We start from the raw sequence: 72,089 nt of genomic DNA, 5'->3' as shown, positions 1-72,089 counted from the left end.
CGTCAGTCAAGCGGACAGTGAGAAAAATAGACACGAGCCAATCTGAAGTTGTTGAATGAGTTTCCTGTTACAATAGATATTATATCCCTTCTCATTTAGCCAGGTAAAATCTGATAGTCTTTTATTATGTGCTAATCCATAATTATAACTGGCTATACTTATTTCACCACTTACCATAATGAGATAAATGTTTCAATTGTATTTATCATAACATGTTTGTAAACTTACCATAAAAAAATAGATTGAGTGTACATATACAGTTGAAGTCAGAAGTTTACATACACTTTAGCAAAATACATGAATACTCAGTTTTTCACAATTCCTGATATTTAATCCTAGTAAATATTCCCTGTCTTAGGTCAGTTAGGATCACCACTTTATTTTAAGAATGTGAAATGTCAGAATAATAGTAGAGAGAATGATTTACTTTAGCTTTTATTTATTAATTCACATTCCCTGTGGGTCAGAAGTTTATATTCACTCAATTAGTATTTGGTAGCATTGCCTTTAAATTGTTTAACTTGGGTATCCTTCCACAAGCTTCCCACAATAAGTTGGGTAAATTTTGGCCCATTCCTCCTGACAGAGATGGTGTAATTGAGTCACGTTTGTAGGCCTCCTTGCTCGCACATGCTTTTCCTGTTCTGCCCACATAATTTCTATAGGATTGAAGTCAGGGCTTTGTGATGGCCACTCCAATACCTTGACTTTGCTGTCCTTAAGCCATTTTCCCTCAACTTTGGAAGTATGCTTGGGGTCATTGTCCATTTGGAAGAACCATTTGCGACCAAGCTTTAAATTCCTGACTAATGTCTTGAGATGTTGCTTCAATATATCCACATAATTTTCCTTCCTAATGGAGCCATCTATTTTGTGAAGTGCACCAGTCCCTCCAGCAGCAAAGCACACCCACAACATGATGCAGCCACAACGGTTGGGATGGTGTTCTTCGGCTTGCAAGCCTCCCCCTTTTTCTTCCAAACATAACAATGGTCATTATGGCCAAACAGTTCTATTTTTGTTTCATCAGACCAGAGGACATTTCTCCAAAAAGTACGATCTTTGTCCCCATGTGCAGTTACAAACCGTAGTCTGGCTTTTTTAGGGCGGTTTTAGAGAGGCCTTTCAGATTATGTCGCTATATGACTTGTTTTACTGTGCATATAGATACTTTTGTATGTGTTTCCTCCAGCATCTTCACAACTTCACTCCTGCTCGGTGTGCGGCTCCAAGGCACCTGCCCTGAGGTAAGTTACAACCCTTACCCGTTCCACAACGGCCGTCGTCGCACCTGTCGGTAGATTTCCTGACCGATCTTCCTCCTTCACAGGGTAACACCACGATCCTGGTAGTTGTGGATAGTTTTTCTATGTCCTGTCGTCTCCTCTCTTTGCCCGGTCTCCCTGAAGGTGGACATGGGACGCTGCCCATTATTTTTTTATAACAGAATATAACCATGTACTCAATGTAACAGTTGCTTAGACATGTAAGTTACATAGGGATTTCCGGTTACAAGAGTCCACGGAACATGCCCTTAATCCTCTAAAAGGTTTTTACACTTATGACCAAATAGTTGTTAGAGAGGTGTCTGTGAGGGAGGGCCATTTAGGTGTCATATTGAGAACGACGTTATAAGGGTTTCTGAGGTTAAGTTTATCATTTATGTTTTCATTGTTTTTATTTTACATAACTAAAACTCTCAGGCAAGGCTAAGAAATGCATGCACATGCTTTTACAGTGTATGTTGAAGGATAATTGGCTTGAGGAGGGATCTTTTACTTCTTTCTAGCTATGTGAGGGGGATATGTCTGGTCCTGCCTCCTCAGTACGAATGAGAACGGGGGGCTAAAGTTGATATGAATTATGGGTGGCAGATTGTCTCCTCAGCAACACAGAAGGTGCTTCCCTTCTCACTCGTACTGGGATATATTTTAAGGTGTGCCACTTTTTAAGCTCCAGAGGAGGGAAATATTGAGAGTTTTCCAGAACATGTGTGTTTATTCCAGAGGAGAGAGCAAGAACAGTGCACTCTGTATGTGCATGTGGGTCATTAGACACCATTAGACATGCACCTGTCTGGGGAGTGAACATGACTGGTTATTTCTGTAACAGTGCTATGGCCTAATATTTACTGCTGCTATGGTTACGTCTATGACCTACATGCATGCACCTGTCTTAGGCGTGAACATGTCTTTATTTTTTAACTATTGCTGTGGCTCTAAAGTTTCCATGCCCTAATATGAAGCCTCACGAAAATTAGTGCAAGGCAATAAGATAACGGTGGCTAAATGCCAGAGGGGATGAGTCATTAAGAGCAGTTACCATGTGTGTGACGTAAGGACAAAAAATGTATAAGTGTGTTGAAAAGAAAAGTTGTTTTCATGAACCAGCTTGGCTTTTATTATATTGTAATACAAGTCTATTTGAACTCACAGGCTCCGGTATTTGAGAAATATTATTGACTGAATATATCCACTACAGCTTCTGCCTGCTCCTGGACCCAGCTACCTGCATCCTCCTGTGGTCTTTTACAAATAAACACCTACTGTTCCCTGCGCTTGAAACCATCTCTCTGTCTCCTATCATGTTCATTACACTGCTAAGAGACAGAATCCTTAGATCACTTGTTTTGGTAGTGCCCATATGTAACTTGTTTTTGGTCGCAGGTTAAGGAATGGCTGAAAAAATTTAACATTTACTTGGAGATAACTCTGCAAATAGCACTGCTGGGTGATTTCTAGTCAATTGATCAATAGTATAATAATAATCTTAGCAAAGGTGTTTATCTTTAATTTACAAACTGTAGAAACTATGAGAGAAGAAAGGTTCCACACATTTGTGAAACATCACAGCAAAGTGGAAAAAGCAGATAGAAATAAAAACTGGATGGTCTTCAGTGAAAGATGGGAGGGGTTGAGGGTAGCTAAAGGCTGGGACTAAAAACAAAGAAAAGATAACTAATTCGAAATATACTTTCGTGAAATGTATGTACAGTCGTGGCCAAAAGTGTTGAGAATGACACAAATATAGTCTCAGTTTGTATGATGGCAATTTGCATATACTCCAGAATGTCATGAAGAGTGATCAGATGAATTGCAATTAATTGCAAAGTCCCTCTGCCATGCAAATGAACTGAATCCCCCAAAAACATTTCCACTGCATTTCAGCCCTGCCACAAAAGGACCAGCTGACATCATGTGATTCTCTCGTTAACACAGGTGTAAGTGTTGACGAGGACAAGGCTGGAGATCACTCTGTCATGCTGATTGAGTTTGAATAACAGACGGGAAGCTTCAAAAGGTGGGTGGTGCTTGGAATCATTGTTCTTCCTCTGTCAACCATGGTTACCTGCAAGGAAACACGTGTCGTCATCATTGCTTTGCACAAAAAGGGCTTCACAGGCAAGGATATTGCTGCCAGTAAGATTGCACCTAAATCAACTATTTATCGGATCATCAAGAACTTCAAGGAGAGCGGTTCAATTGTTGTGAAGAAGGCTTCAGGGCACCAAAGAAAGTCTAACAAGCGCCAGGACCGTCTTCTAAAGTTGATTCAGCTGCGGGATCGGGGAACCACCAGTACAGAGCTTGCTCAGGAATGGAAGCAGGCAGGTGTGAGTGCATCTGCACACACAGTGAGGCGAAGACTTTTGGAGGATGGCCTGGTGTCAAGAAGGGCCGCAAAGAAGCCACTTCTCTCCAGGAAAAACATCAGGGAAAGACTGATATTCTGCAAAAGGTACAGGGATTGGACTGCTGAGGACTGGGGTAAAGTCATTTTCTCTGATGAATCCCCTTTCCGATTGTTTGGGGCATCCGGAAAAAAGCTTGTCCAGAGAAGACAAGGTGAGCGCTACCATCAGTCCTGTGTCATGCCAACAGTAAGGCATCCTGAGACCATTCACTGTTCCTGAATGGTTGGGAGAAGTTGCTCTCAGAGGATGTGTTGGTACCATTCTTTATGCATGGCTGTGTTCTTAGGCACAATTGTGAGTGAGCCCACTCCCTTGGCTGAGAAGCAACGCCAGCCAAGGGAGTGGGCTCACTCACAATTGTGCCTAAGAACACAGCCATGCATAAAGAATGGTACCAACACATCCTCTGAGAGCAACTTCTCCCAACCATTCAGGAACAGTTTGGTGATGAACAATGCCTTTTCCAGGATGATAAGGCAAAAGTGATAACTAAGTGGCTCGGGGAACAAAACATCAATATTTTGGGTCCATGGCCAGGAAACTCCCCAGACCTTAATCCCATTGAGAACTTGTGGTCAATCCTCAAGAGGCGGGTGGACAAACAAAAGCCCACAAATTCTGACAAACTCCAAGCATTGATTATGTAAGAATGGGCTGCCATCAGTCAGGATGTGGCCCAGAAGTTAATTGACAGCATGCCAGGGTGGATTGCAGAGGTCTTGAAAAGAAGGGTCAACACTGCAAATATTGACTCTTTGCATCAACTTCATGTAATTGTCAATAAAAGCCGTTGACACATATGAAATGCTTGTAATTATACTTCAGTATCCATAGTAACATCTGACAAAAATATCTAAAGGCACTGAAGCAGCAGACTTTGTGAAAATCAATATGTCATTCTCAAAACTTTTGGCCACGACTGTAATATGCATAAGCTGGAAGTGGATTAGTTTACTCCAATTAGGGGAGGAGTGGTAGGGTTAGGGGGAAATAATAAAATGTATAAAAACGTTGAGCTTCTCCAGGCATCCACGCATACAAGCTGCTTACAAGCTGCTTACAAGCTGCTGATGCTGGCCTTTGGAACATCTACATTTTAAAAACTTTAATAAATCAATTTAATATACACCATCACAATATTTATTTTAGGCAGGTCTAAAGAAACATTATGATATGAAGAAAATGTATTTCAGAAGAACAGAATATGAGTTGGCCTACTGTATGTTATCTGGCTATGCGCCTTGCCATAGGCTTTAGGCTAGTTCATTTAACAGAAAAGATATTGGCACCGGACTTATGAGCATATTTTATATTATATGACTTTCTATAAAATACAAAGGGGTATTTTTCCCATTTCGGAGCGAGTGCGCATGTGAAATGGCAATGTTGAGCGTAAAAGTGATCATTTGAAACAGGTCCTGTATGCTAGATTTACACTGAACAAAAATATATTGAACATATAATGCCACAGATGTCTCACATTTTGAGGTGAAACATTTTGATTTGATTTCGAGTGTGCAATTGGCATGCTGACTGCAGGATTGTCCACCAGAGCTGTTGCCAGAAAATTGAATGTTCATTTCTCTAACATAAACCGCCTCCAACATCGTTTTAGAGAATTTGGCCAAACTGCCTCACAACCACAGACCATGTGTAACCAGGCCAGCCCAGGACCTCCCCATCTGGCTTCTTCACCTGCGGGATAGTTTGAGACCAGTCACCCGGACAGCTGATGAAACTGTGGGTTCGCACAACCCGAAGGATCTCTGGACAAACTGCCAGAAACAGTCTCAGGGAAGTTCATCTGCGTGCTCGTCGTCCACACCAGGGTCTTGACTTCAGTGGGCAAATGCTCACCTTCAATGGCCAATGGCACGCTGGATAAGTGTGCTCTTCGCAGATGAATCATGGTTTAAACTGTACCGGGCAGATGGCAGACAGCATGTATGGTGTCGTGTGGGCTAGCGGTTTGCTGAAGTCAACGTTGTGAACAGAGTGCCCAATGGTGGCAGTGGTGTTATGGTATGGGGAGGCATAAGCTACAGACAATGAACGCAATTGCATTTCATTGATGGCAATGTGAATGCACAGCAGTACCGTGATGAGATCCTGAGGCCCATTGTCATGCCATTCATCGGCCGCCATCACCTCATGTTGTTCCATGTCGCAAGGATCTGTACACAATTCCTGGAAGCTGAAAATGTCCCCATTTTTCCATGCCCTGCATACTCACCAGACATGCCACCCATTGAGAATGTTTGGGATGCTCTGGATCGACGTGTACGTCAGCCTGTTGTGCTTCCTGCAAATATCCAGCAACTTCACACAGCCATTGAAGAGGAGTGGGACAACATTCCACAGGCCACAATTAACAGCCTGATCAAGGAGATGTGTCGCACTGCATGAGGCAAATGGTGGTCACAGCAGACACTGACTGATTTTCAGATCCACACCTCTACCTTTTATTTAAGGTATCTGTGACCAACAGATGCATATCTGTTTTCCTAGTCATGTGAAAACCAAAGATTAGGGCTTAATGAATGTTTTTAAATTGACTGCTTTCCCTATATAAACTGTAACTCAGTAAAATCTTTGAAATTGTTGCATGTTGCGTTTAGATGTTTGTTCAGTGTAGATATTTGGCAACTTTAGTTGTGAGTGATACAAACCTCAGAATGTCTTATAATACATGATGCTATTATAGGCTATTGATGGTTTAAGAAAGTCACAAAAAAAGCTTCCGCTATATAGTAGCAACTAGGATCCTCCTCATTTAAGTGGCAACCATCAAAACACTGCTTTCACACAGGACTGCATATAGAAATATCTGGGCTTATAAGAACACCAAACAATGTATGTCATGGGCTCTCTGACACTGTTCCTGCAGCTAACCAGTGCTTAATTTGGGTAACCAAGTAATCTGTTCCGAGAACATCGATAGTAAGATGTGTTCACAACAAAACATGTCATTAAACTGTTGGCAGGAACAACTCTCTCTGTGCTTCAAGAAAGGAATGAAGGAGAGAAAGGAAACACACGGTGGTGAGATATTCCGTAGCTAAAGGTGATGTCAGCTTAATATTAATTATGAAAATCTAAAGAATGCCCTATTACTTGTCTATTCACAATTAAATACAAATTCACTGTAATTGTAGGCTCACTCTGTTGCCCTGCACAATCAATGAACCAACAGCATCGCCTAGGCGTTCTCTCCCAGACTCATGGATATAAAGTTTGGAGTGTAGCATAAAGTAACTAGTCCATTCAGTATGAATAATAATACAGTCTACACTCAAAGGCGATAACTAAAATTTGTTTGATTTTGGAGTACAGGCTAGACCAATTATGTACGACGTCTTAACCTTTCTGATCTCCCCATCCCGGATCCGGGATCGTGAATACAGACTCAAGCTCATTACCATAACGCAACGTTAACTATTCATGAAAATCGCAAATGAAATGAAATAAATATGCTAGCTCTCAAGCTTAGCCTTTTGTTAACAACACTGTCATCTCAGATTTTCAAAATATGCTTCTCAACCATTGCAAAACAAGCATTTGTGTAACAGTATTGATGGCTAACGTAGCATTTAGCATTAGCATTCAGCTGGCAACATTTACACAAAAAAACAGAAAAGCATTCAAAAAAATAATTTACCTTTGAAGAACTTCAGATGTTTTCAATGAGGAGACTCTCAGATAGCAAATGTTCAGTTTTTCCTGAAAGATTATTTGTTTAGGACAAATCGCTCCGTTTTCTGCGTCACGTTTAGCTATGAAAAAACCCCTGTATCCAGGATTGTGTAAATCTATCAGCAAGCTCATTAGCATAACACAACGTTAACTATTTATGAAAATCGCAAATGAAATGAAATAAATATGCCATCTCTCAAGCTTAGCCTTTTGTAAACAACACTGTCATCTCAGATTTTCAAAATATGCTTCTCAACCATAGGAAAACAATCATTTGTGTAAAAGTAGCTAGCTAGAGTTAGCATTTAGCGTTAGCATTAGCGTTAGCATCCAGCACGCAACATTAACAAAAACATAAAAGCCTTCAAATAAAATCATTTACCTTTGAAGAACTTCTGATGTTTTCAATGAGGATACTCTCAGTTAGATAGCAGATGCTCAGTTTTTCCAAAAAGATTCCTTGTGTATTAGAAATAGCTCCGTTTTATACATCACATTTGGCTACCAAAAAAAATCCATAAATTCAGTCCTCAAAACGCAAACTTTTTTCCAAATTAACTCCATAATATCGACTGAAAACATGGCAAACGTTTAGAATCAATCATCAAGGTGTTTTTCACATATCTCTTCATTGATACATCGTTCTTGGACACATGCTTTCTCCCCTGAATCAAATGGTAAAGTAGAAGCAGCTGGCAATTGCGCACCGAATTCGACGCAGGACACCAGGCGGACACTTGGAAAATGTAGTCTCTTATGGTCAATCTTCCAATGATATGCCTACAAATACGTCACAATGCTGCTAAGACCTTGGGCGAACGACAGAAAGTGTAGGCTCATTCGTTGCGCAATCACAGCCATATAAGGAGAGAATGGAAAACAGAGCTTCAGAAATTCTGCTAATTCCTGGGTGATGCATCATCTTGGTTTCGCCTGTAGAATGAGTTCTGGGGCACTTACAGACAAAATCTTTGCAGATTCTGAAACTTCAGAGTGTTTTCTTTCCAAAACTGTCAAGAATATGCATAGTCGAGCATCTTTTCGTGACAAAATATTGCGCTTAAAACGGGAACGTTTTTTATCCAAAAATGAAATAGCGCCCCTAGAGCTCTAACTTAAATCCGTTTTTTAAATGTTTTTTCTGTCGTGTGTAATATGAGGTAGGCTATTAGGCTATGTGTTGTATAAATGGCACAATCATTTTAATTCAGGGATTTTTGGGGAGGGGGGGGGCTTGGGCTCATATATAGGCCTATGTATAAGCTTTAATGTATGTATGTTACTATGAATTAATCATCACCTTAGAAAGTGCTGTCCATTTCATTGTGTTAGGCTTTGAACATCCACAACAGCCATGTTTTCCACTCAGTTTCAACCAGTTGTTATACTTCTTTCTTCAAATTGATCTATCAAAGTGAGTTGAGTTTTAAAAGCATGATACTGTTTGGGGGTATGGATGCACACCCACACCACCCCTCCCCCCCACACAAACACATTGCAATCAAAACATGTTGGTGTCCCCCCTCTTGACAGCGGAGAGAAATGGGAAAAAAGTAAGACTTCATTACATGCAATTCTACACATTTTTCTATTGGGTGTTGAGAAAATGTAGAAAATGTATAAACACATTTCTTGTAATTCTACATATTTTGCCATATGGGGCAGAGAGGAAAATGTGTTTTAGAGCTAATTTCCTGCAATTCCACACATTTTTCCATTGGGTGGAAATGTTTACAGTTTTTAATATGATATCCGAGTGAGACTGACGAACAAAATCAATGGGGGCGCCCGGCCGGTTATTTGACCAAGTTTAAATAGCTGGCCGTTAACTTCTACAGGGTCGGTAGGCTAGTTAACCAGGTAGGCTAGTTGAGAACAGGTTCTGATTTACAACTGCGACCTGGCCAAGATAAAGCAAAGCAGTTCGACACATACAACACAGAGTTACACATGGAATAAACAAACAGTCAATAAAACAGTAGAAAAAGTATATATACAGTGTGTGCAAATGAGGTAAGATAAGGGAGGTAAGACAATAAATAGGCCATGGTGGCGAAGTAATTACAATATACCAATTAAACACTGGAGTGCTAGATGTGCAGAAGATGAATGTGCAAGTAGAGATAACTGGGGTGCAAAGGAGCAAGATAATAAATACAATATGGGGAGGAGGTAGTTGGATAGGCTATTTAGAGATGGGCTATGTACAGGTGCAGTGATCTGTGAGCTGCTCTGACAGCTGGTGCTTAAAGCTAGTGAGGGAGATATGAGTCGCCAGCTTCAGTAATTTTTGCAGTTCGTTGGCAGCAGAGAGCCATAAGGAAAGGCGGCCAAAGGAGGAATGGGCTTTGGTGGTGACCAGTGAGATATACCTGCTGGAGCGTGTGCTACGGGTGGGTGCTGCTATGGTGACCAGTGAGCTGAGATATGGCAAGGCTTTACCTAGCAAAGACTTGTAGATGATCTGGAACCAGTGGGTTTGGCGACGAGTATGAAGCGAGGGCCAGCCAACGAGAGCGTACAGGTCACAGTGGTGGAGGCTATTTTGTAAATGACATCACCGAAGTCGAGGATCGGCAGGATGGTCAGTTTTACGAGGGTATGTTTGGCAGCATAAGTGAAGGATGCTTTGTTGCGAAATAGGAAGCCGATTCTAGATTTAATTTTAAATTGGAGATGCTTAATGTGAGTCTGGAAGGAGAGTTTACAGTCTAGCCAGACACCTAGGTATTTGTAGTTGTCCACATATTCTAAGTCCGAACCGTTGTAAGTAACAAGAAAATGTCCCAGGACATAGACATATCTGATATGGGCAGAAAGCTTAAATTCTTGTTAATCTAATTTCACTGTCCAATTTACAGTAGCTATTACAGTGAAATAATATCATGATATGGTTTGAGGAGAGTGCACAGTTCTGAACTCGAAAATGTATCAATAAACCAATTAGGCACATTTGGGCAGACTTGATCCAACATTTTGAGCAGAAATACAATGGTTCATTGGACCAGTCTAAAACTTTGCACATACACTGATGCCATCTAGTGGCCAAAATCCAAATTGCGCCTAAACTGGAATAATACAGCCTTTCTCTTGCATTTCAAAGATGATGGTACAAAAAAATACAAAAGAACAGTTGGTTTTTCTTTGTATTATCTTTTACCAGATCTAATGTGTTATATTCTCCTACATTCCTTTCACATTCCTTCAAAGTGTTTCCTTCCAAATGGTATCAAGAATATGCATATCTTTGCGTCATAACAAGAGAAAAATTGCTGATGCACAACCAAATATTTACATTGTGTATTCTACTATTTTAACTCGCAACCGACTTGGTTAGAGGGACAATAATGTGCTAAGTACCAGGCCATTAGCGACCTAATGGTCATTAGAGAGTTGGTTACTGTCAACACATGTCCAGAATGCATAAGTGGAGATTACCGTGACTCAACGGTCACTTGGAAATGTGCTGCGATCATGACTCATGGTAATTACGGTCACCCCAACAGGCCTATCCTGGACCTCTCTGGTCAGATCGTCCATTCTTTTATTTGTTGACTCCACCAGTATTTGGACACAACACTTGAAGCTATTTTCTTGTTGTTGTAGTAACAACTGCTTGTAGAACTATTTTTGTTTGTTTAAAAGATCCTTCACCTGTGATAGAGAGACACCACTGTCCTCAACGATACTCCCACAGGCTTTGGTCTTTGTCATGGTAGCAATGTAGGCTACTCTGTACTAAGCAAATCGAATTGTTTTAAGAAGAAGATCATACCAAGGATACATTTGCTATTTGATTTTGAAGACCCCTTGAAATATCAAAAAATATTTGATGGAAATGTATATTTGGCCTTACTGCTGTTAGCCCATACAAACGCACTGAATAACAGATTCACTACATGGGACAACAGATAGTCCCTAAAATACTTGGGTCATATTAGTGTGTAGTCCAAACTGTTAAAACGCTACAGACAGAAGATCGGCTGTACCGACGAGTCCCAAGATGCTTGTGGGGAATGTAGAGCAAAACAGAGAAGACCATCGTGTTCGTGAGAGTCTCACCATTCCATAGAGGCCAAACAGTTCAAAATATTTTGTGAGAAGACTAATTTTCAGGACATAAGCGGATGCATCCAATGCACAAAAAAAAAATAATCTCTAGCTTAAACTGTCAGTTAAAAAAAAAATATATATATATACACATGCGCTAATCCGATTTTCTGCAGGGGTGCGGACATGGACCTTAAGGTGGTTAAACATCCTACACCTCGTGATGATGAATAAATAAGTCTGTTAATTCATAGTCATATTGCAACAAAAAAACACAACAAATATACAGTCGTGGCAAAAAAAGTTTTGAGAATGACAAATATTAATTTCCACAAAGTTCGCTGCTTCAGTGTCTTTAGATATTTTTGTCAGATGTTACTATGAAACACTGAAGTATAATTACAAGCATTTCATAAGTGTCAAAGGCATTTATTGACAATTACATGAAGTTGGTGCAAAGAGTCAATATTTGCAGTGTTGACCCTTCTTTTTCAAGACCTCTGCAATCTGCCCCTGCATGCTGTCAATTAACTTCTGGGCCACATCCTGACTGATGGCAGCCCATTCTTGCGTAATCAATGCTTGGAGTTTGTCAGAATTTGTGGATTTTTGTTTGTCCACCCGCCTCTTGAGGATCGACCACAAGTTCTCAAATGGGATTAAGGTCTGGGGAGTTTCCTGGCCATGGACCCAAAATATCAATGTTTTGATCCCCGAGCCACTTAGTTATCACTTTTGCCTTATGGCAAGGTGCTCCATCATGCTGGCAAAGGCATTGTTCATCACCAAACTGTTCCTGGATATGACATTCTGGAGTATATGCAAATTGCCATCATACAAACTGAGGCAGCAGAATTTGTGAAAATGAATATTTGTGTCATTCTCAAAACTTTTGGCCACGACTGTACGTTTCAATACATGCCTCCGGAAACAGAAGTAGGTTGTAGAGTATGGTGGTATAGCAGAAACAGTGTAGTCTAGTGGGCAAAACCTGGTACTTTCAGACTACTTTTGGTAAATAATGCAAGCGACTTCAAATACAAATGTCTCTGAAGGAGGGAAAAAAAATACATCACCAGATTCACAGGGAATACACTACATAGTACGTAGGTGGCTTTTGAATTAAAAAAATATATAATTTCTGACTCATAGGTTGGAAGACTCCCGAGTGGTGCAGCAGTCTAAGGCACTGCATCTCAGTGCAAGAGGCGTCACTGCAGTCCCTGGTTCAAATCCAGGCTGCATCACATCTGGCCGTGATTGTGAGTTCCATAGGGCGGCGCATAATTAGCCCAGTGTCGGCCGGGGTAGGCAGTCAATGTAAATAAAAATTTGTTCTTAACGGACTTGCGAAGTAAAAAAAAAAAAAAAAATGGATGTTGGGTACTATATTTATTGAATATTTTCAGAATCCTATCAATTAAAATGGCCAATTTGGTTGCAATTAATAAGATAAAATGTTATCTTCTCCAAGATAACATTTTATTTAAACAAAAAAATAATATTTCAGTAATGCCAATCTGACCTGTTTCTAACTACAGAGAGAATTTCAGAACATTCTGATGGTGGGTGTCATGGCTTGCTGAAATGACTCCTCAGTATCAGGTATGTTATCATCCACAATTATATTCTAGAAAAATGTAAAAAATATATATACTTGCAGTCAAATCTTTACCCACATTTTGTTGGCACATTAAGCAGCCCTTGATCAATGTTCTACAAGTGCATTTTGTTTTCACATTTTAAGTCCACTTTCCCCAACATTGAAGAGAATCACCTTCTTCCCATGTCGGCTTTAGCACTCTGCTGATATACACATTATTTAGCTAAACCTATTTCAGCAACATATGCACATCCTTATGTTGGCAGCTGTAATTCATCCCTGAAGAAATTGGACAAAAACCTACGTGAGCAAAGTTGGGTCCTCAATAGGTAGTCACTGGATGCTGTTATCCTCAAATAAAGGTGTGCATACTCAAAGAGGAGATATGAAGTAGCTAGCATGAGACTATGCACAGGAAAAGTACCAGAATCGCCCCACACACATTTCCTCATAGGCAACCCATGATGGTTACCAATCTGAAAAAACAACTCTCGTAAAAAGGAGACTTGCAACAACATGATGAGTAATGTGAGTAAGCTACTGAAAAGGGTATTGGTGGTATGGAAAATTAGGTAATACTTTACTATACTTAAAGCATCCAGGTATAATGTATTATGATGCATTGGAAACCATGTCAGGAGCATCTACAACCATCTAGACGTGCATGCATATGTCATCAGACATACCCAGGCATGTAAACTGTCTTTTCAAGAGCTCTGTTAAGATGGTACTGCTGTATGGCATGTTAAAAATAGTCTCCATTCAAAATGCAACATGCATGTTATTAAACCCAGTTGCAACTTACATCGTATTATAATGCATTATACATTACATGGGGAATTCCATGTTCAGTTCAACTGACTTGAAATGGAATCAAACCCAACTTTGGTCCACACAGGTTTATGTATTATTTGTACCATTATGCTAGCTGTTTTCTGTGTAAACCGTGGGATTTATATGAGTTTGGTCCTAGGATGTTTCCTGCTTCCTCACTGTGTGCCAGTTACAATGTAGGACATTTCTTGTATTGTCTTTTGTGTGAACATCAATGCATGCAAATCAATGGTGCCAATAAAAAACAAAGCCTCTCCATCATTCTCAATGTGCGGCGCTATTGTAATTGTTTGAGCAGGAACAGGAATGATCAAACCCAATAACTGTGAAGCAGATGGATTGTGTCATTGCATTCTCGTGGCCTGTTTCTACAAGAGAGATACAGTGCAACCACTCCAGAAGTGAATGGGAAATAATTATCAGAAATCCCATAATCTAATGCCAAAAAGCCATGCAAGCAGTCTTTCATTCCTGCTAACTTTGACCTAAATGGACCCATGAGACTAAAGAGGAAAACTACCTTTAAATCATGCCACTCCTCAGCTATAGAGGCCATCTGAGTCATCACAGATGGCCCCTATAGTACAAAACTGTGGTACCATTTATTACACAATATTTCCACTAATCCCAGAGCATTAGGCTCTATTATATGAAAACTAGTAGAGTCATTCCATGAGGAGTACACACAATATTGAATCATTTATCCTGGAATGCCCAAAACACAAAGAGGAGAAGCTTAAACAACTAAGTAAAGCCTCTATTCTTTCAATATCTAATTGCAACTGTGTGATAAACAATCTTCATGAATGCAAAACGATCTGTGCTGGTTGTCACACTAGTTGTGAAGAAACGATGACATGAATCCACCATTAAAGGGGAACTCTGTCATTGATGCATTCATTTTTGGACTTTTAAATTAATTATAGCCAACGATTCTTTAATAATATAACCCCATGAAATTAGTTAAACTGTCTAACCCCATCAGAACCCAAAATATTAACTTTTGAAGGTGGAAGGCTATTGCCCCTTTAAAGTAAATAAGCAATCTACAACACTTTACAATTATGGTATGTATTACTATGGTAATACATATAAACTGAGTATACAAACAGGTGTTCACCTGCTCTTTCCATGGCATAGACTGACAAGGTGAATCCATGTGATCCCTTATTGATGTTAAATCCACTTCAATCAATGTTGATGAAAGGGAGGAGACAGGTTAAAGAAGGCTTTTTAAGCCTCGAGACAATTGAGACATGGATGTGTGCCATTCACAGGGTGAATAAACAAAATATTTAAGTGCCTTTGTACGGGGTGTGGTAGTAGGTGCCGGGCACGCTGGCTTGTGACAAGAACTGCAACGCTGCTGGGTTTTGTACTTATTTCTAGAGGACATTTAGTAGGGCCCATGTTTAGACTGCTTCAGACACACAGCGTTGGTTAACTCAACTGCATGCATGTCGAAACAAACATGCCCATCTCTCCTGTTTGCTGTGCACAAAGAAGATTGACATCACTAACAGTTGGTGTGAATGTATGTTCTTTATAAAATAATGTATTGACCCTTGACAAAACATTCCAAAATAATTACATATAAACCTACTTCAAAGAGATTATTATCAAGACCTTCTATCCTCAGGTTGTCTGTAAAACAAATTGTTTTTATCAGGCAACAGTTCAGGCAGACAACGTGATTCTTAGCCTTCCCCTGTGAAACTAACCATTCCTATATATTCTCATCTCTTGTGACTTTCCTGTTTGGGCATTGGCTTTTTTAAATTACCGATGTATGTTTTTTCCACCTCGCTGTTAGCACAGACAACAGCGACTACATAACAAAATACAAAAACACTATATCCATCAGTTATTCATAAAGAAATGTGTGGCAATATCATTATTAGTATAGAAATGAAATTGCTTTTTCTTTTTACTTCCCTCTTCATATAGCCTAAAAAAATTACAGAACATCACTTCTCAAAACATGTCTTTATTTAGTCACTAAATCATACAAAGCTACACTCATAGTAAGATATCTGCAATACTCTTTATGGCTTATAAGCTAACGTCAGGTACAGTGGGGCAAAAAAGTATTTAGTCAGCCACCAATTGTGCAAGTTCTCCCACTTAAAAAGATGAGAGAGGCCTGTAATGTTCATCATAGGTACACTTCAACTATGACAGACAAAATTAGGAAAAAAATCCAGAAAATCACATTGTAGGATTTTTTATGAATTTATTTGCAAATTATGGTGGAAAATAAGTATTTGGTCACCTACAAACAAGCAAGATTTCCAGCTCTCACAGACCTGTAACTTCTTCTTTAAGAGGCTCCTCTGTCCTCCACTCGTTACCTGTATTAATGGCACCTGTTTGAACTTGTTATCAGTATAAAAGACACCTGTCCACAACCTCAAACAGTCACACTCCAAACTCCACTATGTCCAAGACCAAAGAGCTGTCAAAGGACACCAGAAACAAAATTGTAGACCTGCACCAGGCTGGGAAGACTGAATCTGCAATAGGTAAGCAGCTTGGTTTGAAGAAATCAACTGTGGGAGCAATTATTAGGAAATGGAAGACATACAAGACCACTAATAATCTCCCTCGATCTGGGGCTCCACGCAAGATCTCACCCCGTGGGGTCAAAATGATCACAAGAACGGTGAGCAAAAATCACAGAACCACACGGGGGGACCTAGTGAATGACCTGCAGAGAGCTGGGACCAAAGTAACAAAGCATACTACGCCGCCAGGGACTCAAATCCTGCAGTGCCAGACGTGTCCCCCTGTTTAAGCCAGTACATGTCCAGGCCCGTCTGAAGTTTGCTAGAGAGCATTTGGATGATCCAGAAGAAGATTGGGAGAATGTCATATGGTCAGATGAAACCAAAATATAACTTTTTGGTAAAAACTCAACTCGTCGTGTTTGGAGGACAAAGAATGCTGAGTTGCATTCAAAGAACACCATACCTACTGTGAAGCATGGGGGTGGAAACATCATGCTTTGGGGCTGTTTTTCTGCAAAGGGACCAGGACGATCCGTGTAAAGGGAAGAATGAATGGGGCCATGTATCGTGAGATTTTGAGTGAAAACCTCCTTCCATCAGCAAGGGCATTGAAGATGAAACGTGGCTGGGTCTTTCAGCTTGACAATGATCCCAAACACACCGCCCGGGCAACGAAGGAGTGGCATCGTAAGAAGCATTTCAAGGTCCTGGAGTGGCCTAGCCAGTCTCCAGATCTCAACCCCATAGAAAATCTTTGGAGGGAGTTGAAAGTCCGTGTTGCCCAGCAACAGCCCCAAAACATCACAGCTCTAGAGGAGATCTGCATGGAGGAATGGGCCAAAATACCAGCAACAGTGTGTGAAAACCTTGTGAAGACTTACAGAAAATGTTTGACCTCTGTCATTGCCAACAAAGGGTATATAACAAAGTATTGAGAAACTTTTGTTATTGACCAAATACTTATTTTCCACCATAATTTGCAAATAAATAAATAAAAAATCCTACAATGTGATTTCCTGGATTTTTTTTTTCTCATTTTGTCTGTCATAGTTGAAGTGTACCTATGATGAAAATGACAGACCTCTCATCTTTTTAAGTGGGAGAACTTGCACAATTGGTGGTTGACTAAATATTTTTTTTGCCCCACTGTAGCTAACCAACATGTTATGTTCTTTGGGAGTGAGGCTTCAATGTATGGTCACTCCAAATATGAGAGGTTTGTAAAATAATAAATGTGGGTAACAAGTTATTTGCGAAAGCATTAACATATTATACCAATACCTGCAATAAATAAATATACCTCACAGTACATAACCTATAAAGTATTTAGCACTGTAGTAGAGTAAGAAAATAATTCATTACAATTCAGATCTAAATAAATACAGATTTCCCTATATATTTTGTGGAAAGTCAATGGATGTCTTTGTAACTCAAGATTCTAAATCAGTCAAGGAAGCTATATACTGCTGAGGTTTGTGTTATTTGTTCAAGTTATAATACAGTTACTTAAAATATTCAACTTACACATGACCAAAAATATGTGGAGAACCTGCTCGTTGAACATTTCATTCCAAAATCATGGCCATTAATATGGAGTTGTTCCCTCTTTGATGCTATAACAGCCTCCACTCAGCTGGGAAGGCATTCCACTAGATGTTGGAACATTTCAGCAGGGACTGGCTTCCATTCAGCTACAAGAGCATTAGTTAGGTCATGCACTGATGTTGGGCGATTAGGCCGGACTAGCAGTCTGCATTCCAATTCATCCCAAAGGTTTCCGATGGGGTTGATGTCAGGGCTCTGTGCAGGCCAGTCAAGTTTGTCCACACTCATCTCGACAAACCATTTCTGTATGGACCCCGCTTTGTGCAATGGGGACATTGTCATGCAGAAACAGGAAGCACAGAATTGTCTAGAATGTCATTGTATGCTGTAGCGTTAAGATTTCCATTTACTGGAACTAAGGGGCCTAGCCCGAACCATGAAAAACAGCCACAGACCATTATTCCTCTTCCACCAAACTTTACAGTTGGCATAAGGCATTGGTGCAGGTAGCGTTATCCTGGAATCCGCCAAACCCAGATTCGTCCATCGGATTGACAGATGGTGAAGCGTGATTCATCACTCGAGAGAACACATTTCCACTACTCCAGAGTCCAATGTCGGCGAGCTTTACACCACTCTAGCCGACGCTTGGCATTGCGCATGGTGATCTGAAGCTAGTGTTGTGGCTGCTCTGCCATGGAAACCTATTTTATGATGCTCCCCTGACGAACAGTTCTTGTGCTGAAATTGCTTCCAGAGGCAGTTTGGAACTCAGTAGTGAGTGTTGCAACTGAAGACAGATGATTTGTACGCGCTACGTGCTTCAGCAGTCTTGTTCTGTGAGCTTGTGCGGCCTACCACTTCGCGGCTGAGCCGTTGTTGCTCCTAGACGTTTCCACTTCACAATACAATACACAATACACTTCACAATACAATAATAGACCTGGGCAGCTCTAGCAGAGCATAAATCTGACAAACTAACTTATTGGAAAGATGGCATCCAATGACAGTGCCACGTTGAAAGTCACTGAGCTCTTCAGTAAGGCCATTTTACTGCCAATGTTTGTCTATGGAGATTGCATGGCGGTGTGCTTGATTTTAAACACTTGTCAGCAATGAGTGTGGCTAAAATAAACAAATCCACAAATTTGAAGGTATGTCCACATACCTTTGGCCATGTGGTGTATGATTGAGACAGAAAATGTCTTGGTCTACAATGACCACATTTTCTAATCTTGTTCTCACTTAAATGCCCCCAAAAAATGAGATGCAAGTCAAAGCCCTTGAGGGGCAAACAGTCAATTAAATGAATAAAGTTGGTCTTCATTGATAGGTTTTCGCAAATCCACTGAGGTGCATTCAGATAAAGGTTAATACCACCAGTTTAACAATTAAGGTGCAGAGAGGATCTTGACCTCACTAATCTAAACATGTGTATGTGTGTTCTGCTGGGTGCGCATGCACCTGCAGCCATGTGTCAGTCTCTCTGTGCATGCATGTGTGTGTGATGGTACTCTATCCCTCGATGTCGTCCCTTCCTACGGGGAATGCTTTTATCACCTGGGAGATGCGCTCTGCGATGGTTCTGCTGCTGGCAATGATCAGCCTCCTGGACATCAGGTCAAATGGGCCTCCTGGGTAGGACAACAATACAATAGATCCATGTGTCCAGTACTCATTTGAACCTCATTGAGAACTTTAAGATGGTGAAAATATAATTAATAAGATCAATAAAATAATTTACTCAGGACTTGGAGGCCTTGATCATGTACCATCTACAATCCACACCACTTCTTCAGAAGCCCGCCACATCATGGTTACAACTATGTACAGTGAATCACCTGAGATGTCCATGATGACACCCCCAGCCTCTCTGATGATGGCAGCTCCTCCAGCCATGTCCCAGCAGTGTATGCCCATGTGGTAGTAGGCATCAGCCGCTCCACACGCCACCAGGCACATGTTGACTGCCGCACTACCCGGCGAGCGGATGCTACGGGAGCAACATTTGCTTGTTAGCCTCATACATATCTAAACCACTGTAAGTCAAACATCATCACGTGTGGCTCAATGGGTAGAGCATGGCACTTGCACCTTTGATGCACTACTGTAAGTCAATTTGGATAAAAATGGCTGCTAAATGGTTTAAATTATTATAATACAACATCTCTCTTTCTGTGGCCTTATTCATGTTTGAAGCATTACAAGCTCACAATATTGAGATGATGTTTAAACAGAGAGTGTGGGAAGTAATGTTTACCCGTGCACAGGGATGGTGAGGATAGTCTCGATGTTGCCCATCATGGTTTTGAAGTGCTCTGGATCCTTCTTAAAGCCCATCTCTGTCAGGACCAAGGACTTGGTGATGTCTACACAGAGAGTGGCATGAGTTATGACTACTCATTGAATCCTTACACAACAAACTAGCATAACGCTAACCAAGCTAATTCTCATACAATAAAATGAGATACAATTAATCTGTATATCTTCCTTGTATTATCATGAACAATTGATTCCTAATAGCTGTTATGACAGACCATTTTGAAGGCACAACGCTCAAATTAAGAGAAATTATGATGTAGGATCAGTTTAACTGACCTTTTAGATCATAATGATGAAGATTACATGGACGGGGGGACCAGACCCTAGATCAGCACTCCTACTCTAGAATGCTTTATGAATACCAGCCCTGATGTTTGGTACTTGGTGAATGACTCTACCTAGTTGATATTATCTCAATTGGCTCAGCCAGACAGACAAGGTTGTACAACATACCTTCTTGCCCAGACACTTTGATGGGTTCTCCATTACAGAATGACCCTTTCCCCTTCCGTGCTGTGTACATCTTGCCCTCTTGGCAGCTGTAGACAATGCCAAACTCTATCTGAGTCAAAGACATAGCATAGAGAAGGTTGACTTAAAATGCAAAGTCAAAACCTGCTGAGTTCCTGCTACTCAGTTATTACTGTCTTATAAATCTCATGACATTGCCAAACACAGAAAACCTTTACCTCTTTCTTCACAGCAAAACCAATCGACATAGAGACAAAGGGGAATCTGAGGTAAAAGAAAAGAGAAAATGTGTTAAGGTATTAAATAAGTGAACTCCTAGAGGAACTAAGCACATAAAAATCAATTTATATTAAAATCCTTGAGGTCACTCCAGGAAAAATCTGGTTAAAAATAGCCATTTTAATATGAAGCTACCTATGCCAAAAAAAAAACATGATTGATGTAGGAGGCTATAGCTTCTTTGGTTATGAGGACATTAGATCATATGTTAGGCTATATAAGGGGGCATGTTTGCAATACAGAACTGTAACATTGTGCAGCACCTGTGGACAAAGTTGGTGGTCCCATCAATGGGGTCGATGATCCAGGTGGGATTATCAGTTAGGTTGCTGGTTGCTCCCGCCGCTACAGACTCTTCACCTATAAAACTGGTGAAAGAAGAATTCAAGAGAAGATGGTGGATAATGAATATCAGCGACAGAATCACAGTACCACACCTTTCAGGCACGTAGGAACCAGACCTGGATCAAATGCAAATAATTGAGGTGTGCTTGATTTGGCAAAATGTGCACTTTTGGGACTAATGAATTGGGTTCCATTATACCACGCAAGCTAAATAAATTTCAAGCATTTTAGTTATGCATTTGACCCAAGTCTGCTGGGAACAATGTAAAGAAATAGACTCTCGAACGCAGCAAATGATGAGTGGTGGTTCAGGCTTTAAAGATCTGCAATGAGCTACTGTACCTGTGTGTGGGGAACTTCTCCTTGATGGAGGAGATGATGAGCTGCTCCACCTTCTGGTCGGTCTCAGTGACCAGGTCCACAGGAGAGCTCTTCTGCATGATGGAGATGTCCTTCTGCAACGCTTCTTGGATCATCTGACAGAGAGAGATGAGAAAGAGAGAGTGTCAGCCAGCTAGTCACATGAGGGATTAAATAGGGATGATAATAATAACAATAATTGTTTGAATCAAATTTTATTGGTTAGTAGATGTTATTGCGAGTGTAGTGAAATGCTTGTGCTTCTAGTTCTGACAGTGCAACAATTAATCTAACAATTCCACAACAACTACCTAATATGCACAAATCTAAGTAAAGGAATGGAATAAAAATATGTAAATATATGGATGAGTAATGACAGAGCGGCATAGGCAAGATGCAATAGATGTTGTAAAATACAGTATATACATACGAAATGAGTAATGCAAGATATGTAAACATTATTAAAGTGACTAGTGTTCCATTTATTAAAGTGGCCAATGATTTCAAATCTGTATGTAGGCAGCAGCCTCTCTGTCTTAATGATGGCTGTTTAACAGTCCGATGGCTTTGAGATAGAAGCCGTCTTTCTGTCCCAGGTTTGATGCACCTGTACGGACCTCGCCTTCTGGATGGTAGCGAGGTGAACAGGCAGTGGCTCGGGTGGTTGTTGTCCTTGATGATCTTTTTGGCCTAACTGTGACATCAGGTGCTGTAGGTGTCCTGGAGGGCAGGTAGTTTGCCCCCGGTGATGCGTTGTGCAGACCGCACCACCCTCTGGAGAGCCCTGCCATTGTGGGCGGTGCAGTTGCCGTACCAGGCGGTGATACAGCCCGACAGGATGCTCTCAATTGTGCACCTGCAAAGGTTTGTGATGGTTTTAGGTGACAAGCCACATTTCTTCAGCCTCCTGAGGTTGAAGAGGCGCTGTTGCGCCTTCTTCCTCACACTGTCTGTGTATGTGGACCATTTCATTTTGTCTGTGATGTGTACGCCGAGGATTTTTTTTTACTTTCCACCTTCTCCACTACTGTCCCTTTGTGGATAGGGGGGTGCTCTCTCTGCTGTTTCCTGAAGTCCACGATCATCTCCTTTGTTTTGTTGATGTTGAGTGAGAGATTGTTTTCCTGACAACACGTTTAAATGTCTTACGTCAGCCACGGCAGAGAGCGCATAGTCCTTGGGAGTGGGCCGTGTCGGTGGCACTGGATTATCCTTAAAGCGGGCAAAGAAGGTGTTTAGTTTGTCTGGAAGCAGGTGGTTGTTGTCCTTATTGTCCTTATGTGGATATCTTGACGCAACATCTCAAGACATCAGTCAGGAAGTTAACGCTTGGTCGCAAATGGGTCTTCCAAATAGACAAAGTGCAAGACATTGGTACAATGTCTTGCACGTTCATCTGCACAAACAATAGTACGCAAGTATAAACACAATGGGATCACGCAGCCATCATACTGCTCAAGAGGAGACACGTTCGTTCTGTCTCCTAGAGATGAATGTACTTTGGTACAACAACAAAAAAGTACAAATCAATCCCAGAACTTGTGAAGATGCTGGAGGAAACAGGTATAAAGGTATCTATATCCAAAGTAAAACGAGTCCTATATCGACAGGCCACTCAGCAAGGAAGGAAGAAGCCACTGCTCCAAAACTCTAAAAAGTCCAGACTACGGTTTGCAACTGCACATTTTTATTTTATTTTTTATTTTACCTTTATTTAACTAGGCAAGTCAGTTAAGAACAAATTCTTATTTTCAATGACGGCCTAGGAACGGTGGGTTAACTGCCTGTTCAGGGCAGAACGACAGATTTGTACCTTGTCAGCTCGGGGATTTGAACTTGCCTCAAACATAGTCCAACGCTCCCACCACTAAGGCTACCCTGCCGCCCCACATGGGGACAAAGATCGTACTTTTTGGAGAAAGGTCCTCTGGTCTGATGAAACAAAAATAGAACTGTTTGGCCATAATGAACATCGTTATGTTTGAAGGAAAAAGGGGGAGGCTTGCAAGCCGAAGAACACCATCCCAGCATGAAGCACGGGTGTGGCAGCATCATGTTGTGGGGGTGCTTTGCTGCAGGAGGGACTGGTGCACTTCACAAAATAGATGGCATCATGAGGCAGGAAAATGTATGTGGATATCTTGACGCAACATCTCAAGACATCAGTCAGGAAGTTAACGCTTGGGTCTTCCAAATGGACAATGACCCCAAGCATACTTCCAAAGTTGTGGCAAAATGGCTTAAAGACAACAAAGTCAAGGTATTGGAGTGGCCATCACAAAGCCCTGACCTCAATCCCATAGAAATTTGTGGGCAGAACTGAAAAAGCGTGTGCGAGCAAGGAGGCCTACAAACCTGACTGTTACACCAGCTCTGTCAGAAGGAATAGGCCAAAATTCACCCAACTTATTGTGGGAAGCTTGTGGAAGGCTCCCTGAAACGTTTGACCCAAGTTAAACCATTTAAAGGCAATGCTACCAAATACTAATTGTGTATGTAAACGTCTGACCCACTGGGAATGCGATGAAAGAAATAAAAGCTGAAATAAGTCACTCTCTACTATTATTCTGACATTTCACCTTCTTAAAATAAAGTGGTGATCCTAACTGACCTAAAACAGGGAATTTTTTGTAAGATTAAATGTCAGGAATTGTGATAAACTGAATTTAAATGTATTTGGCTAAGGTGTATGTAAACTTCCGACTTCAACTATACATACAGTAGAGAAGGTGCTCAAAGCGCTTTACATAGTAAGGCGGGAAACTCACCTCTTCCACCACCAATTTGTAGCACCCACTTGGGCGATGACAGATCACTGTTTCATTACTGAAACATTTTCATTATAATGGTTTATATAAGCACAGCACCATGATGAGTGTAAGATAGCCCACTGTGATAGACTACAAGGCATTGATAGACCATAAGGCAGGTTTCCCACGGGCTGAATTTGGTCCGCGGGTGATTTTATTTGGCCCCCCAAGTTTTCTAGGCCAAAAAATAAATAATGGAAATTCTTGTACAATTCTTGTAAAAACAAGCAAATCAGCTCCAAGTGATTTTAATTTAGGACATCTGTTCCAAAGTATTCCCATGCATAATAGAGTTAAAGTATTCACACCCCTTGACTTTTTCACATTTTGTTGTGTTACAGCCTGAATTTAAAATGGATTAAATATAGATTTTCTTTGGTCACTGGCCTTCACATAATACCCCATTAATGACATAGTGAAATTATATTTTTTGAAATATTTACAAATTAATTAAAAATGAAAAGCTGAAAAGTCGAGTCAATAAGTTTTCAACCGCTTTATGGCAAGACTAAATGAGTTCAGGAGTTAAGATGTGTATGGAGTCACTGTGTGCAATAATAGTGTATAACATGATTTTTGAATGACTACCTCGTCTCTTTACCCGACACATACAATTATCTGCACGGTCCCTCAGTCGACAAGTGAATTTCAAACACAGATTCAACCACAAAGACCAGGGAGATTTTCCATTGCCTTGCAAAGTAGGGCACCTACTGGTAGAATACAGAATACAAATATTCCAAAACATGCATCGTGTTTGCGACAAGGCCCACAAGTAATACTGTACAAAGTGTTATGTTTGAGGCAAATCAAACAAAAACATAACTAAAAAAACACATTAAAACTACTTGAAAATCTATGGGAAGACCTGCAAATGGTTGTGTAGCATTGATCAACAACCGATTTTACAGAGCTTGAAGAATTTTGAAAAAAACTAAATGGGTAAATATTGCACAATCCAGGTGTGGAAAACTTGAGAGATTTACCCATAAAGACTCAGTTGTAATCACTGCCAAAGGTGCTTCTACAAAGTATTGACTCAGTGGTCTGAATACGTATGTAAATGAGTTATTTCTGTATTTCATATTCAATACATTTGCGAACATTTCTAAAAAAAAACATGTTTTCACTTTGTCATTATGGGGTATTGTGTGTAGATGGGTGATTAAAAATTTATATTTTGAATTCAGGCTGTAACACAACAACATGTGGAATAAATCAAGGGGTATGAATACTTTCTGAAAGCACTTTATGTGATCGTGGACAAATGTAAGCGAGGTTTGAAATTATTATTATTTAGTATAATATTCTATCTGTTTGGGCTTCTTGCGGTCGATTTGCAGTCTACAAATTATTTGTAATTATGTTATGGCCCCCTGACTATCCGGTCAAGAAAAAAATCGGAATCTAGTTGATGATCCCTGACATAACGTAATATTATTCACTGTAACCTAGCTAGTAGGGTATAATGCTGTTTTCTCACCTTCCCAGCCTCTTTGGTCACCTCAAGGCAGTGGTCCATGCACTCTTTCCAAGGGTCTGCCATGATGACGACAACCTAAACAAACAAGTAACAACACCCAATAGGAGAATTATATTCAAACCGGAGCTGGATTTCCCAAAAGCATTGTAGCACTAAAATCGTATTAATTCAATTGAAACTAAAATGGACAAAATATTATATTAGTACTACGATGCTTTTCAGGAAACCCAGCCCTGGAGAATAATTTGCAAGAGGTTAACAAATTATTCTAGCTAAATAGAAAAATAAATAATCAACGTCGAAAATGTTACACATAACCAAGCTAACGTTAGCTAGCCAGCTGACAGGCTATGATGTCTTCCCGGGATTGATCACTAGCTAAATCATGCAAGGATACACAACAGCTAGCTAGTGACCAGATAACCGCCCTATAAATTGTAACAACAATCGATTTGCCAGCAAAAACCGTTTGAAAACCGAAACTTACTGTATTGTTTCCCTTTTCTAACCTCTGCACTACTATTCTGCCAGCAGCACAAATTATGACATAATTTTCCTATAGCAATGACAAAACCTTCAAAATAAAAGCCAGCACTTGAATACCGTTGTAATATCATTAGCTGATTAAAATGATATTGCAATTTAATTATTGGACATTTTTATTTTGGCATCAAGAAAGGCAATTAGGAATTTCTGAAAACGGATTTAAACATATGTTTTAAAAAAATACAATGTTGACACTGGTATGTTGAGAATATTGGGATGTAGAGAAAAAAACTTTACTACCTGTATCAGCTAAGTGGGATGGGAAATACTCAGTAGGGTCTCTACTAACCAAATAGGGGGCAGAGAAAAGCCAGCAGTAGGCAATGCAGCACGGTCCCCCTCAAAAACAAAACATATCTGGTTAGTAAAGACCCTACTGAGTATTTCCCACAGTTAGAAAAAAAAGTATATCAACAACCCAATATGTATTACAGTGTATTGCATTGGGGGCTATGGAGGGCTGTAAAAAGTAGTAGGTTTCAGTCTTAGTCCTGTATTGACACTTTGGCCGTTTGATGGTTTGTCTGAGGGCATAGCAGGATTTCATATAAGTGTCCAGATTAGTGTCCTTATCCTTGAAAGCAGCAGCTCTAGCCTTTAGCTCAGTGCAGATGTTGCCTGTAATCCATGGCTTCTGGTTGGCATATGTACGTATGGTCACTGTGGGGACGACGTCCTCAATACACTTATTGATGAAGCCGGTGACTGAGGTGGTAAACTCCTCAATGCCATTGGATGAATCAAGGAACATATTCCAGTCTGTGCTAGAAAAACAGTCTTGTATAGCTTTCCATCCGCCACATCGGACCACTTCCATATTGAGCGAGTAACTGGTACTTCCTGCTTTAGATTTAGCTTGTAAGCAGGAATCAGGAGGATAGAGATATGGTCAGATTTGCCAAATGGAGGGAGAGGGATAGCTTTGTATCCATCTCTGTGTGTGGAGTAAAGGTTGTCTAGAAAAAATGTTTTTTCTTGTTGCACATGTGACATGCTGGTAGAAACTAGGTGGAATAGATGAAGTTTGCCTGCATTAATAAATCCTCACGGTGATAGGCATCCCGCTAGGGGGACAATTTTAGGTGAAACAGGAGGGCATGCAATTCAAATAAATAATCATACAAATTATGGATATTAAATATTTATGTACATACAAGTGTCTTATACCGGTTGAAAGCTTAAATTCTTGTTAGTCTAACTGCACTGTCCGATTTACAGTAGTTAATACAGCGAAAGCATGCTATGCGATTGTTTGAGGATGGCGATCAAATATTTTTCCACTGGCACAGGTTTCATAAATTCACAAATAGCGACAAAATATTCACTTACTTGTTGAAAATCTTGCTCTGATTTGTCATCCAAAGGGTCCCAGCTATAACATGTAGTGTCGTTTTGTTAGATAAAATCCTTCTTTATATCCCAAAAAGTCAGTTGAGATGGCACCATCAATTTGAGTAATCCACTCGTTCAACATGCAGAGAAAAAAAATCAGAAAATCTACCTCTAAACTTTGTTTACTTCCGGCGCCGACAGAGATGGCCGCCTCGCTTCACGTTCCTAGGAAACTATGCAGTTTTTTGTTTTTTTACGTGTTATTTCTTACATTAGTACCCCAGGTCATCTTAGGTTTCATTTTATACAGTCGAGAAGAACTACTGAATATAAGATCAGCGTCAACTCACCATCAGTACGACCAAGAATATGTTTTTCGCGACGCGGATCCTGTGTTCTGCCTTACAAACAGGACAACGGAGCGGATCCCATGCAGCGACCCAAAAAAACGACTCCGAAAAAGAGGGAAACGAGGCGGTCTTCTGGTCAGACTCCGGAGACGGGCACACCGTGCACCACTCCCTAGCATTCTTCTTGCCAATGTCCAGTCTCTTGACAACAAGGTTGATGAAATCCGAGCAAGGGTAGCATTCCAGAGGGACATCAGAGACTGTAACGTTCTTTGCTTCACGGAAACATGGCTCACTGGAGAGACGCTATCCGAGGCGGTGCAGCCAACGGGTTTCTCCACGCATCGTGCAGACAGAAACAAACATCTTTCTGGTAAGAAGAGGGGCGGGGGCGTATGCCTTATGGCTAACGTGACATGGTGTGATGAAAGAAACATACAGGAACTCAAATCATTCTGTTCACCTGATTTAGAATTCCTCACAATCAAATGTAGACCGCATTATCTACCAAGATAATTATTTTCGATTATAATCACAGCCGTATATATCCCCCCCCCCCAAGCAGACACATCGATGGCTCTGAATGAACTTTATTTGACTCTTTGCAAACTGGAAACCATTTATCCGGAGGCTGCATTCATTGTAGCTGGGGATTTTAACAAAGCTAATCTGAAAACAAGACTCCCTAAATTTTATCAGCATATCGATTGCGCAACCAGGGGTGGAAAGACCTTGGATCATTGTTACTCTAACTTCCGCGACGCATATAAGGCCCTGCCCCGCCCCCCTTTCGGAAAAGCTGACCACGACTCCATTTTGTTTTAGTTTCTGTCTGTAGGCAGGGATCAACAAGAGGCTCCCACGCTGAGGTCTGTCCAACGCTGGTCCGACCAAGCTGACTCCACACTCCAAGACTGCTTCCATCACGTGGACTGGGACATGTTTCGTATTGCGTCAGACAACAACATTGACGAATACGCTGATTCGGTGTGCGAGTTCATTAGAACGTGCGTTGAAGATGTCGTTCCCATAGCAACGATTAAAACATTCCCTAACCAGAAACCATGGATTAATGGCAGCATTCGCGTGAAACTGAAAGCGCGAACCACTGCTTTTAATCAGGGCAAGGTGTCTGGTAACATGACCGAATACAAACAGTGCAGCTATTCCCTCCGCAAGGCTATCAAACAAGCTAAGTGTCAGTACAGAGACAAAGTAGAATCTCAATTCAACGGCTCAGACACAAGAGGCATGTGGCAGGGTCTACAGTCAATCACGGACTACAGGAAGAAATCCAGCCCAGTCACGGACCAGGATGTCCTGCTCCCAGGCAGACTAAATAACTTTTTTGCCCGCTTTGAGGACAATACAGTGCCACTGACACGGCCTGCAACGAAAACATGCGGTCTCTCCTTCACTGCAGCCGAGGTGAATAAGACATTTAAAGGCTGCAGGCCCAGACGGCATCCCCAGCCGCGCCCTCAGAGCATGCGCAGACCAGCTGGCCGGTGTGTTTACGGACATATTCAATCAATCCCTATACCAGTCTGCTGTTCCCACATGCTTCAAGAGGGCCACCATTGTTCCTGTTCCCAAGAAAGCTAAGGTAACTGAGCTAAACAACTCACTAACTCACAACTCACTCACTTCCGTCATCATGAAGTGCTTTGAGAGACTAGTCAAGGACCATATCACCTCCACCCTACCTGACACCCTAGACCCACTCCAATTTGCTTACTGCCCAAATAGGTCCACAGACGATGCAATCTCAACCACACTGCACACTGCCCTAACCCATCTGGACAAGAGGAATACCTATGTGAGAATGCTGTTCATCGACTACAGCTCGGCATTCAACACCATAGTACCCTCCAAGCTCGTCATCAAGCTCGAGACCCTGGGTCACGACCCCGCCCTGTGCAACTGGGTACTGGACTTCCTGACGGGCCGCCCCCAGGTGGTGAGGGTAGGCAACAACATCTCCTCCCCGCTGATCCTCAACACTGGGGCCCCACAAGGGTGCATTCTGAGCCCTCTCCTGTACTCCCTGTTCACCTACGACTGCGTGGCCACGCACGCCTCCAACTCAATCATCAAGTTTGCGGACGACACAACAGTGGTAGGCTTGATTACCAACAACGACGAGACAGCCTACAGGGAGGAGGTGAGGGCCCTCAGAGTGTGGTGTCAGGAAAATAACCTCACACTCAACGTCAACAAAACTAAGGAGATGATTGTGGACTTCAGGAAACAGCAGAGGGAACACCCCCCTATCCACATCGATGGAACGGTAGCAAGTTTTAAGTTCCTCGGCATACACATCACAGACAAACTGAATTGGTCCACTCACACAGACAGCAGGAGGCTGAAGAAATTTGGCTTGTCACCAAAAGCACTCACAAACTTCTACAGATGCACAATCGAGAGCATCCTGTCGGGCTGTATCACCGCCTGGTACGGCAACTGCTCCGCCCTCAACCGTAAGGCTCTCCAGAGGGTAGTGAGGTCTGCACAACGCATCACCGGGGGCAAACTACCTGCCCTCCAGGACACCTACACCACCCGATGTCACAGGAAGGCCATAAAGATCATCAAGGACATCAACCACCCGAGCCACTGCCTGTTCACCCCGCTATCATCCAGAAGGCGAGGTCAGTACAGGTGCATCAAAGCTGGGACCGAGAGACTGAAAAACAGCTTCTATCTCAAGGCCATCAGACTGTTAAACAGCCACCACTAACATTGAGTGGCTGCTGCCAACACACTGACTCAACTCCAGCCACTTTAATAATGGGAATTGATGTGAAATTATGTAAATATATCACTAGCCACTTTAAACAATGCTACCTTATATAATGTTACGTACCCTACATTATTCATCTCATATGCTCATATACTGTACTCTATATCATCGACTGTATTCTTATGTAATACATGTATCACTAGCCACTTTAACTATGCCACTTTGTTTACATACTCATCTCATATGTATATACTGTACTCGATACCATCTACTGTATCTTGCCTATGCTGCTCTGTACCATCACTCATTCATATATCCTTATGTACATATTCTTTATCCCCTTACACTGTGTACAAGACAGTAGTTTTGGAATTGTTAGTTAGATTAGTTACTAGTTAGTTACTTGTTATTACTGCATTGTCGGAACTAGAAGCACAAGCATTTCGCTACACTCGCATTAACATCTGCTAACCATGTCTATGTGACAAATAACATTTGATTAGATTTGATTTGATTTGTTTCAAAAAGTCCAAATGCATTTCCATTTACTACTCAGATACCCTAAAATGTAATCTATAATATTTCTTATGGAAAGAAGTATGTTCAATAGGAAACCGATTTTAGCAGGTGCATATTGTCTTCATGGTGCACCCAAACACGAATTTCCAAGACTGTGTCCCTGTACTAAAACTAATATTTCTTATTCATTTTGGAAGTTACAAGCCTAAAACCTTGGAAATGGACTGCTGACACCCTGTGGACGCCATAGGAATTGCATCATGGGAACTGGAATTCAGTATGCCCCTATACTTTCCATTGTAAGAGCATGGCTTCTCAACAACAACAAAACACTCAGGTTGGTTATTCTTTGGATTTTCTCCTACCATAGCTATTATGTTATAGTCTCCTACATTATTTTAACATTTCTACAAACTTCAAAGTGTTTTCTTTCCAATGGTACCAATAGGAAAAAGGCCTGAGGAACAGGCAGTTTACTTTGGGCACGTTAGTCAGGCGGAAATTGAGAAAAAAGGGCCTAGCCCTAAGTTAAAGTTCCCAGCTACTCGGAGCGCCGCTTCTGGATGAGCATTTTCTTGTTTGCTTATGGCCTTATAAAGCTTGTTGAGTGCGGTCTTAGTGCCAGCATCGATGTGTGGTGCTATATAGACGGCTATGAATAACATAGATGAGAACTATCTTGGTAGATAGCTTATGATATTAAAGGGAAATTCCTTAAATATACATAATTGGTTTAAAAATACCAGTATTTATGTAAACTTTAAAAAATAATGCTGGTATTAATAATAATTGTATCTGTATTTGTTTCCTATGTGGCTGCAATGCTGTGCAACAACAAAAATCGATATTCCCAGGCTAAGCGTTTTTGCAGGGTGACTCTTATTTTGAAGAAAATAAATCCGTGTTTGCACTGCCAGCATAATGATCTGCTGCCAGCAGAGTGGGTAATTCCAGACTAGAAAAGGCAAAACGAGAGGGTTTACCTCACGGAATCTGTCCATGAAAAGAATACCAAGAAGTCAATGAGAGTGTCAAATTTGGTCAATAAAAATGTAATTGCTAATTTGCTGTGTGAGGCTTATTTGATCGAATAGAAGTTGTGTAGTGGTTAGGTTGTAAGGAATGCACTGGTATAAATGGACGCACGTGGCATTTCGGCAAAAATATTACAAACATGAATTCAGAGTGTCTGCCGTCTCATTGGCTAGAGAATGATCCCATCTGATCCCGCCTGCTTTCCATGTATTTCCATTGTTAAAAATACAATATGTTACCAACAGATTTTGTCCTTTGCCAAAGTTTTTTTTAAATGGTGTTTTTTGGAAGGGGTACACGAGCGAATTGAGTTATTGCACACGCAATAAGATCAGAGTAGGCGTTTCCTAATTGAAATATGATAATATATTCTAGAACGAGCCAATACGAGAGATCACCATGATGTCACAATAGCAAACAAATTTAGTTCCAGATGGAAAAAATTGTGTTCTGTGCATGGTTTTATTAGGGTTCTCTGCATGGTTGTGCTCTGTGTTTGCAAATCAGTAATCGCATAATGACATTACAGTAAGGAACTGGTGTAATAGACTTTCCAACTAACATGATCATTGCAAATGTCGTAGTGCTATTTCATGGTGTAATCTCGAAATTACCTCGCAGATGGCGGTTGTGAGCCAATAGAACCATTCATTACCTAGCTATGTGAGGTTAGTGAGCCACGTCCAAAACTGTTAGTTCGCAATCAACGAGCAATACGATAGACCGTGCTTGTTTATTCATAGATAAATTATATCAGTCAAGCAATAATGTCGTCTGTTAAACAGAGGTTAATTTTGTGTAAAACATTAACTTCCAATAATCAAGCTAGTTCAAATCTGGTAGCTAGATGAGGAAAACAATTCTCACATAAAAAGTGTAATTATTACATGTCGACTATGGCGCACTGTATGTATGCCAGACATACAGTACGCCATAGTCAACATGTAATAGTTGACTGACATCTGCATTCATCCATACCTGCTGACAAGATAGCCAATGCAATGGCTGAGGCAGGAATATCCACCTAGCTACCACGCAGGCTGGCACCTTGTGGTCATGTTGTTCAAACAAAATACAGTGGGGCAAAAAAACGTATTTAGTCATCCACCAATTGTGCAAGTTCTCCCACTTAAAAAGATGAGAGAGGCCTCTCATTTTCATCATAGGTACACTTCAACTATGACAGACAAAATGAGAAAAAAAAATCCAGAAAATCACATTGTAGGATTTTAAATTTATTTATTTGCAAATGATGGTGGAAAATAAGTATTTGGTCACCTACAAACAAACAATATTTCTGGCTCTCACAGACCTGTAACTTCTTTAAGTGGATCCTCTGTCCTCCACTCGTTACCTGTATTAATGGCACCTGTTTGAACTTATTATCAGTATAAAAGACACCTGTCCACAACCTCAAACAGTCACACTCCAAACTCCACTATGGCCAAGACCAAAGAGCTGTCAAAGGACACCAGAAACAAAATTGTAGACCTGCACCAGGCTGGGAAGACTGAATCTGCAATAGATAAGCAGCTTGGTTTGAAGAAATCAACTGTGGAAGCAATTATTAGGAAATGGAAGACATACAAGACCACTGATAATCTCCCTCGATCTGGGGCTCCACGCAAGATCTCACCCCGTGGGGTCAAATGATCACAAGAACGGTGAGTAAAAATCCCAGAACCACAAGGGGGGACCTAGTGAATGACCTGCAGAGAGCTGGGTCCAAAGTAACAAAGCCTACCATCAGTAACACACTATGCCGCCAGGGACTCAAATCCTGCAGTGCCAGACGTGTCCCCCTGCTTAAGGCAGTACATGTCCAGGCCCGTCTGAAGTTTGCTAGAGAGCATTTGGATGATCCAGAAGAAGATTGGGAGAATGTCATATGGTCAGATGAAACCAAAATATAACTTTTTGGTAAAAACTCAACTCGTCGTGTTTGGAGGACAAAGAATGCTGAGTTGCATCCAAACAACACCATACCTATTGTGAAGCATGGGGGTGGAAACATCATGCTTTGGGGCTGTTTTTCTGCAAAGGGACCAGGACGACTGATCCGTGTAAAGGAAATAATGAATGGGGCCATGTATCGTGAGATTTTGAGTGAAAACCTCCTTCCATCAGCAAGGGCATTGAAGATGAAATGTGGCTGGGTCTTTCAGCATGACAATGATCCCAAACACACCGCCCGGGCAACGAAGGAGTGGCTTCGTAAGAAGCATTTCAAGGTCCTGGAGTGGCCTAGCCAGTCTCCAGATCTCAACCCCATAGAAAATCTTTGGAGGGAGTTGAAAGTCTGTGTTGCCCAGCAACAGCCCCAAAACATCACAGCTCTAGATGAGATCTGCATGGAGGAATGGGCCAAAATACCAGCAACAGTGTGTGAAAACCTTGTGAAGACTTACAGAAAATGTTTGACCTCTGTCATTGCCAACAAAGGGTATATAACAAAGTATTGAGATAAACTTTTGTTATTGACCAAATACTTATTTTCCACCATAATTTGCAAATAAATTCATTAAAAATCCTACAATGTGATTTTCCTGATTTAAAAAAAATGTATTTTATTTATTTTTTCTCATTTTTTCTGTCATAGTTGAAGTGTACCTATGATAAATTACAGGCCTCTCATCTTTTTAAGTGGGAGAACTTGCACAATTGGTGGCTGACTAAATACTTTTTTGCCCCACTGTAGCTGAAAAATAACGAAACAATAATTGGGACAGATTAGCTATTTATCCAAAATATGTATTATTATTTTTTACACATACATGGCTCTGGTTAGCATTCAGGTTAGCTGCAAACAAGGAAATGTAGTCATTGTTTTCATGTATTTTTTTCAAGCAAAGTATAAGAGAGTTGTACTCTACCACCATCTAACACTACACTCACAAAATAATTCAAAAAATAAATTTTTACTTATCTATTTTTTACTTAACACTTATTTTTCTTAAAACTGCATCGTTAGTAAATAAGCATTTCACTGTAAGGTCTACACCTGCTGTATTCGGTGCATGTGACAAATACAATTTTATTTGATTAGAATTCTAAACAAATCACTGACAATGTCACCAGCAAAGCACCCCCACACCATCATACCTCCATGCTTCACGGTGGGAACCACACATGCAGAGATCTCACAAAGACACAGAGGTTGGAACCAAAAATCTCAAATTTGGACTCATCAGACCAAAGGACAGATTTCCACCGGTCTAATGTCCATTGCGCATGTTTTTTGGCCCAAGCAAGTCTCGTCTTATTATTGGTTTCCTTTAGTAGTGGTTTCTTTGCATAAATTGGACCATGAAGGCCTGTCTCCTCTGAAAAGTTGATGTTGAGATGTGTCTGTTACTTGAACTGTGTGAAGCATTTATTTGGGCTGCAATTTGAGGCTGGTAACTCTAACTTATCCTCTGCAGCAGAGGTAACTCTGGTTCTTCCTTTCCTTGCAACTACACTTGAAGAAACTTGAAAAGTTCTTGACATTTTCAGGATTGACTGACCTTCATGTCTTAAAGTAATGATGGACTGTTTCTCTTTCCTTATTTTTGGCTCCCAAGTGGCGCAGCGGTCTAAGATACTGCATCTCAGGGCAGGAGGCGTCGCTGCAGTCTCTGGTTTGAATCCAGGCTGCATCACATCCGGGTGTGATTGGGAGTCCCATTAGGGCGGTGCGCAATTGACAAAGCGCCGGCCGTGGTGGGCCATCATTGTAAATAAGAATTTGTTCTTAAATGACTTGCCTAGTTAAAAACAATTCAAAGCTGTTCTTGCCATAATATGGACTTGGTCTTTTACAAAATAGGGCTATCTTCTGTATACCACCCCTACCTTGTCACAACAACTGATTGACTCAAACACATTAAGAAGGAATTAAATTCCACAAACTAACTTTTAACAAGACAAAACACATTCCAGGTACCACCTACCTCTTGAAGGTGGTTGTAAGAATACCAAGGGCGTGCATAGCGGTCAAGGCAAAGAGTGGCTACTTTGAAGAATTTCTTTAACACTATTTTGGTTTCTACATGATTCTATATGTGTTATTTCATAGTGTTGATGTCTTCACTATTATTCTACGATGTAAAACGAAAGAAAACCCCTTGAATGATCAGGTGTGTCCAAACTTTTGACTGGTAATAGTATGCGCTCTAGTGCGCCCAACGTCGTTTTCTAGTGCTTTGTCTCCCTTATTTCTTGATGTGCATCAGTTCCAGAGTATTAATATATTTTATGGAAATCTGGTTTGGAAATAGCTGTCACCATAATGACAATCTAAATAGCCTACCTACAAATGGTACAAAGTTGCCGCCACAACTTGCGCGTGTGCTGCTCTCTCCTCTTGATCACGTGCCTCACGTTACTTGTAAGTGCTCTCTCAACACACTCCGCCCTCACTCAACAACAGCCTGTATCACTGCTTGACAGTCAAGAGCAGGTCACATTGAAATGTATGTATTTTAAGATAAATGCCATGGCGGCCGCGGTGCAACTTAGAAATAGCCCTAAAACCCTCTACCAATACAGTTTCACCCGCGACATCGTTTTCAAAGTAGCCCAATTTACAGAAAAACTACGTACATGGCAACACTGCAGCTCACCCCCCTCTTCCTGACATATGAAAGCCACTCCCCTCACGATTCCAGAGAATTGAAACCAACAGCTGAGCTGAGACAGTAAGTAGTAGATTACACCGAGTCTTGGTAGTAATAGCAAAGATCTAACACTCTGGTATGTATCGAATTCGCTGTAGTAGGGTGGCTGAAACTATAGATATTTTGAATAAAAAAAAGTTAAATTGTCTAATCTGTGTAGGTTTACTGGATCCGCTGAGTATTCCCTGTGGACAGAGTTACTGTAAAGTCTGTATTGGTAACTGGGTTCAGGATCACCAAAATGATCCCTACCACATCTGCCTTAAGTGCAGACAGACCTACACCCCAAGACCTGCGCTATATACAAACCCCAATCTTGATGAAGTGGTGGAAAAAATAGAAAAGACTGGACTGCAAGCTGATGACACTGGATCTGGAAACATAGTCATATACTCCAAGTCATATACTGAGGAAATACTGAGGAAACATACTGAGGAGATACTCTGCAAACATATGCTGAGAAATCAGCACCTGGTCAGCATGAACAAGGTATGGATAATAACTATTTCCTGTCTACAGTGACTCAACTACATAGAGGAGATGTAGAAAGAAATGTGACTTATTATGAAATAATAGCTGTAGCCTACTTTGTACAATGTACTTTGGAGGTCATGTGAAGATTACACAGACCCCATCCATCTACCAGAACAGGCAGAGACACTGTTCAAGAACAATCCAAGATTCAGGAAGAGTGTATATCACACAGAGAATAATGTTCTAATACCACAGTATTATTGCCTCAATACCACTGCGTGTTTGCCAACAGAAAAAGATGAGTGGGAGCAAGACACGCAAACAAGAAGCCCAGTCACCAGCTCCCTCTTCCAGCGGACAGGACTTGGTAAGCTCTGGCAAGTTAGTACAGTGGTTCCTCCTTTAAAAGTTGTGAGCTTACACCGCTGGACTAAGTGGTAATTTGTGGTTTAGTATGGTACCCTGCATCACCACTTCATTGCTCCAGACCAGAGCAAGGGGGAGCTAGAGCACTGATTGTGCTTTTGTGTCCTACTGTGTCTCTAACTGACAATGAATGGGTGACATAAACCTAAATAGAAACTGGTAATTGTACACGACTACATTATTACTTACTTAAACTGTTGTTACACTTAGCTTTTTATTACTTTTTTTTGTTAGGATCATTTTGCTCTTTGCTGTAGGCCACTCCCGAAAGGTCACGCCTGAATGGCGCAATGTTCTAAGACACAAGCTGTGTTGCTACAGATGCTGGTTCAATACCCATGCCGCTCTTGACTGGGAGACGCAAGAGATGACAGTAGGTTTTTCTCCCTCTTAAAAACAGAAATAAATCATTGTAAATAACAAACTGACTTTATTTACAAATTAGTAACAATGTCTCACCCCATGTTCAAGAATTTCCTTTTTCTCGCTCATTTTATGTTATTTGAGAACAAAATCATCTCCAAAATATTGTTATTTTTTAAACAAAGCAATTATTATTATTAATTTATAATTATATAAAAGCCTGTTGGATATTCTCACAGATATATTATTAACCCTGTTATTAGCAGGACAATATATATTGGTCATATTGATCATGGCACCCGAGTGGGTCACAATGGGACTGCCTTGCAGTTCTCCAGCTGCATCCACTGAAAGCGCGTAAGGTTTAAGGCACGAGGACAGGGGGCACGGCATGGGCAGCAGAGCTGCGCACAGAAGTAGCCCATAGGGAAGGGAAGGGAGGAGAGGGGGGGGGGGCACCACACTGGCAACACTTTAAGGGGCATTGCACTAATAATGGCGCTGACTTGGGAAACGTTCCCACTGTTCTTTTCTTAGTGCCAGTCTGCACGTTCAAACTAAAACAATGTAACTAATAATGGTATCTTTATGCTTTCATTAATAAAATAATGATAAAAATACTCTTTCAAAATGCCAATGTTTATTTAGTTATGGATCCGAATTACTATGGGAATAAATATCACTGAATTACAGAAATATCCTCCAATTCTCTATATGCAATTATTGGCAGAGAGTCACGTCATATTTTCGATATACTGTAGGCCTACCGTAGGCAACATGATTCTCACTAGTGTTGAGTAATGTGCTGTTAAAAGTGGTGTAAGTCTTGTTTATTTAAAGAGCATATTGAAGATAGAAGCAATAGAATTTGAAGCAATGGCCTTCAACTATTTTAGCACCGTTTTGCGCTGCTCTGAGACAAGCATGGGGACTGGTCTTGATAAATCAATAAGATCTTTATTTTCACTGAATCTCCGTTTGGGTATTAGTTAGACTAGAATTAGAAAATTAGGGTGTAGAAATGTTATGCTCTTAGTGTAACCTTTTTTTAAACTAGGCAAGTCAGTTATGAACAAAATCTTATTCACAAGGACAGCCAAGTCCTTCCTCCCCATCGGGGAATTGAACCCCAGTCTCCCGCGTGCCCGCAGGAGACTGGATTTTTAGCTAAATAGTCCAGTACTGTAATCCCAACCTAACATTAAAATAACATTGTACAGCGCCATGATTTCGGTTTCATCCTAATGGAAACCCAGAGGGTTTTTCGTTTTCCTTGGAATAGAAACACCATAATATTAAGCAAATTAATTAAGCAAGTTCCAGTCAAAAGTTTGGACACACCTACTCATTCCAGTGTTTCTTTATTTTTACTATTTTCCATATTGTAGAATAACAGTGAATACATCACAACTGTGAAATAACACATATGGAATCAGTTAAGAACAAATTCTTGGGAATTTAACCCTGGTCTCCAGCGCGCTCGCATTGTCTAGTACAGATGTTATTGAAAGTTATCAAATGCTTCTCAAAGATGCCCTCTGGTGGTCAAACTAGCACTAACTTAGCATTAATGATACCAGTGGTGCACACTTAAATAACGTGCCATAGAATTCTGCAGCACCATGCAAGCTGCGCCTCAGTACGCTGCAAGTTTTAAAAGAGGAACCACTGCATGTACACAGTCTGTACATGTGTGTTCAGTAATACCCTCCTGATTTAATATTATTGGTGATATCATGCTGATAACTTGAATGTCTGAATGTGACTGGCTCACCTGCCCCCAACTTATAACTTTTAGGAGTTTCAGGATCCAGAGCCAGGGAAGACACAGGAACTGTATGCCCAAATGGATGACATCCTGGATAGGGTGACTCAAAACAACTTTCAGCAATCAATGAATGCAATAACTGAGTTCACCATTAACACAGAGGGCAAACTGAGGGCCATCACTGACCTCATATATGAGAGGGCCATATCACACCCTGCCAGCTCTGTGGTCTATGCCAACATGTGCCACTACCTCATGGGGGTAAGTCTGTATCTGTACAATTCTCCGTCTGTCTGTATTTTGTCTGTCTCTCACAGAGGTGATTGCTATTTTTTTTGTCAAATGCCAATGACCAGACATGGAGAACAGTTGGAAATCTTACAGGTTTTGCCTTTAATCAACTGTTACAGTGCAAAGGGTTTAACACTTTCTAGGGCAGTGTTCCCCAACTGGCGGGTCTTTTATTTATAATTACGGTCACTAATACTAATTAGGTTCCGGCCCCCGACCATCCTATAAAGATAAAAAAATCAGCCCGCGGCTGAATCTAATTGCTGATTCCTGGTCTAAGGAGTCGGGCATAGGCAATGATTCAAAGGTAAATGCACAGGAGCCAGGTGTAAACAAAGATGCTTATAGTAAGAAAATGCAAATGAAATCCTGGCTCTTAGATGTTAAATTTAGAAAACAAAAGCATGAATAAAGGTCTCAGCCATTCTGCTCTACCCAGCGGTGAGAGTTGCACACCTTTAAGTCTTTATGTAGTCAATTAGAGTGTAGCCACACCCTTGTAAGGGAACAGTGCTCAGCTGGAGCTTGTTCCCCAAGCCAACATTCCTGGTGCTGGCTTGGCCCTGCTGCACCACACCCACCAATTTGTTTTACCCCACCCCCCTTGCATATCTTGCCCCCTCAGCTCAAAGTACCCATGGCTGCCGTACCAGGAGGGACATTAAATTTCCGCAAGATACTTCTGAACCGAGTCAAGACAGACTTTGAGAACATGGGGAGGGACAGTCATGAAATCTTGCAGAAGAAGATGGACGCCATCACCAAGGTATCACATTCATCTCTTTAGACGCACTGCCCATTACATTATAGACCAACACTTTGAGAAATTCTGATCTAAATTATATTAATCCCTCAGCATTTCACTGATCCTCTAATGCATCATTGATTATGTGCCTTAACCTTGCATGGTGTTCTTCCCCTGAATTGATCATTGGAAAATCTAACTAGTCACAAATGGTATAGTTTAATTTGTTTACTGATTCCTTCCAGGAGGAGGACGGCCAGCAACTGAGGGAAGAGCTGGAGGAGGTCAAGGCCAAGGGTCGGAGGCAGTCTCTAGGCAATATCCAGTTCATGTGCGAGTTGTACAGGTTGAAGATGATTACGAAGGCCATCATGCACGACACCATCGTAAAGCTGTTGAAGAACCACGACGAGGATTCGCTGGAGTGTTTGTGCACCTTACTCTCCACCATCGGCAAGGAATTGGCCAGGGTACAACATTGTCTCTCTCTGTCCATTACTCCCATCTGTCTGTTTTTTATCTTTTTTATTCAGTTTAAATCCATGATAGCAAAATCAATGGCATTTAATTAGTACAGTGCATAATTTTTTATCACAGATGATCTGATAGATTCATCCAATAGATTCAAATCTATAAATCAGTCAAAAGCATTCACTTGGGCTGTCTACTTCCACAGCCCAGAATGGATGAGTACTGCAACCAGATTGAGAAGATTGTGAAGAATAGGACAACTTCCCCCAGAATCACAAGCATGCTGCAAAATGTGATGGATCTCCGAAAGGTATGACCAGTTATTCTTCTTTCTTATTTTAACATCCATATCTAACTTCCTGGTTGTCTCTTTTTTTTGCTCTATGCTCTAAAGCCGTAATATGTAGTTTGTATGTGTTGCGTGGTTCGTTCTGCGTTGTGTACTTTTAATTAGGACGCTGCCACAACTGGAGGTCTGCTAGTTGAATTATTTGTTTACTTGCCCTGCACACGAAGAGACAACACACATTATGTTAACCCTTGGCGCGGTCCTAGCTCTCAGGCACCCACTCAAACACTGTCCAAAGTACTCACAAGTTACAATAGATATCCTAGTTAGCAAGCTTTGTGAAACTTGTTAACATAAATCTTTATATTATCCACATTGTAACAAACTTATGGTAGCATAACAGTACATTGTGTAACATTATGACGGTTTTATATTAAACAATTTCGGAGCCAAGGACAACATACCTTGCTAGCTGAAGTTCAGGCAAAACAGAACAATAAGGGGGTATGGAAATACAGATAACCCGCGATGGACCAAACCGAAATATACAAAACTTTTACAATCACATGTATGTACAATATTGATATGAAAACGTGTACACCACCAAAGAAAAACGTTAGCTATGCAGCTGTAATGAAATAAAAAAAATACACTGAATAATTATTATTATTATCAAATTATTAACATCCTCTCTTGACCTGGTCTATTTGAATTGGTCCTTGTGTGCAACTTGGTGCATAATTTAGGGGAACAACATCACACTGCTACATATGCATCCATTTCAGGAATTACAGTTCTGTAAAGCTCTATAATTGATTCATTATTTCATTGTCTTTTATGTAATATTAATAATGTTGTGTGTGTGGTGGGGGGGTGTGTACGCATTTTCTCTCTAGACCGAAATAACCCAGCTTGCTGAAAAGATGGAGAAGATCAGACTGCAAGCTGACGATGATGCTGACGATCACACTGGACCTGCAGATACGGAACCTGTTTTGCGGCCTCATTATAAGTCATCACCCATGAAGCAACAGGAGCTGGTTAGCATATTTACACCACTACAGGAGAACGTATATCCTCATGATGATAAGCTGAAAGCTGAAGACCATGAGACAGACTCTGCAGGGCGGGCTACCAAGAAGGTATTCATGGGATACCGTAATAGGCTAAGGATAAGAGGTACATAGAAATGTTGCAGGCTTTACCCATCAGCTGGTGTAGATAGACATATTTCAACCTGAATAAAGACCATGCTGATGTATGTATCACAAAGGGATATGTTTTGGTCCATTGTGTGATGCCAATTACAACTGTCTGTATGTTTGTCCACAGAAAAAGGTTAGTGTGCCCTTTAAAACATGCCAGCAGATAATCCAGGAGAGAGAGGAGGAGCTACAGAAACTGAGACAGGAAGTGGAGTCTCTAAAGGTCAGACATCAGGGGTGTATTCATTAGTCGGATTCCATTGCAAAACGTTTTGTAACGAAAATAAGAATTTCTATTGCACAGAGTTAAGTGTTAAAAAGAGGTTCTGGTTTTTTTTGTTACCGATTTGCCTCATGATTTGTCAACTCTCGCACATTTTCTCTAACCTTCACATTGGAGTGCTGCTGCAGGCTCTTTGAATATCTTGACCAATCAGATTCACGGAAATCACAGGTATCGGGCACAACGCAACAAGCTCAAGTCGCGCTCTCCACTTTGCTCTGGTATTTATTTAACAAGCTGATAACACATCACTCCCAACAAAAACAAGCAAAAACTCTTACATACACGTGACAGCCTATACACCTATACATTTGCGATCTGACACGCTATATTGCATGGAAACAAGACAATTTTTCAGTTTAATCAACTAAGCTACTTACATCAGAAGCTGCGTAGTCTAACATATTATGCACCCCCCCCCCCAGTCCTGCTTTTAAAAGATCATTCATATGAACAAGTTCAAGGTTGCAGCAACTTGACAGGGTTTTCATCTTCCCCAAGGCCAGGAGTTTTTCCAGAAGGTTTTTTTTAAACCATGTGACCTGATTAGAAAAACTCTGGTCCTGTCAGGTGAATCACGTCATTCTGTATAAGGTCCGGAGTTTCTTCTCCTTCAATGAGGAATCGAGCAAGTACAATTGATATTCATCCCATGGCTCTGTTATTCTCCACCGTTCTCCCAAAGTGTGCAGTTGCACACTCCCCGTAATGGATTTAACAATGATGGATTTAACTCCCTCCAATTCAATGCATTTCAATTATAATCAAGACAGGGAGTATGCAAGTCCATACTTTGGGGGAAGTATGGAGAGTCGGAACAAAGCAGATGCTTACCAAACTTTCTGAGACAAACACCTTGAAATGGACGACTCTTTCTCGCTCTCTGTCTTTTGACAGTGCTTATCTCAGGCTACACTGGAAGACGGTGAGAGGTTCTTCACCAAATTGATTGAGACAAGGTGCTCAGAGGTGAGAGAGTGGATCCAAGCCAAAGAGAAGGAGATGGTGAGTGAGGCTGAGGGACTCATACAGACACTCGAGAAGGAGCTCGATGAGCTGAAGATGACTGAAACAGAGGCTAGGCAGCTTCCACACATAGAGGACGTCCCCCATTTCTTCCAGGTAAGATCAGGAGCTCTCTAATAAAGTGTTACAGGATTTCAAAAGACAGATTGACCATTGATATTAAGAAGTTAACATTTTTCGATCAGTTTGAGCCAATAGCAATTACTTCTCTGTATTGGTAGTCATACATATCGTTCTTTACATAAGTGTTCACACCCTTGGATTATTTTGCGGTGGGTAATATTTCCATATACGGTACCAGTCAAAAGTTGGATACACCTACTCATTCATAGGTTTTACTTTTTTTTTTACTATTTTCCACATTGTAGAATAATAGTGAAGACATCAAAACTATGAAATAACACATGAAATCATGTAGTAACCAAAAGAGTGTTGAACAAATCCAAATATATTTTATATTTGACATTCTTCAAAATAGCCACCCTTTGCCTTAACAGCTTTGCATACTCTTGGCATTCTCTCAACCAGTTTCATGAGATGGTCACCTGGAATGCATTTCATTTAACAGGTGTGCCTTGTTAAAAGCTAATTTTAATGGAATTTCTTTCCTTCATAATGCATTTGTGCCAATCAGTTGTTGTGACAAGGTAGGGGTAGTTTACAGAAGATAGCCCTATTTGGTAAAAGACCAAGTCCATATTATGGCAAGAACAGCTCAAATAATAAGCAAAGAGAAATGACAGTCCATCATTACTTTAAGACATAAAGGTCAGTCAATCCAGAATATTTCACGAACTTTGAAAGATTTTAAAGTGCAGTCGCAAAAACCATCAAGAGCTATGATGCAACTGGCTCTCATGAGGACCGCCACAGGAACGGAAGATCCAGAGTTACCTCTGCTGCAGAGGATAAGTTCATTAGAGTTACCAGCCTCAGAAATTGTATCCCAAATAAATGCTTCACAGAGTTCAAGTAACAGACACATCTCAATATCAACTGTTCAGAGGAGACAGTGTGAATCAGACCTACATGGTCAAATTACTGCAAAGAAACCATTACTAAAGGACCAATAAGAAGAAGAGACTTGCTTGGGCCAAAAAACACAAGCAATGGACATTAGACCGGTGGAAATATGTCCAAATTTGAGATTTTTGGTTCCAACCACTGTGTCTTTGTGAGATGCAGAAGAGTAGGTGAACGGATGATCTCCATGTGTAGTTCCTACCGTGAAGCATGGATGAGGAGGTGTGGTGGTGCTTTGCTGGTGACACTGTGTGACTTATTTAGAATTCAAGGTACACTTAACCAGCATGGCTACCACAGCATTCTGCAGCGAAATGCCATGCCATCTGGTTTGCTCTTAGTGGGACTATCATTTGTTTTTCCACAGGACAATGACCCAACACACCACCAGGCTGTGTAAGGGCTATTTGACCAAAAACGAGAGTGATGGAGTGCTGCATCAGATGACCTGGCCTCTACAATCACCCGACTTCAACCCAATTGAGATGGTTTGGGATGAGTTAGACCGCGGAGTGAAGGAAAAGCAGCCAACAAATACTTAACATTTGTGGGAACTCCTTCAAGACTGTTAGTGAGGGTGGTTGAGGCAATGCCAAGAATTTGCAAAGCTGTCAAGGCAAAGGGTGGCTACTTTGAATAATCTAAAATATATTTTGATTTGTTTAACATAATTTTTTTGGTTACTACACGATTCCATATGTGTTATTTCATAGTTTTAATGTCTTCACTATTATTCTACAATGTAGAAATATACAAATTAGAAGAATGAGGGCTAAAGTATGTATATGGGTGCAAATTAGTCCCACCCCCAAAAAACGATAAACAACAAACAACTCTTCAAACATGGGACATTTATTTACATAATGATGTGTTCTAATGCAATTCAAGGCATTAAAAAACATATTGTTAAATTAATATTGTACAAAGTCATTGTTTATACACCTATTTATATTAAGGTGGCTGTCCCAAACTCTGACTCCTAAACTTCAAGTTTGAAAATAAAGCAATACATGATTTTTGTAATAAAAACATTTTAAAACACTTTCTCATCTTGGCGTCTGTGACGGCATGGGCAGTGCCATTGAGGTTATCTATATTTTAAAAGTTGCATGTCCCATGCTCTACCAACTGAGCTACAGAGGACCACCATGTGGACAAGTGCACACTTCAGGAGAATGTTTTTAAAGTATTGAGATTCATAGCCAGCAGGGGGGGGGCTTCAATCCTCCAAGATATCAAACTTTGACATCTAATTGGCCAAAACATAGATGTCTATAATATGCTGTACTGTATTCTACAGTACTATGCTATACTGTACTCTATTGTACTCAAGTTTAAAAGTTGACTTGAGTTTCTTACAATTGAAGAAGGGGCCCATGGACTCTTCATCTAGTGGTCTTGAGACCTGTCATAGAAATTTCCTCTATTTACCAAATAATGGGAGCAAACCACACACAAGTCAGAGTTAGTTATCAAAGTCCATCTTTAATTATATCAGCTCTATCACAATCCTGTGACTCTCAGGCAATTCAGTGTATAACCATGAATTCTCTGAGAGCCCCATCTGCATTGCAACTGCCATCCTTTAATAGCAAAGAACACACATTGTCAGACAGCATAGACATAATAAATCATTCAGCTTTGTCTCCTTACTCAAACCCCAGAACCATAAACCAATCCTCCATATCAACAGGCATATATCAAATTGTCATTTAGATACAACCAACTCTAAATACAACCAATCCTATCTTGACAAGATCACAGAGACACACTGACTGGCACACAGACATTGTGGAGCCAAGAGATACATGCTTGACCTCTCCCCTCTCTCTAGCCCAAACAACTTAGTCTTGACATAGAACAGATACTGCAACCCTGCCACAGTATTATACAAAAATAACATTCTTGATGAGAAGTAATTTACAAACATATGATGAATATAAAACATCTCACATATGTTACCAACAAATTCTGATTATTCCAAGACATTCCCCTCTCAAGGAACTCAGTCCCTTCTGAAGAATCAGAATATTAATTACATACTCAATATTTAAAAATTCAAATCCCCTCAATGTCAAATAGCTTATATGTAAGCTTTCTCCCTTCTGGAACTAAGTTTACAACCTTTATTCTACAAAACAAACTTGCACATGTTTAATAACACAGAATAATCCATTTGAGGAAAATAAAAACATAACATATTTATGCTCTTTAAGTTACATGAGAACCAGTGTCTAAACACAGGGCTCCTCACAACATATAGGACAGACATCCCTCTAAGTACTCATGCTCAGAAATATACTTAGGAATAGAGAATAGGTCATTGAAATAATTCATATTCCAAATCATAAGTAACAACCCAACTATTTATCAAACCAATATTTAGAATAGCACTCCTCAGTGATTCAAATTTGTCTTATCACTCAAAATAAAAACCTCAATTTAACACACATCAATATTAGCAGATTTACATACAGTATAATTATCCCATAATTCTACTATTAACTTTTTTAATCATGATTTTAATACAGATCAGTATCTCAATGCATTCTTAATCTAAATTACTACAATTTACATGGTGTAGACCTCTTCAATCAACCTGATACCACAAAAGTATAAACAATTTTAATGGCACAGTTGATTAAACCCCTCTTACACAGGTACGGCATCTCTGGCATCTTCGTTTTTCTTCAGATAGCTTTACAGTTCAAAGTGGACGGCCCATGATAATGTCCCAATTTCAATGTCTCATCTTTACCACTCGTGTCTTGTCCATTTGTCAACCAATATACCAGCATCATAAGAAAATGTTAGAACAGATCTTTCTCCATGATCACTCCAAGTGGACTCTCACAGTATGAGAGCTTAGATCTGATACTGTACACCAATTTCTGGCTTGGTTCTTTTCTCTCGGTAGAAGTGGTTTGGAAAGCCTCCTTCAATGCCTTTGTCACTCTTCTTCAGCCAGTTAGAGGGGGTTTTGAGGTACACACGCCATTCGGTCCAAATTATCTCTTCCATGCATTAAGATACCGTCTGATGCCACTTTTCATGATAACCTCGAAAGAACAGATCAGAACAACAGTTTAGTTCAGTTCATTAACTACATGATAAATGATTACTTTTACCAATTATTCTTAACACACATATCTAAACATATTTCACAGAGAATATCAAAACATTCTATTGAAACTATTCTTTCAAATTGGTTTATACTCCCCATCTCACTGTCAACTCCATCGTAGAGCCAAGGATCAAGAAATTAGACCTATACCCCTCGGGAATAGAACAAAACAAACACAACAATACAATACACTCAACAATACAATTACACTCAACAATACAATACACTCATTCACATATCACTTAAGTTGTATAACTTCAATTCAAACCCTCAAAAAACTGAATCCTCCCCCATGTTTTACACACATCTCTCCGTATGAGAGTAATGTAAAACAAAACTGAAAACAAATGTAAAACAACATAATCAAATTAAAATCACTAAACTGAAAAAAAACTCCACAAAGAAAAATTATTTAACCCCTATGGTCATAGGAAAATAGACTTAAAGCAGCATACCCTTAGTTAAAAGCAATGCCCTACTCCCTCTTCACACTGGTCCAAATTACAAATATGGATAAGAAACATATTTACCAATTACACAAATTATATTGAAAGTAGTATTACAGATGACCCTAATTTCATCATCCAAATGGCTTTCCAATGCGGGGGATCAAGCCACAACGGAAAGTCATCAGAAGGTCATAGGTTATACAAAACCCTTCAGAGCAGTGTTTTTCACTATATAAAACAATTTGCAAACAATAATCAACTAGTTCCAAACATTTTCGTATTTCCATGTTCCCAGAACATTCCTTTATCAAAAGAATTTGCGTGTGTAATGAAAAGTCAGAAAATAAAAACTTATTAAAATCCCAATGTGGTGAGTGCCCCTTTCAATGTGGTAATTTGTGGCCTCAATTTCACTCACTCTCCCCAAGAGTATAGTCCCTGGAAACATTCCAGAGAGAGACAGTGAAATATCAATTTTCCCGGAGAAAACACAAAAACACTTAGTATTCATTACACTACATCGATTCAGAAACTCAAACGTGAAACTATAAACCAAACCTAATGATAATTCCACTGTACCTCAAATCATTAATCATAAGTTTTAATCAACATCAATGTATATGCATGATACAATGTTTAATTAAGTTAAATCAACTCCTAAAAAACATTTTAATAAGCAACCTAATAATTTCAATCTGTTGATATAAATTTAGTAAAAACCAATCCTGATTTTTTTTTTTTAACAAATCTAAAATCCTTCAAAAGTCGGTGCTGTCTCATCATCGTAAAAATAAAAATAAACACATTTTTCCCCCCACTGATATCCACAAAGGTCAATACTGTTCAGCACATCCATTAATGATCTTCCTTCAGTCTGTACAGGGTCTGAAATTCCAATGTATGCAGATGATACAGTGATAAATTCATGCAAATAACAAACTACACAAGAACTCACTACTATAATGATTCAGATGACAAAATTGCTCAGAGACTCATGTTTACATCTCAATAAAATAAAACACAGTCTGCATGTTCCTCAAAAAACAACTATCACTAAAAAGCTCCTGATGGTATCTGATTTTAAGTGCCAAGGCATCATACTTGATTCCAACCTTTCTTTTAAAAAGCAAATAATAAAGGAACTCAAATACAAAATTCAACCTAGCTAATTTCCCAAAACATATTAAATTGTTTTGACTATTGCGGTAACAACACTATAATTAAAATCTATGATACTCCCCCACTTAACATACTTAGTTTACTAGTTTGGCCCAAGCTTGCTTTTCAACATTCATACCCATTCAGTCTTCTGTCAACAGGTTCTCATACTATTCAATCCAGCAATCATCTTTAATGACCTGACATTGTTCCACATAATGGAAACATACTATAATGTTAGACTACATGAACTTTCCTGCTCAAATTAACTGGTGTTACTTAAACAATCAAACCAAGAATCAATAACCATCAGAATCTATTCTTACGATGTTTTATGATTCAGACATCCAGTCTCCCACAAATCTCATAGCCTAATACAGTAAATATAAACGCCACAAATCTATGATGCCCACCTAGCAAATCAGCTGCTAGAAATACAGAAAAAAATGTACCTGAACAACGGTCAAAACCATTAGAGTAAGGTTATTGTATATTCAAACTAATAGCGCAAATTTTCGTTATTCTGCAACAATCTACCTGCCTCCAGCAACTTTCCCTGACAAATAGTAGTCAACACAGTAACTAACTCTCTTCCATACTTTCAACTCAACTTTCCTATTTCTTTTTCTCATTGGGCAAAAATATAACCCCTCTCATTTCAACGTTTTTTCCTTACCTCTATCGTAAGATTAAAACCCCAACTTTATAACTTCCTCTTCTCTTTGCTCTCCACACTTATGAAATGTATCCTATTTCTTTAAAAATAACACGCAGCGCCAAGATTATAACATGTGTCAGTCAATCTATAAGAATGAAAAACATTTCGGTAACCACTTTCCTATGCCATTCTCTCCCCGCTATTATTCAGAATTTCTTTAACTTAGGTAACTGTCTTCTCTATTGATACAGTAATTTAAATACGACCCAATTCTCAATACATTATTCCAGCAGATAATTTAGTGAACAGACATCGTCTTGCATCAGAATTCGCTTCGTTATTAATTTAAATTGAATTAGTCTATCAATTTAACCTAAACAATCTATTGAAAACGTTCAATTTATCTCTTATACAAACACTAGCGACCATAACTTTCCAGGCAAAACATACAAATAGATGATTTACAATCAAAAACTCAGAATTCATCCAGCCTGGGAATGGAACCCGGGCCTCCCGTGTGGCAGGCGAGAATTCTACTACTGAACCACTAATGCTATTGCGAAAAACTAAGATTCTCCGCATATAAACCCCATTTACAAAGTCAAATCAAAACACTTAACTATCGGTAATTCCCAGAAGAATAATAGCCCAATTTTAATAGTACAAACGTTACTCCAGCTATGATTCTCATACTCCAGCTATGATTCTCAAATTCCAAATGAATAAATTAGCAATCAAAGAATAAAATCGACAGTTAATGACTAGGAAACAGATATTGCGCCTTTTAATAAAAATAGATTATGTTTACTTATGCAACGTCAAAAATATTACTTTACTACATCACATTAATCACGCAATGATAATTAGTTTGATGGAAAACCTTAGGCTTTGTACGACATTATAAATTACATCGAGCATCCCTCGAATTCTCTTTAACTTTATGGAAAACAGTTTATTCAATAAATCCCGCAACTTCTCTCATACTGGGAAGAAAAATTATAACATGTTCAGACCTTAAGGGCAGTTTAATTTCAAATGTTTCACCCAGACGGAGATAATCCAATATGCGTTCTATAGTTACATCGTTAGGGTAAGATAACCAAAAGTGGACACACTCTAATCAGTTTCTAGAGCTCAATTTCCCAGATTTTGTAGATTATTTTAATAGTGCTTAAAAACTTCATCCTTATCAAATTATCCATTTAAGATACCAACTCAAAACCTACGTACGTCTACGAATGGGTGGTTTAAATTGTATCTAATGATTCTCCGCATTACTTTATCAAATCTCTAGTAATTGATTATACACACATACAATTCATCATAATTTCAAATAATTCACAGAATCCATATAAAACTTAAGAAATCTTAGGTACTCACACAGAACTTTCAGGATCATCCACACAGGATTGGTCAGATGTTCACATAGAACTTCAGAAAAAAGGTTTGCCCACACAGAGTCAACCCTACCCCGCTCACACAGAACGGTCCGACAACTATTACCTAGTGATCCCATAACAAAATACTCACACAGAGTAACCCAGGGCATACCTGGCTAGCACATTTAAAATAATTGGAATTCACCACATCTGAGGGTCACTTAGACAAATCACACAGACGCACAGAATGAGGTCCTTCTTCCAATAGGGCTTCACCAAGTGCTGTGTTTCACCTAGAACACACAGACCCCCTGGCCCATCACCCCGACAGACTATCACCAAATCCCCACTGTGATCAATTCAGTGTCAGGAGGGCGTCTCGTTTTGAAAACGGCCTATGTAGCATCGATGTGAGCAGTACTGACTGGCTGAGTAGTAGTGCAGCTGGATTTATTTCAAATTTCAACAGACATGCATTGCTTTAGTAGCCTGGCATAACCATAATGGCTCTTTTCCAATTCAATTAATTTCTATAAACTCTGAATAGAATAGGAATGGAGTTATAGGCCTCCTCAGGCTGGTTCGGCAGGTTATTGGTTATTTTCAAATGTTCACATCATAAGGCTCTTTCACAGAAAAACATGGACAGTCAGGTGCATTGCAAGTTCAGAACGTAGACTGCTAGACAGTGACATATTAAACTAAAGCACTGATCATTGGGAACAAAATCAGAATGACTCCTTAGGGAAAGAAGGCTTAATCCATAAATCTAAATAACAAAGTAGGAAGCCTAGCCTACAAAACCCCAAAATTTGAAATGGTAAACTCTAAAGGCCTGACTGGATTATTATTTTATTTAACTAGGCAAGTCCGTTAAGAACAAATTCTTATTTACAATGACGGCCTACCAGAAGGCAAAAGGCCTCCTGCAAGGACGGGGGCTGGGATTAAAAATAAAATAAAACCATAGGACAAAACCTGGATGACGCTGGGCCAATTGTGCGTCCCCCTGTGGGATTCCTAATCACGGCCGGATGTGATACAGCCTGGATTCGAATCAGGGACTGTCTTAGACTCAGTAATGTACCGCCTTGTTCATAGATTTATCTAAAGCTTTTGACACTGTAGACCATGCGATACTTTTGGGTAAGCTGTCGTCAATAGGACTGGGACTGGATGCCTGTCGTTTTTCATGACTATCTAAAGGATAGAAGTCAGGCTGTTAGAGTCGACGACATCCAGTCAGAGCCATTGGAGTTGGTTAAAGGGGTCCCACAAAGTTCTATACTTGGTCCATTACAGTCCACTCTTTACATAAACAATATCGGTGATGAGATAAGAAAGTGTCAAATTCATTTATATGCTGATGACACTGTCATGTACTCTATCGCTTCAACGGCTGACCAAGCATTATCACTATTGGAGACAGATTTTAAGATATTACAAGGGTCTTTTATACAGCTGAAACTGGTTTTAAATGCTAAGAAAACACATTTTATGATTTTTAATAGGTTCAAAAAGTTGGTTGAAAATACACTTGCACTTACGAGCTTAGATGGTTCTCGAATTAATCAGGTCTCTGCATATAAATACTTAGGGACATGTTTGGATGATAAACTGTCTTTTAAAATGCATATTGATTAACTTTGTAAACAGCTAAAAATCAAGCTAGGCTTCCTCTATAGAAACAGGACATGCTTGTCCTCTACAAATAGAAGACAAATTGTGCAAGCTACTTTTATGTCTGTTATAGATTATGGGGATATTATTTACATGCATGCTACGGCATCAACACTTAAATCGCTGGATGCTACTTATCATTGCGCACTTAGGTTTATTACGGGTGCTAGCTACAGAACTCACCACTGTGTTTTATATCGTCATGTGGGTTGGACTTCGTAGTCGTGAGACGAGAACAACATGCTCTCGTGTTTGTCTATAAAGCACTTCTGAGTAAGCTACCTTCTTATATATCATCACTCATCAATATTAGAATTAGAATTCCTAAAACCAGGTCTCAAGCATGGATTACACTTGAGGCCCATGCGATTTCCACAGAGTTGGGTATGGCTGCCTTTTCCTGTTACGCTCCTTGCCTATGGAATAGCCTGCAGACTAAACTTAAACTTGAGACTCTTGTCCCCCTTGCTCATTTTAAATATTTATTGGATCATTTTTATTTTTGTATGGCTTTCAGGTAATGCAAGTTATTGTGCTGTTAGTAGAATAACCAATGTGTAAATGAAATCTGTTGCTGTACTTATTTTTTATTTTTTTGGTGTTATCTGTGATCGTTTTGTTTGTCTTTAGTTTTTCTAATCATTGTGCCTAAACTGTATGTGTAAACATGTATACGCAGGGCCCAGCTGTAAAAGAGACATCAGTCTCAGTCTGTGTTCCTTGTTGAAATAAAGGTATAGTAATAGACCGCTGCGCCACTAGGGAGCCCTGAGTGGCGCATGCATGAGTACAGTGTATTCAGACCCCTTCACTTTTTCCACATTTTGTTACGTTAAAGCCTTGTTCTAAAATGTATTAAATTGTTTTTTCCCCTAATCAATTTACACACAATACCCCATAATGACAAAGCAAAATGTATAAAATGTTTTTTATGCAAATGTAAAAAAAGAAACGGAACTATCACATTTACATAAGTATTCAGACTCTTTACTCAGTACTTTGTTGAAGCACCTTTGGCAGCGATTACAGCCTTGAGTCTCCTCAAGGCTTCTCAAACCTTGGCACACTGTTACGCTCGTTGATGGAAAGATCGGACCAAGGTTCAGCGTGGTCGGCTTACATTTTAATTTATTAAATGAACACTGAATAAACAACAAATACAAAATGAAACGTAACGTCTAGTAGGGATAAACAGCACAGTACCAAAAACAAGATCCCACCAACTACAGGTGGAAAAAGGCTGCCTAAGCATGATCCCCAATCAGAGACAACGATAGACAGCTGCCTCTGATTGGGAACCATACCCGACCAACAAAGAAATAGAAAACATATTGCCCACCCTAGTCACACCCTGACCTAACCAAATAGAGAATTAAAAGGATCTCTAAGGTCAAGGCGTGACACACACCTGTACTGGAGTTTCTCCCATTCTTCTCTGCAGATCCTCTGAAGCTCTGTCAGGTTGGGGAGCGTCGCTGCACAGCTATTTTCAGGTCTCCAGAGATGTTCGATTGGGTTCAAGTCCGGGCTCTGGCTGGCCCACTCAAGGACATTCAGAAAATTTGGCCTTTTGGAAAACTCCAAGCGGGCAGTCATATTTTTTTTACTGAGGAGTGGCTTTCATCTAGCCACTACCATAAAGGCCTGATTGGTGGAGTGCTGCAGAGATGGTTGTCCTTCTGGAAGATTCCTCCACAGGGGAACTCTGGAGCTCTTTCAGAGTGACCATCGGGTTCTTGGTCACCTCCCTGACAAATGATCTTCTCTCCCGATTGTTCAGTTTGGCCCGGTGGCCAGCTCTAAGAAGATTCTTGGTGGTTCCAAACTTCTTTCATTTAAGAATGATGGAGGCCACTGTGTTATTGGGGACCTTCAATGGTGCAGAAATGTTTTGGTATCCTGCTCCAGATCCGTGCCTTGACACAATCCTGTTTCGGAGCTCTACGGACAATTCCTTCGACCTCATGGCTTGGTTTTTGCTCTGACATGCACTGTCAATTTTGGGACCTTATATATATTCAGGTGTGTGTCTTTCCAAATCATGTCCAATCAATTGAATTTACCACAAGTGGACTCCAATTAAGTTATTGAAACAGCAAGAACGATCAATGGAAACATGATGCACCTGAGCTCAATTTCGAGTCTCATAGCAAAGGGTCTGAATACTTATGTTTTCGCTTTGTCATTATGGGGTATTGTGTGTAGATTGATGAGGATTTTTTTAAAATAACATTTTAGTAAAAGTCTGTAACGTAACAAAATATGAAAAATGGGGAGATTTTTATACATTTTTATGTTTAGAATTGATCTTTCACTTGGTATTTTTTACAGAGTGAAGATTTAATCAATTTTAACCCCACTTTGTAACACACAGGGTGAATACAATCAGAGACAATGATGATGGGCTCTTAGGTTTCACTGTAACTATTTATATGGACACCTTGTGTTTTACCATTTCATCAGTGTATTTACTTGTGGACACCTTGTGTTTTACCATTTCATCAGTGTATTTACTTGTGAACACCTTGTGTTTTACCATTTCATCAGTGTATTTACTTGTGGACACCTTGTGTTTTACCATTTCATCAGTGTATTTACTTGTGAACACCTTGTGTTTTACCATTTCATCAGTGTATTTACTTGTGGACACCTTGTGTTTTACCATTTCATCAGTGTATTTACTTGTGGACACCTTGTGTTTTACCATTTCATCAGTGTATTTACTGTCTTTCTGAATTGGATTTGTACGGTTTCTGATTTACTGAATGTTTATTTGTCTGTCTGTAGAAATTGCCCAGCATCACTGAGGCTTTTGGAAAAGTGAAGAGGATATATGCCACTAAAATCCAAAAGCTATTTGAAAATACCTCCAAGAGACAATTTAAGATGTTTTATGAAATAGGTACTCATTAAGGATTATAGCTGTACTATTTGTTTTAGCATAAACCAGATTCCTTCAGACATAACATTCTTTTTCTTTTTTTTCAACAGTTGAAGAAATGCTGGAACCATACAGTAAGCATGACCATTACAGCACAATTGGCCCAAAGACCTCTAGTTTATCGGGGGCAATCAGGGGCAACAACTGGTCAACCCACCACTTTTTGGGATAAACAGCTGAGGGACGGAGCTGGAGAAATGTAACTTCTCTCAACCTCTTAGCCAGTGTTATGGAGGACGAGGACTGACCATCCATGAGATCAAAATTATCGTGTTTTATTTTTTGAAGCTATGTGTTGATTTTCAAACAAGTTTTTATATAAGCTCATATTTTGGTTTGTGGTAGAATGAGAAAGTTGAACTAAGCTCACATGGCATTTCTAACTCATGTTCCTGAAGAATCAATGGCTATATTTATAATTTAATTAAAATTGATGTACCAATCCCAGATTCTCTCTCTCTCTCTCTCTCTCTCTCTCTCTCTCTCTCTCTCTCTCTCTCGCCCTCTCTCACAGCCATCACTTCTATTGACAGACAGGAGGTGGAAGAAAAGGACCTGGTAAGATCTGTCCAGAAAATGTGTGTTTAGTAATAATATCCTGGTTCTATATTGTTTGTTTACTCCCCTCCCTGCCTCCTGATTTATGACTTGAAGGAGGACTTTGTGGACCTAGATACAGTGAAGACAGAGGAAATATATGCACAAATGGATGACATCCTGGACAGGCTGACTCCTAAGAACTTCCATCAGTCGATGAAGGTAGTGAGTGCATTTACCATTGACACAGAGGACAAACTCAAGGGCTTTATTGACCGCATATATAAGAATGCCATTGAATACCCGACCTACGCTGATGTCTACGCCAAGGTGTGCCACCATCACCAACTCATGGGGGTAAATCTACATGTTAAAGTTTTCTGTCTATTTCTCACCGTCTTAATCCCAGAGGTGATCACAAAAAATGACTTGTTTTTGTATTTTTCCTTCTCTCTGTCCATCTTGCTCTCTCACTTGCTCTCTCTGACACAATAACAACCCATCAACCTTCAATGAGTTTTACCTCCCACATATCCTGCCTTTTCAGCTGAAAGTACCCGGAGTGACAGTACCTTTCCGCAAGCTGCTGCTGAACCGATGCCAGAAGGGCTTTGAGAAAGACAATAGTAAGATCTTAAAGGAAATGCAGAGAGAACTGGACGCGATCACTGAGGTAGACCAACATTTTGATGTCAAAATTACTTGCACTTGATCTATACTGAACAAGAAAAGAAAACGCAACATGCAACAATTTCAAAGATTTTACTGAGTTACAGTTCATATCAGTCAATTTAAATAAATTAATTAACTTCTTTGGGGTAGGGGGCAGTATTTTCACATCCGGATGAAAAGCATGCCCAGAGTAAACGGCCTGCTACAAAGCCATAAAAGCTATAATATGCATATTATTAGTAGATTTGGATAAAAAACACTCTGAAGTTTCTAAAACTGTTTGAATGATGTCTGTGAGTATAACAGAACTCATATGGCAGGCAAAAACCTGAGAAAAAATCCAACCAGGAAGTGGGAAATCTGAGGTTAGTCGATTTTTCAATTGCTCCTATTGAAGATACAGTGGGATATTGGTAATGTTGCACTTCCTAAGGCTTCCACTAGATGTCAACAGTCTTTAGAACCTTGTCTGATGCTTCTACTGTGAAGTGGGGCCGAAGGAGAAGGGAATAAGCAAAGTCTGCCCCAGAGCTGACCATGCGCGTTCACATGAGAGGGAGCTCTGTTCCATCGCACTTCTGAAGACAATCGAATTCTCCAGTTGGAACATTATTGAAGATTGATGTTAAAAACATCCTAAAGATTGATTCAATACATCATTTGACATGTTTCTACTGACTGTTATACGGAACTTTTTGACATTTCGTCTGCTTTTAGTGAATGCGCTTCGTGACTTTGGATTTGTTTACCAAACGCGCTAACAAAAGTAACTATTTGGACATAAATGATGGACATTACCGAACAAAACAAACATTTCTTGTGGGAGTCCTGGGAGTGCATTCCGACGAAGATCAGCAAAGGTAAGTTAAGATTTATAATGCTATTTATGACTTTTGTTGACTGCATAATATGGCGGATATATTTGTGTCTTGATTGGGCTCTGAGCGCCGACTCAGATTATTGCATGGTTTGCTTTTTCCGTAAAGCTTTTTTGAAATCTGACACAGCGGTTGCATTAAGGAGAAGTGCATCTAAAATTCCATGTGATGGCAGCGGATGAATGGCACGACAATGAGCCTCAGGATGTCGTCACAGTTGTATCTTTTAGCAATGTTTATTATGAGTATTCCTGTAAATTGATGTGGCTCTCTGAAAACTCAAAGTATGTTTTGGAACTTCTAAACGTAAGGCGCCAATGTAAACTCAGATTTTTGGATATAAATATGAACTTTACCGAACAAAACATACATGTATTGTGTAACATGAAGTCCTATGAGTGTCATCTGATGAAGATCATCAAAGGTTAGTGATTAATTTTATCTATATTTCTGCCTTTTGTGAATCCTCTCTTTGGTTGGAAAAACGGCTGTGTTATTCTGTGAATAGTCACTCACCTAACATAATAGTTTGGTTTGCTTTCGTCGTAAAGCCTTTTTGAAATCAAACACTGTGGCTAGATTTACAACAAGTGTATCTTTTAAAATGGTGTAAAATACATGTATGTTTGAGGAACTTTAATTATGGGATTTCAGTTGTTTTGAATTTGACGCCCTGCAGTTTCACTGGCTGTTGAAGAGGTGGGATGCTACCGTCTCACGTACCCTAGAGAGGTTAAGCTCTAATCTATGGATTCCACATGACTGGGAATATTATACCTTACATGACTTGTCACAGATACTTAAAAAAAAAAAAAAAAAATGTAAGGTAAGTGCATGGATCAGAAAACCAGTCAGTATCTGGTGTGACCACCATTTGCCTCATGCAGCGCGACACATCTCCTTCACAAAGAGTTGATCAGGCTTTTGATTGTGGCCTGTGGAATGTTGTCCTCTTCAATGGCTGTACAATGTTTGCTGGATATTTGCGGGAACTGCAACAGGCTGACGTACACATCGATCCAGAGCATCCCAGACATACTCAATGGGTGATGTCTGAGTATGCAGACAATGGAAGAACTGGGACATTTTCAGCTTCCATGAATTGTGTACAGATCCTTGCAACATGGCGCCATGTATTATCATGCTGAAACATGAGGTGATGGCGGCGGATGAATGGCACGACAATGAGCCTCAGGATGTCGTCACAGTGTCTCTGCATTCAAATTGTCATTGATAAAATGCAATTGTGTTTGTTGTCCTCAGCTTGCCTATACCATAACCCCACCGCCATCATAGGGCACTCATTTCACAACGTTGACATCAGCAAACTGCTCGCCCATGTGGTCTGCAGTTGTGAGGCCGGTTGCCCATACCACCAAATTCTCTAAAACAACGGCTTGTGGTGGGGAAATTAACTTTAAATTCTCTGCAACAGCTCTGGTGGACATTCCTTCAGTCAGCATGCCAATTACACCCTGCTTCAACTTGAGACATCTGTGGCATTGTGTTGTGGCCTGCACATTTGTAAAGTGGCCTTTTTATTTTCCCCATTACAAGGTGCACCTGTGTAATGATCATGCTGTTTAAAAACTTCTTAGGACTGCAATCACGTTAACGGGATGATATGATGTGAAATGACAACAGCCAGTGAAAGTGCAGGGCGCCAAATTCAAAACAACAGAAATCTCATAATTAAAATTCCTCAAACATACATCTTATACCTTTTTAATGGTAATATTGTTGTTAATCCCACCACAGTGTCTAATTTCAAATATACTTTACAGCGAAAGCACCATAGACGATTATGTTAGGTCACCACCAAGCCACAAAATAAACACAGCCATTTTTCCAGCCAAAGATAGGAGTCACAAAAAGCACAAATAGAGATAAAATTAATCACTAACCTTTGATGATCTTCATCAGATGACACTCTTCATGCTACACAATGCATGTATGTTTTGTTTGATAAAGTTTATATTTATATAAAAAAAACTGAGTTTACATTGGCGTGTTACGTTCAGAAGTTCCAAAAACATCCAGTGATTTTGCATAACCACATCGATTCAACAGAAATACATATCATAAATGTAGATGATAATTCAAGTTAAAGATATACCTCTCCTTAATGCAACCGCTGTGTCAGATTTCAAAAATACTTTACAGATTAAGCAAACCATGCAATAATCTGAGACGGCGCTCAGAAAAATAATCAAATTAGCCGCCATGTTGGAGTCAACAGAAACCAGAAATTACATGATAAATATTCCCTTACCTTTGATGATCGTCATCAGAATGTACTCACAGGAATCCTAGTTCCACAATAAATGCTTGATTTGTTCGATAATGTCCGTTATTTATGTCCAAGTATCTTCTTCTGTTAGCGCGTTAGGTATACAAATCCAAACGCTCGTGCATTACTTCAGACAAAAACTTCAAAAAGTTATATTACAGGTCGAAGAAACATTTCAAACTAAGTATAGAATCAATCATTATGATGTTATTATCATAAATCTTCACTAATGTTCCAACCGGAGAATTATTTTGTGTCGAGAGGAGCAAGTCGATATCATGTGGAATGCGCGTGACCAGGAAATGGCTCTCTGCCAGTAACCTGACTCATTCAGCTCTTATTCAGTCCCACAACACAGTAGAAGCCCCATTCAAGTTTCTAAAGATGGTTGACATCTAGTGGAATCCATAGGAAGTGCAACTTCATTCACATCCCAATGTGAATTCAATAAGGCCTGGGTTGAAAATATACCAACCTCAGATTTCTCACATCCTGTTTGGATTTCTTCTCAGGATTTTGCCTGCCATATGAGTTCTGTTATACTCACAGACATCATTCAAACAGTTTTAGAAACATCAGAGTGGTTTTTATCCAATAATACTAATAATATGCATATATTAGCAACTGGGACTGAGGAGCAGGCCGTTTACTCTGGGCACCTTTCATCCAAGCTACTCTACTGCCCCTGCAGCCATAAGTAGTTAATCAGCTTCTTGATATTCCACACCAGTCAGCTGGATGGGGATGTAAACATATTTCTGCACAACATATGAAATAAGCTTTTTGTACATATGGAACATTCCTGGGATCTTTGATTTCAGCTCATGAAACATTGTACCAACACTTTACATGTTGTGTTTTATATTTTTGTTGAGTATACATTACATGAACATAATTTCTACTCAAATGCCTTATGCTTTCTTAACAATTGTATTTGATTTAAAGGGATACTTTGAGATTTTGCAAATGGAGCCCTGCTTTCCCAGAGTCAGATGAACTCGTGGATACCATTTGTATGCCTCAGTGTTCCGTTTGAAGGAAGTTGCAAAGTAGCATTAGAGCAAGAACTGGAAGTCTATTAGACTTTGTCATTGCGCTAAAGCTACCTAGCAACTTCCTTCAAACTGAAAACCAAAACATACAAATGGTATCCATGAGTTCATCTGACTCTGGGGAAGTACAGTCGTGGCCAAAAGTTTTGAGAATGAGACAAATATTAATTTTCACAAAGTCTGCTGCCTCAGTGTCTTTAGATATTTTTGTCAGATGTTACTATGGAATACTGAAGCATAATTACAAGCATTTCATAAGTTGTTTTTTATTGACAATTACATGAAGTTGATGCAACGAGTCAATATTTGCAGTGTTGACCCTTCTTTTTCAAGACCTCTGCAATCCGCCCTAGCATGCTGTCAATTAACTTCTGGGCCACATCCTGACTGATGGCAGCCCATTCTTGTATAATCAATGCTTGGAGTTTGTCAGAATTTGTTTTTTTTTGTTTGTCCACCCGCCTCTTGTGGATTGACTACAAGTTCTCAATGGGATTAAGGTCTGGGGAGTTTCCTGGCCATGGACCCAAAATATCAATGTTTTGTTCCCCGAGCCACTTAGTTATCACTTTTGCCTTATGGCAAGGTGCTCCATCATGCTGGAAAAGGCATTGTTCGTCATCAAACTGTTCCTGGATGGTTGGGAGAAGTTGCTCTCGGAGGATGTGTTGGTACCATTCTTTATTCATGGCTATGAATGGTCTCAGGATGCTTTACTGTTGGCATGACACAGGACTGATGGTAGCGCTCACCTGGTCTTCTCCGGACAAGCTTTTTTCCGGATGCCCCAAACAATCGGAAAGGGGATTCATCAGAGAAAATTATTTTATCCCCACCCTCAGCAGGCCAATCCCTGTGCAGATGTGCAGATGCACTCACACCTGCCTGCTGCCATTCCTGAGCAAGCTTTGTACTGGTGGTGCCCCGATCCCGCAGTTGAATCAACTTTAGGAGATGGTCCTGGCGCTTGCTGGACTTTCTTGGGCACCCTGAAGCCTTCTTCACAACAATTGAACCGCTCTCCCTGAAGTTCTTGATGATCCGATAAATGGTTGATTTAGGTGCAATCTTACTGGCAGCAATATCCTTGCCAGTGAAGCCCTTTTTGTGCAAAGCAATGATCCTTGCAGATCCTTGCAGGTAACCATGGTTGACAGAGGAAGAACAATGATTACAAGCACCACCCTCCTTTTGAAGCTTCCAGTCTGTTATTCAAACTCAATCAGCATGACAGAGTGATCTCCAGCCTTGTCCTCGCCAACACTCACACCTGTGTTAATGAGAGAATCACTGACATGATGTCAGCTGATCCTTTTGTGGCAGGGCTACAGTGGAAATGTTTTGGGGGGATTCAGTTAATTTGCATGGCAAAGAGGGACTTTGCAATTAATTGTAATTCATCTGATCACTCTTCATAACATTCTGGAGTATATGCAAATTGCCATCACACAAACTGAGGCAGCAGACTTTGTGAAAATTAATATTTGTGTCATTCTCAACACTTTTGGCCACGACTGTAGATCGTCCAGGATTTTGGTCATGAAGCCCCCTATCACTTTTGGTCTCCTAGCCGTTAACCTTACATTGAAGAATTTATTCCCTTCAACTGATCATTGTAACGCGTGTAACAACTCACTAACTTGTACCTTGTTTAGTCCAATGCAATTTTCATTAGTTCAAGGCAGGCTCACCAAATCTCCCTGATTCCTTCCAGAAGGAGGACCGACAGCGACTGAGGGATGGGCTGGAGGAAACGAAGGCAGAGGGGCAACGGGAGTTGCTTTGCAACATCAAGTTCATGTGCGAGTTGTTCAAGCTAAAGATGATTATGGAGACCGTCATGCACAACTGCATTGTAAAGCTACTAAAGAATGGTGATGATGGTTCACTGGAGGTCCTGTGCACATTACTCTTCACCATCGGCAAGGACTTAGAGGAGGATTCTCAGGAGGCTGAGGTACAACTACATATCGTCTGTCTCTTGTCTGTTTGTCTTTCTGATTTATAAATGTGATCACTAATAGCCAGTCTATACTTCCACAGCCCAGAATGGATCAGCACTACAAGCAGATTGTGGTGATCATTAAGAAAAAGAGGACGTCCCCCAGAATCCGCTACATGCTGTGTGATGCGATGGACCTCAGAGAGGTATGACACATATTAATGTCAATTGACCTTAAACTGCTGTTTGTCTTTGGTTGTCTGTGTCTGTATGTCTCGCATATCCTTTAATCTTATATGTCTGATTGTCATTTTTGTTAAAGTCTGATGTTTTACACTCCGTTCTCTTTCTCTAGCTCAATTTGGAGAAAAATAAAGACAATTGAAGCCAAGAACCAGATGTTTTCTATGAGGTCTAATGATGTCCCGTGTAGCTCAGTTGGTAGAGCATGGCGCTTGCAACACCAAGGTTGTGGGTTCAATTCCCAAGGGGGACCAGTATGAGAATGTATGGAATCAATACTGTACGATGCCCTGGATAGGAGCGTCTGCTTAATGACTTAAATTTAAATGTTAAAACACACACCGATCACATTGGAAAATTAAATTGAAATATTGATGGTTCATAATAATTGAATCATAAGATGTACACTATGTCCTACAATAAATCATTTTTTTCCCCCTGCAAATGTCTATTTGTTTAATGACATGTAGATATAGTGAGACTGGAGTTATGTTGATGTGATTGAAGGAGTGGCGTGGGAAACGCCACCGTAACTCAAGTCAATATCGACTGGTGATATCATCCACTGGCACAAAGTGACACGACACCCACACACTACCTGGTTTGCAATCCACCCATTTTTCAGCCTTTATAGTGAGAAATTCACTACCATTCAAAAGTTTGGGGTCACTTAGAAATGTCCTTGTTTTTGAAAGAAATCACATTTTTTTGTCCATTTAAAATAACATCAAATGAATCAGAAATTCAGTGTAGACATTGTTAATGTTGTAAATTACTATTATAGCTGGAAACGGCTTATTTAAATAAAAAAAATGGAATAGCTATCCTCAGCAAAAAAATAAATGTAATCTCACTGTCAACTGCGTTTATTAACAAACTTAACGTGTAAATATGTGTATGAACATAAGATTCAACAACAGACATAAACTGAAAAAGTTCCACAGACATGTGACTAACAGAGATGGAATAATGTGCCCCTGAACAAAGGGGGTCAAAATCAAAAGTAACAGTCAGTATCTGGTGTGGCCACCAGATGCATTAAGTACTGCAGTGCATCTCCTCCTCATAGACTGCACCAGATTTTCCAGTTCTTGCTGTGAGATGTTACCCCACTCTTCCACCAAGGCACCTGCAAGTTCCCAGAGATTTCTGGGGGGAATGGCCTTAGCCCTCACCCCCCGATCCAACAGGTACCAGATGTGCTCAATGGGATTAAGATCCGGGCTCTTCGCTGAGCATGGCAGAACACTGACATTCCTGTTTTGCAGGAAATCACACACAGAACGAGCAGTATGACTGGTGGCATTGTCATGCTGGAGAGTAATGTCAGGATGAGCCTGCAGGAAGGGTACCACATGAGGGAGGAGGATGTCTTCCCTGTAACGCACAGTGTTGAGATTGCCTGCAATGACAAAAAGCTCAGTCCGATGATGCTGTGACACACCGCCCCAGACCATGACGGACCCTCCATGTTAAAATCAATCCCGCTCCAGAGTACAAGCTCATTCCTCCAACGATAAAGACAAAACCGCGACTCGTCAGTGAAGAGCACTTTTTGCCAGTCCTGTCAGGTCCAGCGACGGTGGGTTTGTGCCCATAGGCGACGTTGTTGCCAGTGATGTCTGGTGAGGACCTGCCTTACAACAGGCCTACAAGCCCTCAGTCCAGCCTCTCTCAGACTATTGTGGACAGTCTGAGCACTGATGGAGGGATTGTGCGTTCCTGGTGTAACTCGAGCATTTGTTGTTGCCATCCTGTACCTGTCTCGCAGGTGTGATGTTCGGATGTACCAGTCCTGTGCAGTTGTTGTTACACGTGGTCTGCCACTGCGAGGACAATCAGCTGTCCATCCTGTCTCCCTGAGGCACTGTCTTAGGCATCTCACAGTACAGACATTGCAATTTATTGCCCTGGCCACATCTGCAGTCCTCATGCCTCCTTGCAGCATGCCTAATGCACATTCATGCAGGGACCCTGGCAATCTTTCTTTTGGTGTTTTTCAGAGTCAGTAAAAAGGCCTCTTTAGTGTCCTTAGTTTTCATAACTGTGACCTTAATTGCCTACCGTCTGTAAGCTGTTAGTGTCTTAATGGCCGTTCCACAGGTGCATGTTCATTAATTGTTTATGGTTCATTGAACAAGCAAGGGAAACTGTGTTTAAACCCTTTAAAATGAAGATATGTGAAGATATTTTAATTTTTACGAATTATCTTTAAATGACAGGATCCTGAAAAAGGGATTTTTTTTTTGTTGCTGAGTTTACATAGGCTTACAGGGGCCCATTATCAGCAACCATCACTCCTGTTTTCCAATGGCACGTTGTGTTAGCTAATCCAAGTTTATAATTTTAAAAGGGTTTTCATTAGAAAACCCTTTTGCAATTATGTTAGCACAGCTAAAAACTGTTGTCCTGATTAAAGAAGCAATAAAACTGTCCTTCTTTCAACTAGTTGAGTATATGGAGCATCAGCATTTGTGGTTTTGATTACAGGCTCAAAATGGCCAGAAACAAAGACCTTCCTTCTGAAACTCGTCAGTCTATTCTTGTTCTGAGAAATGAAGGCTATTCCATGCGAGAAATTGCCAAGAAACTGAAGATCTCGTACAGAGCTGTGTACTACTCCCTTCACAGAACTGTGCAAACTGGCTCTAACCAGAATAGAAAGAGGAGTGGGAGTCCCCGGTTCACAACTGAGCAAGAGGACAAGTACATTAGAGTGTCTAGTTTGAGAAACAGATGCCACACAAGTCCTCAACTGGCAGCTTCATTAAATAGTTCCCGCAAAACACCAGTCTCAATGTCAACAGTGAAGATGCTGGCCTTCTTGGCAGAGTTGCAAAGAAAAAGCCATATCTCAGACTGGCCAATAAAAATAAAAGATTAAGATTGGGAAAAGAACACAGACACTGGACAGAGATATTACTTTTTCTTTGCAACTCTGCCTAGAAGGCCAGCATCCCAGAGTCGCCTCTTCGCTGTTGACGTTGAGACTAGTGTTTTGCGGGTACTATTTAATGAAGCTGCCAGTTGAGGACTTGTGAGGCATCTGTTTCTCAAACTAGACACTACTTGTCCTCTGTCATCTCACATGATTGCTGATTTTATTACCCACGTCATTGTTTCCTGTTGACTTTTTCCAATCTGAGATAAGGCAACAGTATTGCGTTTGGACTGTACTTTGTCAGCGATAAGAAAAGGGATAATGACGATTGGCTACTAACAGAAATGTGTCGGCCAATGATGGCCTATGCTTAAATCATCAGCAAAGTAGAGTAATCTGAGTGTGTGTGTGTGTGACAGACTGTCAACCCTTACATCTGCTGTAAACAACTAAAAGGCCGCCACCTTCATGACAGAATACAAAGAGAGTTGGAGGGTACAGCCACATTCCCTTGGCTAATTTTGATTTAACAGGCAATAAACCGAGTGCGTGTTCTGAGATTCCTAGTTATTTTTCTATTATTAATTTGTTGTTCTCTCTGCATTGTTGGGAAGGGCCTGTCAGTACGCTTTTCACAGTCTACACCGGTTGTTTACGAAGCATGTGACATAACATTTGATTTGATTTCTCTGACAAGGAGTTCTGCCAACTGCTGTTAACTACTGTTACTCTACCAATAAACCCTATCTCTAATGAGAGCCATCCCACTGGGCAAAACCTGGGTGAATCAACGTTTCCATGTCATACATTTTTTTCAAAAAATCTGACATTGAATCAATGTGGATAACTGAATTGATTTTTTAAAAGTCAACAATGTAAGGGAATTTCGTCCATTTTTCAACCTTATACTGGACTTCTACTGAACAAAAATAAACAACATGGAACAATTTCAAATATTATACCGGGTTACAGTTTATATGAGGAAATAAGTCTATTCAAATAAATAAATTAGGCACTAATTTATGGATTTCGCAAGACTGAGTAGGGGTGTAGCCATGGGTAGGCCCACCCACTTGGGAGCCAGGCCCAGCCAATCAGAGTGAATTTTTTTCCCACAAAAGGACTTTATTACAGACAGAAATACTCCTCACTTTCATCAGCTGTCTGGGTGGCTGGTCTCAGACGATCCCTCATTAGAAGAAGCCGGATGTGGAGGTCCTGGGCTAGCGTGATTACACGTGGTCTGTGGTTGTCAGGCCGGTTGGACGTACTGCCAAATTCTCTAAAACGACATTTGAGACGGCTTATGGTAGAGAAATGAACATTACATTTTGTGGTAACAGCTTTGTAGACATTCCTGCAGTCAGCGTGCTAATTGCATGCTCCTTCAACTGCAGACATCTGTGGCATTGTGTTGTGTGACAAAACTGCATATTTTAAAGTGGTGAGCTTGTGTTGTCCCCAGCAGCACAAGGTGCACCTGTGTAATGATCATGTTGTTTAATGATCTTGATATGCAACACCTATCAGGTGGATGGATTACCTTGGCAGAGGAGAAATGCTCAATAACATGGATGTAAACACATTTTTATCAGGTTTTTTGTGTAATAATTCATAAACCATGTGCCATGGAATTGGCACATCGAAAATCTAGAGGTATCTGTGTATCAATCCACTGCATCCACCGATGTTGCACTTCCGCATCTGCGGTGAAAGGTGGTGTTTGTCAGACCAACATCCTGAAAATCGGTCTTCTCACAAAATCAGCCGTGGCGTCCGAACGGTTTAGCCAACAAATTCATATGACCACTCTATGGAAATATGAGACTCTCACTCTCTCTACGACCCCAACAGGCATCTGAAGTCGGGTACAACCGATCTGCCAACTTCTGTTTGTAGCATCAGAACAGTTTGGGCTACACACTAACCTGATCTTTCTTATATCTCTCATCTGTTGTTCCGTGTAGTGAATCTGTTATTCAATGCATTTGTATTGGTTATTAGCAGTAAGGACAACAATTCTTTTTTTTAAATCAAAAACATTTTAGATATTTTTTTTATACTTTAAGGGGTCTTAAAATTCTAAATTAAATAGCAAAATTATCCTTGTTATGACCTTCTGAAAATAATTCCATATAGCTTAATATACTGTTATGGGTTTTAATGCAGGGCTGACAGACTACCACTTCCACTTGCCTCCTCCAATTTTGTGGTAATTCTGCAATCACTTGGTTGTAATTTTGGATAGAGCAGACATTTCCATATATTTTTGTTAACTGCATGTATGACATACAGTTGAAGTCGGAAGTTTACATACACCTCAGCCAAATATATTTCAACTCAGTTTTTCACAATTGCTGACATTTAATCCAAGTAAAAATTTGCTGTCTTTCAGTTAGGATCACCAATTTATTTTAAGAATGTGAAATGTCAGAATAATAGTGTCAAGAATGATTTATTTCAGCTTTCGTTTCTTTCTTTCAATTTTGGATGTATGCTTGGGGTCGTTGTCCAATTGGAGGACCCATTTGTGACCAAGCTTTAACTTCCTGACTGATGTCTTGAGATGTTGCTTCAATATATCCACATCATTTTCCTTCATGATGCCATCTGTTTTGACCATCGTGAAGTGCACCAGTCCCTCCTGCAGCAAAGCACCCCCACAACATAATGCCGCCACCCCCGTGCTTCACGGTTGGGATGGTTCTTCGGCTTGCAAGCTTCCCTCTTTTTCCTCCTAACATAACGATGGTCATTATGGCCAAACAGTTCTATTTTTGTTTCATCAGTCATTTCTCCAAAAAGTACGATCTTTGTCCCCATCTGCAGTTGCAAACCGTAGTCTGGCTTTTTTATGGCTGTTTTGCAGCTGTGGCTTCTTCCTTGCTGAGCGGCCTTTCAGGTTTTTGTTGATATAGGACTTGTTTTACTGTAGATATAGTTACATTCGTACCTGTTTCCTCAAGCATTTTCACAAGGTCCTTTGCTGTTGTTCTGGGATTGATTTGCACTTTTCACACCAAAGTACATTACTCTCTAAGAGACAGAACGCATCTCCTTCCTGAGCGGTATGACGGCTGTGTGATCCCATGGTGTTTATACTTGCGTACTATTGTTTGTACAGATGAACGTGGTACCTTCAGGCGTTTGGAAATTGCTCCCAAGGATGAACCAGACTTGTTGAGGTCTACAATTGTTTTTCTGAGGTCTTGGCTGATTTCTTTTGATTTTTCCATGATGTCAAGCAAAGAGGCACTGAGTTTGAAGGTAGGGCTTGAAATACATCCACAGGTACAACTCCAATTGACTCAAATGATGTAAATTAGCCTATCAGAAGCTTCTAAAGCCATTATATCATTTTCTGGAATTTTCCAAGCTGTTTAAAGGCACTGTCACCTTAGTGTATGTAAACTTCATACTCACTGGAATTGTGATACAGTGAAGGATAAGTGAAATAATCTGTCTGTAAACAATTATTGGAGAAATTACTTGTGTCATGCACAAAGTAGATGCCCTAACCGACTTTCCAAAACTATAGTTTGTTTCCAAAAAATGTGTGGAGTGGTTGAAAAACGGGTTTTAGGCCTCCCGGGTGGCGCAGTGGTTAAGGGCGCTGTACTGCAGCGCCAGCTGTGCCACCAGAGACTCTGGGTTTGCGCCCAGGCTCTGTCGTAACCGGCCGCGACCGGGAGGTCCGTGGGGCGACGCACAATTGTCCTAGCATCGTTCGGGTTAGGGAGGGTTTGGCCGGTAGGGAAATCCTTGTCTCTTCGCGCACCAGCGACTCCTGTGGCGGGCCGGGCGCAGTGCGCACTAACCAAGGTCCGACACATTGGTGTGGCTGGCTTCCAGGTTGGCTGGCACTGTGTTAAGAAGCAGTGCGGCTTGGTTGGGTTGTGTATCGGAGGACGCATGACTTTCAACCTTCGTCTCTCCCCAGCCCGTATGGGAGTTATAGCGATGAGACAAGATTGTAGCTACAAAAACAATTGGATACCACGAAAAGGGGGTCAAATTTTTATTGACTCCAAACTAAAGTTTTAATGACTCCAACCTAAGTGTATGTAAACTTCCGACTTCAACTGTAACTCCACCAATCCTATTTTATAATACGCTACATGACCAAAAGTATGTGGATACCCACTCATCGAACATCTCATTCCAAAATCATGGGCATTAATATGGAGTTGGTCCCCTCTTTGCTGCTGTAACAGCCTCCACTTTCCTGGGAAGGCATTCACTAGATGTTGGAACATTGCTGTGGGGACTGGGGACTAATGTTGGGCGATTAGGCCTGGCTCGCAGTCGGCATTCCAATTCATCCCAGGGGTGTTTGATGGGGTTGAGGTCAGAGCTGTGCAGGCCAGTCAAGTTCTTCCACACGGATCTAGACAAACCTTTTCTGTGTGCACGAGGGCAATGTCATGCTGAAACAGGAATGGTCCTTCCACCAAACTGTTGCGCAAAGTTGGAAGGACAGAATCGTCTAGAACAGAGGTTCTTAAACTTTTTCAGCCTGGGTCGCAAATGAGAAATTCTGTGTTTTCCTGGGACCCTAGCTTAGGGAAATATGCAACTATATGTAAATAGCAGTACATTTCATTGCCCTTATGCCTAAAACAAATGCAATATAGACAACAACAAAAAATAACAATGAAATTA

General features: G+C 40.4%; 2 protein-coding genes across 13 annotated transcripts; one reads left to right on the top strand and one right to left on the bottom strand.

Annotated features, from left to right (window-relative positions):
- Positions 1-18,750: 18,750 nt before the first annotated feature.
- LOC110535669 (inositol monophosphatase 1) lies at positions 18,751-36,883 on the bottom strand. 5 transcript variants are annotated; one of them, XM_036935434.1, is made up of 9 exons: positions 36,813-36,883; positions 25,997-26,071; positions 21,686-21,819; positions 21,262-21,366; positions 20,938-20,983; positions 20,702-20,810; positions 20,187-20,295; positions 19,768-19,919; positions 18,751-19,560 (listed from the first exon to the last, which is right to left on the bottom strand). In XM_036935434.1, the coding sequence occupies exons 2-9, from the start codon at positions 26,057-26,059 to the stop codon at positions 19,442-19,444; spliced, it is 837 nt and encodes a 278-aa protein (XP_036791329.1). In that variant the 5' UTR covers positions 26,060-26,071; positions 36,813-36,883; the 3' UTR covers positions 18,751-19,441. The 5 variants fall into 5 exon arrangements, with proteins under 5 accessions (XP_036791329.1, XP_036791327.1, XP_036791326.1 ...); XM_036935432.1 differs by lacking the exon at positions 36,813-36,883 and adding an exon at positions 36,454-36,751; XM_036935431.1 differs by lacking the exon at positions 36,813-36,883 and adding an exon at positions 33,500-33,566.
- Positions 36,884-36,926: 43 nt separating this feature from the next.
- Positions 36,927-64,991, top strand: LOC110535668. 8 transcript variants are annotated; one of them, XM_036935426.1, is made up of 18 exons: positions 36,927-37,200; positions 37,340-37,668; positions 37,946-38,020; positions 40,241-40,471; positions 41,127-41,267; positions 41,492-41,716; positions 41,923-42,027; positions 42,903-43,148; positions 43,339-43,434; positions 44,392-44,616; positions 56,779-56,893; positions 56,983-57,006; positions 57,447-57,490; positions 57,587-57,826; positions 58,017-58,142; positions 64,076-64,318; positions 64,405-64,509; positions 64,659-64,985. In XM_036935426.1, exons 2-18 carry the CDS (start codon positions 37,633-37,635, stop codon positions 64,686-64,688), a joined length of 2,307 nt encoding a protein of 768 aa, XP_036791321.1. In that variant the 5' UTR covers positions 36,927-37,200; positions 37,340-37,632; the 3' UTR covers positions 64,689-64,985. The 8 variants fall into 8 exon arrangements, with proteins under 8 accessions (XP_036791321.1, XP_036791322.1, XP_036791325.1 ...); XM_036935427.1 differs by lacking the exon at positions 36,927-37,200 and adding an exon at positions 37,201-37,255; XM_036935430.1 differs by lacking the exon at positions 36,927-37,200 and adding an exon at positions 38,337-38,452 and having other exon boundaries at positions 37,207-37,668.
- Positions 64,992-72,089: the final 7,098 nt, after the last annotated feature.

Source organism: Oncorhynchus mykiss, chromosome 11, assembly GCF_013265735.2.
Source record: "Oncorhynchus mykiss isolate Arlee chromosome 11, USDA_OmykA_1.1, whole genome shotgun sequence".
Classification (NCBI taxonomy): Eukaryota; Metazoa; Chordata; class Actinopteri; order Salmoniformes; family Salmonidae; genus Oncorhynchus; species Oncorhynchus mykiss.
Note: the sequence above shows the minus strand (reverse complement) of the source record. Positions and strands in the feature narration are given on the sequence as shown.

Bases quoted from the DNA above. Each gene is read 5' to 3' on its own strand.
- LOC110535669 (XM_036935434.1), bottom strand. From the start codon at position 26,059: ATGGCAGACCCTTGGAAAGAGTGCATGGACCACTGCCTTGAGGTGACC. The intron at 21,820-25,996 runs GTGAGAAAACAG...TCTCTCTGTCAG, and splicing joins TGACCAAAGAGGCTGGGAAG to ATGATCCAAGAAGCGTTGCA. The intron at 19,561-19,767 runs GTGATTCACTGT...TGTCCTACCCAG, and splicing joins TGTCATCATGGACATCTCAG to GAGGCCCATTTGACCTGATG.
- LOC110535668 (XM_036935423.1), top strand. From the start codon at position 37,258: ATGTATCGAATTCGCTGTAGTAGGGTGGCTGAAACTATAGATATTTTG. The intron at 38,021-40,240 runs GTAAGCTCTGGC...TATAACTTTTAG, and splicing joins CTTCCAGCGGACAGGACTTG to GAGTTTCAGGATCCAGAGCC. The intron at 64,319-64,404 runs GTACAACTACAT...ATACTTCCACAG, and splicing joins AGGATTCTCAGGAGGCTGAG to CCCAGAATGGATCAGCACTA.